This window comes from Grampus griseus, assembly GCF_964374135.1.
Source record: "Grampus griseus genome assembly, chromosome: 6".
Classification (NCBI taxonomy): Eukaryota; Metazoa; Chordata; class Mammalia; order Artiodactyla; family Delphinidae; genus Grampus; species Grampus griseus.
In genome coordinates this window covers 1007074-1075330 of record NC_139000.1, presented here as the reverse complement: position 1 = coordinate 1075330, position 68257 = coordinate 1007074, and the positions used below count along the sequence as shown (strand labels likewise).

The following is a 68257-nucleotide window of genomic DNA, read 5'->3' as shown; positions in this document are numbered from 1 at the left end:
GCAGGCCGACGGGTCACCCAGGAGGCCGCCCTCTAGCCCAGGTGGCCTGGGCGAGCCACGGCCACACGTCACCCCCACCTGAGCTGGCCAATGGGACCCCAGCCGCCACTACCCTTCCGAACACTGAGGCCCACGCTCACCATCCCCCACCCAGCTCCAGTGCCTCCTCCCTGGGGTCTCCCAGGGGCTAGGCCACCCTCCCCACCCACGCACAAGTGGCCACTGTCCTCCCTCCAAGGGTGCCTGTCCAAGCCCAGCCCCTATCATGTTGCCCTTTGGGCCCTCGATCCCCCAGGATAGAGCAGGAAGCCTGGCCCTCAGTCGGAGCCTGGCTCTGGTCTCTGAGCGCCCTGGGCTGGAGTCCCGGTCAGCACCTCTTCCAAGTGCACCCTGCAGCAAAACCCTCCCCCCCTCTGTACATGGAGGTCACAAAGGGCTCCGCTCACCAGCCCGGGACTGCCCTAGGGGCTGCGTTGGGAGAGGAGGGCTGGGAGGGCGTCAGGCGTGTCTCTGGGTGGACCGTGCATGGGAGGAGCCGCAGAGACCACTGCAGGCCAAGGGGGCCATGGGCAAAGGCCAGGGCAACAGGAGTTGGGCCCAGGTGAGGAATCGGCCTGCCTCGGCACGGGTCTGCCAGGGAAGGCCGGGCTGCGGGAGGCACAGGGGTGGTGATGTGGGGATAACAGGACGGCTCTTCCCACAGCTCCTGGCGGCAGCCCACCCCCCAGGACACCCAGGCCCAGGCCAGCTCGGATCTGGGGTTGGGAGGGGCTGGTCGGACCCTGGTTATCTCGGCTCCCCTGGCAGGGCACTGGATACAGAGCCCAGAGCCCCCAGCCAGGCTGGTTATCAGGGGCCACTGAGCCCTGACCTCAGCAGGCCCAGGCTGGGCACGGGGCGGGGGTGCCTGAGGCGTTCCCAGCCCGCCCCCGCACCCAGTATCTGGAGCTGCCCCGCCCGGCCTGAGATAGTTGCCCAGAGAGGAGATAGATGCTGGGAACACACCGCAGGTCCGGCTCCCAGTGGCCACGGAGAAGGGAGCGGGGAGGTGGCCCTGGACTTGGTGGACAGGCTCAGCCCAGCGGGCGCTGTCGGGGTGAGTCTGGGGGTCCCGCTGGAGAGGAAACTTAGAGCGTGGACTGCCTGACACCCACGTGTGTCTGAGCAGAGCCTAGACTGGGGCTTGGGCTCCGGCCTCCTGCCCACAGATGGCCTCTGCCATGCAGGCCGCATGGTCTGCAGGCCTGGTTGCCTGCTCTCCACTCCGGAGGGAGCTGAAGGACGGCGGGGATGTGCTTGCCGCCACGGGCGCGCCCCTGCACAGGGCTCCCAGGGCTGCACGGCCCTGCCAGGGACCTGCCGGCCCGAGCCCGTGCCCCAGGCAGGGGCTCCCCTGTGCCAGGCCCAGCGCATGACTTGTGGCCTGGGGCGGGGGGCGGAAGGAGACACCTGTTCACGCCCACCTGGGGCCCCGTGAGGGCAGAGGGGTTCCTGGGAGAATGGGATCCCAGAAAGCCCCTCTTCCCACGTGAAGGGCCTTCCAGGGCCCCCACCCCAGGCCCACCCAGAGCCCGCGGCCAGCCTTCCTGCCAGCTCTTGCAACACTGCGTGAGGGCTGCGCAGAAACCCGATCTCGGGCTCAGGCCCTGACGTGCCCCTGTCGCCCGTCCCACTAAGCTCTTCTCCGTGGTGGGGCCGCCGGTCCCAGACCCCGTGGAGACCCATGGCTCGTGCCTGCAGGTTCTCAGGAGGGCAGCCATGGGCACTGCCCTGGCCCTGCCTCCCACGTAAGGGGGCTCCGAGACGGGACCCTCTGCACGGAGCCGTCCAGCAAAAGCCTCTGTCCCACCAGCCGGCCAGGGCTGTGGAAGAAACCAGCCCCTGACCCTCTGGCAGCTGGGCAAGTCCACCCAGTCCCTGCACCTCAGTTTCCCCATCCGGGAATGGGACGCCTGCCCAAGACCCTCGTCAGATGCCTGGGGCACCTCCTGCAGGAGAATGGGTGCCACGCTGCTCCCCAGGTGAGAGGGCCGAGCTGTCCTGACTCTGCCAGGAGCCCAGGGCTGCCCCGGGGCCGGGCGGCTGTTCGGGTCCTGCCTCTCCAGTGCCGGCCCCACTCTTGTCTCCTGGGAGGAGGGGTTCCGTGAGGTCTGTGGGAAGGGTACCCTGGGTGCCACGGGGAGATGGTGGGTCCTGCTCAGGCATGTCCAAGCCTTAGGAAGCTTCCTCAGGACTGGCGTGATCAGAGCTGGGAGGAAGCAGCAGGTCTGGGTGGGTGAGTGGGCACTGGGGGCCCCTAGATTCTAGCTGGACACCCCAGGACCCGTCCAGCCTCAGGCCCAGCCTTCCTCCCCCCCTGCTCCTCTTGGGCGCTGGGGGGGGTGGGCAGGCCGAGGGCAGGTGGGCAGGTGGCCTGATACCCTTGGCTTCCTGTTCCCAGCACAGGCCACCGCAGGTGGGGCCTTCCTTCCTCTGCAGCAGATGGTGAAGGAGCAGTGGTGACGGGGAATAAACAAGCCACGGGCCTCGTCCCTGTCAGAGCAGGGTCCTCACAGGTGGGCTCAGCGGAGGAGGGGGCTGGCCCTGCGGCCAGAAGCCTCCTGAAGGCAGGCAATCTCCTCTCTGCACCAGGCCCAGGCCCCTCTGGCTGCTCTCTGCTCTGAAGCGGGCAGGGCCGCCCTGCACGTGTGTGCAGGTTGGGCACTGCTCAAGGGACAGTGAGTCGTCAGGGCAGTGGTCCTGCTACACGAGGCATCTTCCCAAAGCTCGAAGTGGAGCCCCTCCTCAAGTGCTGGCTTAAACCTGGAGCAACGCACCCTCTCATGCCCCCCCACCCCAAGGGATGAAGCTTGACTCCTCTGCCCCCCGCCCCCGCCATGGCTCTCAGCTTGGGTCTCACTTTCCCTGTGAGCTCTGTGTTCCTGCTGCCTCTGCCCTCCCCATCGGCACCCTGGTCACACCATGCTGCCACTTCCTGGTCCCTGGGACACCTTTCTCTCCACCATCCCGGCCCGTTGGTCTGTGGGCTCTGCCAGGGCCGGAATCAAACCACTTTGGAATCCCACCGAGGTCTGTAGAAGGCAGGGGGGCGGGAGGGGCCTGGGGCTGTGGGAGATAGGCTTTGCTGGTAAGGCACCCAGGACTGGGGCAGAGAATAAGCTGGCGGTGGAGGGAGCAGGTGGGCGCAGGGGAGCCTCTGGTCAGGGGCTCAGGGCCAGGGCCAGCAAACTGACGGCACCGTGTCCCTCTGCCAGCCCCCAGGACCCTTGCAGCCCCCAGTTGCCCCACAGCCCTGAACCCCCACCTCCCTGCCTCACACAAAGCCCAGGTTTTCCGGGCCTTACCTCTCCCTCTGTACAGGAGCCCAAGCCCCTCCACGTGCCCCCGCCCGGGTAGCACCCCCAGCCGCTGGTGCAGCCGTGCCCCATCCCTCAGGTGCGTCTCTGCTCCCGCGGCAGCTCAGCCCCCTTTGAAAGTCGTGCTGACGTTCAAGGGCCACCCCCCAGAGGTCCTGGGAAGATGGGAAGAGCCCGCATCTCCCTACTGCCTTGAGGGAGCCCTGAGGGGCCTTTGTGGGGCCCGGCTGGACCCTCGGGACATTGGAAACCCAGGACGCTCAGGAGGCCTGTTAGTGGGTCCCACGCTCGCCGACCCCGCTGGGCATCTGGGTCTCTCCCCCCTCCGTTCCCACCAGGCAGCTCAAGGTGCTGAGAGGCGGCACATGCCCGGGCAGGGCCCACTGCAGCTGGCAGCTCAGAGGATGGCACTCCTGCTCTGCCGCTGGCTCATGCCCCCTTGGGAGTCAGGGTCAGGGAGGTGCCCACCCACAGGTCACACCCTCCTGGTTCTGGGCCCCCGCTTCCTTCCTCCCTCCTTCTCTCCGGCAAACTAGAGACCCAGAAACCAGACCTCCATGAGCCGGGGCCCCAAGGGACTGCTGGGAGCCTGGTGACTCTCTGTCCTCCCCTGTGCCGGGGATCAATAGTCTCTCGAAGGGCCTCTGGGCATCTCTCAGGCCTGTCCCCAAGGGCCGGCGCGGCTCGGGCTTCGGTGAGCCTGAGGCAAGTGTCCCAGCAGCTCTCCTCTCCGCAGACCCCCACTGGCCACATGGCCAAGCTGCCCAGCTGAGGCTCCTGCTAGAGACAACCGATGTGGTAGGAGGGAGCGGCTGCCAGTGGCCAGCCCTGGAGGGGCCAGCGGTGGGCGTGGTCTCCAGGCCAGTCCCGGGAGGGGCCAGGGAAGGGGCCGGAGGTGGCCTGGCCTCCTCTCGGGCAGCAGAAGGGTGGACACCAGCTGACACCCACACCCCGCTGCCTGCCACACCTTCCTCCTCGGCCCAGCGTTTTCTCACGCTCGGAGCTGGCATGGCGAACCCTGCGTGCTGGGACTTGTCACCCCATCCCGGGAAGGTGGGCGAGGCTTTTCCTCTGGGCCTGGGGGCAGGGGCCACCGCAAGTCAAGACACGGCCTGGAGTGGTAGAGCCGGGTTGCGACACCGGCTGAGCAGCTGCAGGGGGCCCGGCCCACATCTGGCCCGTGTCCCAGTCCGTCCGCCTACCTTGGCACCTACCCCCCGCTGGGGAGGGCAGAGAGCATGGGTGGGCTTGGGGAGGCGGGTTCCCATCCTTCCTAGAGGTGGACCCAGGGGCTTGGGCCAAGGCCCTGCCCCCCTCTGGTCCTCAGTTGGAAACTGAGGAAATTGAGGATTATAAAGTTTCGTCGGGACACCCATGTGCACCCACACGCCCCGCACGCTGTCGGAGTCTGCGGTGTCGTCAGCAGTGCTGACCTCAGTTTTCCCCTCTGGAGAGTGGGATGACAGGGCAGCTACCTCAGGGCTGCTGGGAGGCTCCGACAAGAAATCCACACTTCGGGAGTCCTGGGCCCTGCAGCGTCACGGCTGTGACTTTGGGACAGAGGGCCAGGAATTCCTAAGGGCCCCCGAGGCTGACGTGCTGCGGGGACAGAGGCCTGATGGCCTCCAAGCCTCACTCAGTCCCGGGACAAGACCTTGGATCTCTCTGGCTAGAACTGGTGAGGCTCACTGTCCCGCTGAGAGCTGGGTGGAGGCCCCCCTCCAGCAGGGCCCCCGCCTCCAGCCAGTCCCTTCGGTGACAGACTGGCCCCTGAGCAAATCCATTTCATTTGAGGTCAGGCCAGCCTGTGGTTCCCCTCAACCCACCAGGTCCTGGTGTGGGCCTCTGGCTGTAAAGACAAAACCGGATACTCTCTGGGCACCACCCCTGTAGGGCCAGTGGGGACCCAGGCCGAGGGTGGTCCCCAGGAGGGTGGCATGAGTACCTGGCCTGTCCCATTTGCCTCAGCGAAATGGGGGGCGGGGGTAGAGTGGGACATGGGACAGGCCGGAGTGGCGCCCTGGACAGACCCTCCTCAATTCTGTTGTCACGTGGAGAAACTGAGGCCCAGGGAGGTGCAAGCCCACGGCTGGGCTCGTGGGCCAAGCTGGGCCCCCAGAGGCCCCGGGCCTTCCTGGCCGTGATGTGCAGGCCAGTCTCTGGGCAGGAAGGAGGGCCTGGGGCGCGGGGCTCTGGGGAAAGGGCCCCATAGCTTAAGAGCTCCTTCCGCAGGAGTCACCAGCTGCCGTCGGAGGCTGGGGAGACGGAGAGGCAGGCCCCCTGGGAGGCAGCCCCTCGACACCCTGGCAACCCCCCAGGCAGGCGTGGGAATGTTACTGGCGGGAACAGGGCCTCTCCCCCAGGAATCAGCGGCTGGGCGCCGGCCAAGGCGGGTCTGATCCAAAGAGGAAGCAAAGTTCAGCTGCTGCGGAGCAGATGAGCTGCTGGGGGCGGACGCAGGCCGTGAAGATGGGGCTCCAGCCCCAGCCCTGGCTGAGCCCTGGTCCCGGGTGCAGATGCCCCTGACTGTAGCCACGGGCTGCTTTCCGATCCCAGCTACAGGTTGACGTCTCACCCCAGCCCCAGACTGAGCCCTGACACAGGCGTGAACTGAGCACACACCCCAGCCTTGGACCAGCCCCTGACCCCAACCAGACCGGCCCCGATCCAGGCACAGACCAGCCTCATCTCTGCTGACGTCCAACTCCGGCTTTGTCCACCTCTGGCTCTTTGCTTCTTCAGCCCCCAGGCCGAGACCATCCTGGGCTGCCCATCAGCAGGGGCCAGCCCCCGGAATCGGGAAGGTGACAGTCCACGCTGTTGGATGCTGTGTCCCTTCCTGGCCCTGCACTTTCAAAGGTCCCCAGACCAGCTGGAGCGGATGCAGGAGGGAGACCAGAGTGCAGGCCTGGGGGCGCCGAGGGGGCCAAGGCTGGCTGGTGTGGAGGCAGGAGGCCTGCTCAGCCTGGTGGGACCCATGCCACCTCCAGCGTGTGAGCCAGCGTGCCACCTCCACCACCTCGTCTTCCAGCCAGCCCTGAAAGGCGGAGCGCGCCCGCCCTGCTTCGTGGACGAGGAACCGGGCCGGACAGGCTCAGTGATACACAAACATACACAGCACGACCCGAGGCAGTCTGACCCGAAGCCCAGTCAGCCGTGCTGGAGGCAGACCTCAGCCTGATCCCAACACCACCAGCCTATGGGGCGGGGGCTGCCTTGAGTGGATGGGGCAGCTTCGCGGGGGCGGGGGGAGACGTCGGGGGAGACGCAGGGGACCACCGAGCTGGGGTGTCGGAGCTGGATCGGGGCCCCCAGGTGGGAGGGGGGCCAGTCTGGGCTGTTGGGCCCCTGCAGCCACCAACTCGGGCTCCCTGAGCCTCCCAGGAGCTGAGGCTGGGCACCCCGAGCTTGGGGGGAAGAAGCTGTGTTTATTCGGAGCTCTAATCTCTGGGCCTTATCGCCACCTGTTTGCCCATCGAGAGTTCACACATGGCTGGAGGTCACAGCGGGGTGGGAGGGGCTGACAATATTTGCCCACTTCTCCGAGCCTCTCAGCTCGGAGGGGTCTCCCGCGGGCACCAGATGCCAGGTGGGGTGCCTGCCGTGTTGACATTCCCCAGCTCTGAGTTTGGCTTCCGATAGCGGTGCACGAGGGCGTGGCCGGAGAAGCCCTTTCTCATAGGAAAGCTCGAGAAACAGCTGCGCACCCCCCCGCGGGGCTTGGTTGCCCCCATGCTGTCCCAGCCCACACCTGGGACGTGGGAAAGTCCACTTGGAGTGTCCAGGGGCTGTGCTGGGGCTGCGGACAGGAGGCCGGGCCCAGCCCCAAGTCAGGGCCCACGGCAGGGTGCCCAGACCCTGCCCGAAGGAGGCAGTGTGGCTTGGTGGTTAGGGCACACGAAGGCTCCGTGCGCTTGGGCACTGTGTGGCTTGGGGAGCCCCAGTTTCCAGCTATTAAACGGGGCGCTCGTGAGTCCCACACCATAGAGTTGCGGGGAGATGGATGAGTTGCTGAGCCACACACACACACCACCGCCCGCCTCCCACTGGGCCCAGTAGGGCCATCGCCCCCCCTCGCCCCACAGGCTGACCAGGCCCCGGGGGAGGCGGGCTTGGGCGTGCCCTCCCACCCAGGTACCAGGCCAGCAGGGGCCTCTCCAACACCCTCAGCCACTCCCCGGCTGCTTCCAGTGAGGGCCCTTTTCCTTTCTGGGTTTATTGGGGGTTAACCATCCCCATCACCCAGTTTACGGGACCTCTGGTTGCTTCAAAGCCCGCCTGGTACCAGCAGGCCCGCCCCCTGAGGATGGGAACCCACCTGCTGCGCTTGGGGGCCCCCACAGGCTTTAGGGGGACGGGCCAGGAGGAAGAGGCAAGGAGGTAGCTGGTAGCCGTGGCCTCCTCGAGGGCCTCGGTGGGACAGCGGCACCCGGACGGTGCTGTCACCGCGTCCAGCCCAGGGGAGCCCGGGTCTAGGCAGGCAGGCTGGTCCCAGGCAAGGGTGCCAGCATGGCCGGCCCAGGATCAGGTGGCTCTGGGACCAGGTTGCCGTGTGACCTGGGTGAGCCCAGGCCCTTTGCCTTCCCAAGTCCTTTCCTCCGTAAAAAACAAAAAGAGTGAAAATTAGATCTTACAGATGTGTTGGTCTAAAGACAAATACATTAATATTATATATGAAAGCATTTTCTTGTTCTTAAAAATTCAGTTTTTTCTCCTGATTTTAAAAGACATTAAAATACTTCCCTGAGCCTCTGGAAGTCTCCTGGTTCCTGGTCTCTGGGCCTGAAAGGGGAGTCGGTCTCTGGGGATTCAGGAGCCCAGAGGAGGGGCCTAACCTGGGCTTGGGGTCCAGGATGCCACTCAGAAAAAGTGACACCAGAGCCCGGAACAGGACACAGGAGGAGCCAGACAGAGAGGAGGGGCGGGGGAAGAGGCAGGAAGAGCCTGGGGCTCCTGGAGGTTGATGGAGCCAGGGTTCCAGCAGCCTCCAAGCGTGGAGGCGGGGCCTCGTGGAGGCGGGTGGGCGGGGCCTCTGGTGGGCACCCAGCTCGTTGGGGCTAGGGCTTGTCCCGAGCACCTAGAGGAACCACAGGAGGTTTACGCAGGAGTGGGGGTGGGGGGGTAAGGTGCAGGGGGAGGGGCTGGAGCTGCAGCCCGGAATGTGGGGGAGACGCTGCTGCAGTTGTCGGGGGGAGTCCCAGCAGGGAGCGATCCCAGCCTGAAGAGGTCCCAGCAGGGAGCGATCAGGAGGCTGGTTGGCCCTGGGCCTCATTTCCCCACGTGCACAATGAAGGGTTGGGCTAAATGGTCTCCAGGGAGGTTCCTGAAGGCCAACGGAAGGCCTGGGGGAAAGGGGGCATTCTACAGGTTGGGGGGTCTTCACCCAGCGCTCCAGGAGGGAAATAGGGTGGGGTGGGGCTGGGGCAGCTCCCTCTGACCCCCTGCACTGCGGCCTCCCAGCTACAGAGCTCTGCCCACTGTCTGCCCCACTTCCCTCCTGGGACCACCTGCCTGGGGACCAGCAGCCGTTGTGGTCCCCACCTGCCCTCCCTCCGTCCCTCCACTGGTGGCTAAACTACCATCGATCAGGGCAGCCACACCTGCTGCTCTCGAGTCCCCTCCTCCCTCCGCTGGGCTCAGGGGGGCCCAGGCACCCAGCAGCCCCTCAAGGACCCCGAGGCAGGACTGCTCAGACCTGAAGGCTGCAGCCCTCTGTCCTGTGAACCCCAAGAGAGCCCCCGACCTGAATACCTGCCAGGAGGAGCAAGGCCCTGCACAGCCTTCTCACCATCCCACAGGTGAGAAAACTGGGGCCCCCTCCCCTTAGCTTTGCACTGGAGAGGGGAGAGGGGCACAGGCGGGGACGGGGAGGGGGAACCAGGAACGGAGCCCCTCAGCTGCCTCCCCCATCACTCAGAAGAGCCACCCGCCCCCCCGTCATCTGTGTCAGGGATAGAGACCAGGGTCCTCCCCTGGCACTGTCCTGACCAGCGTCCTGCCCTGCAGCTCAGGCTCCCCAGGAGCACCTGGACCTGTGGCTCTGCACCAGGGATGGGACAGGCGCTGGGATGGGACAGGCCCTGGGTTGGGACAGGCGCTGGGATGGGACAGGCCCTGGGATGGGACAGGCGCTGGGATGGGACAGGCGCTGGGATGGGCCAGGCCCTGGGATGGGACAGGCGCTGGGATGGGACAGGCCCTGGGATGGGACAGGCCCTGGGATGGGCCAGTCGCTGGGATGGGCCAGGCCCTGGGATGGGACAGGAGCTGGGATGGGACAGGCGCTGGGACGGGCCAGGCGCTGGGACAGGCCAGGCGCTGGGATGGGCCAGGCGCTGGGACGGGGCCTCCACAGCACCCCAGCCCTCTCTCGCCAAACAAAGGCCCTGCTGACCATATGCTGCTGCTCTGATTTGTTTGGGCTGGGGGGGGCCTGGGGGGAACGGGGGGCCTGGCACACCCCACCCAGCCACCTTGGCACCACAGAAATGCCTCTTAGCCTGCCGGGCCCCTCCCTAATCAGGGGTCCCCCCAGCCCCCCACCCCCCCTCCCTCAACTCCGTCCCCACAGCCCGGGGACCGATGCCTCCGCTGCCCCAGCTGGGCAGGCTGCCCACGTGTGGCGGTACGCACGGGGCGTCACAGCTCAGTCCCCAGAGGGCGGGAGAGGACTGGGGGTTTGCTGGGAGAGACCAGAGGCCTGAGAGGATCCTGCCCAGCTCCATACCAGGAGGTAGTGGGGGAATGGTCACCTCCCCAGTGCCGAAGCCCCAGGCCCGTCCTGCTCCCCAGCAGGGGCCGGCAGAGTGGGGCCCCGCCTGCTGTGCGCTGCCTCTCCTGAGCCCGAGGCCCCACACTCCTCCCAGTTCCCTCCCCCACGCCTCCTGCCACCCCCCACCCCATCCCCCGTTGGGCGGGATTCCACCGCTTCCCTCTGCGAGACCTCGGGAAGGCCTGGTGCTCTGCCCCCACCTGCGGGACCACCGCAGCTCACCGCCCAGCATCCCCACCCCCAGGCCCCGCCCCTCCCAGCCTCCCCCAGCCCCAGCGGTGATTAATAAATGAGGTGAAAACTGAGCTCGGTGAGGCCTGGCGGTGCCCCCGCACTCCAGTCCAGTGCTTGGGGCTCAGCCGCAGCCCCGCGAGCCCCCGCCCCGCACCCCCCCCCCCCCACCGCCCGCCACCTGCCCGCCCGGGTCAGTTCCCCAAGCTCCTGGCGCCACCTGCTGGGCCAAGTGGACGCTTGCGGTGTTCCACCGGCTCGACCACAGAGGCCCAGGTGGGAACTCAGATGGGGAGTGGCTCAGGTGCGGAGGGGGCTCACATGGGGAGAGTCAGAGAAGTCCTGTGAGACCTTGGTGGCTTGAGGAGGGTTGCGCGGGCACACACACATTCTCATTCTCTCTCTCTCTCCCTCTCTCTCACAGTGGGCGTTCCTGGGGCCGCACTGCCCCCCTGTGGCAGCAGGATGCCCTGCATGGAGCACATTCAACCATCCGGTCTCTGAGGCCCTGGTAGGAATGCTGGTCCCTCAGCCCGTGTGGTAAGGGGACCCTGAGGCCTGGGTGAGGGCAGAACCTGGTGAGCCATGGACCCCTTGCTCTGCCCCGCAAGTCTCCAGGGACAGTCTGAGTCTGGTACTTGGAGGCCTGGGTTCCAGACCTAACAGTCACCCACCCTGTCCCTAGTGCAGGAGGAAGGGGCTCCAGGACCGTTCTCCCTAGAGAGCCAGGTCCAAAGTTAGGACACATGTCCCAGCACAACCCTGCCCTTCCCGGGGACCCAGACTGCCCGGGGAAGCCAAGCAGAGCTGCCAGACGCTGCCAAGGACTGCGGAAGAGGAAATTAAACCCCAAAGCAGTAGAAGAAATAATAAAGATAAGAGTAGATACAGATGAAATAGAAAATGTACAAACAATGGAGAACATCAGTGAAACCCAGAGCTGGTTATTTGAAAAGATCAATAAAATGGATAAATTTCCAGTTAGTCTGATCAAGAAAAATCAAAGGAAGAGACAAACAGCCAATACGAGGAGTGAAAGAGAAGGTATCACTTCACACCCTGAAGACATCACAAGAATAATATTTCAGTATTATCAATTGATGACCAAAAATTGGACAATTTAGGGCTTCCCTGGTGGCGCAGTGGTTAAGAATCCGCCTGCCAACGCAGGGGACACAGGTTCGAGCCCTGGTCCAGGAAGATCCCACTTGCCGCAGAATAACTAAGCCCCCGTGCCACAACTACTGAGCCCACGTGCCACAACTACTGAAGCCCGCACGCCTAGAGCCCGTGCTCTGCAACAAGAGAAGCCACCGCAATAAGCCTGCGGACCGCAACAAAAAGTAGCCCCTTCTCACCACAACTAGAGAAAGCCTGCATGCAGCAATGAAGACCCAACACAGCCAAAAATAAATTAATTAATTTTAAAAAATTGGACAATTTAGATGAAATGGAAAAATTCCTTGAAAGACACAAATGATCAAAATAGGCACAAGAAGAAGTATGTACTCAGACTATTAAAGAAATTCCATTTATAATTTAAATTTTGCCACAGAGAAAGTTCCTGGCCCGCACAGTTTCCCTGGCAAATGCAACCAAACATTCAGGGAAGAAATGTCAATTCTACACAGACTCTTCCAGAAAATAAGATTTTATGAGGCCACCATTATCTTGAGACCAGAATCAGACAAGATATCACAAAAGAAAATTATAGACCAATATCCCTCATAAACAGTGACACAAAAATCTTTTAACAAAATCTTAGTCAATCCAATTGCGCAAAATGGAAGAGGAGACTACACTATGACCACGGGGAGTTTATCCCAGGAAGGCAAGGCTGGTTTAACGTTCTAAAATCGATCAGCATAACGCACCATATTAACAGAGTGAACAAGAAAATCCACGTGATGACTTCAATAGAAGAAGCAAGGGGACGTCCCTGGTGATGCAGTGGGGAAGACCCCACACTCCCAACGCAGGGGGCCCGGGTTCAATCCCTGGCTGGGGAACTAGATCCTGCATGCCTGCCGCAACTGAGACCCGGCACAGCCCAAATCAATATGGTTTGAAAAAATGGATGAGGCAGAAGCATTTGACAAAATTCAACCACATTCGTGACACGGATGCTCAGCAAAGTGGGAATGGAAGGGAACTTAACTTGACGTGAGCATCTATATCCAAAACCTATAGCTGAAGTCGTGCATAACGGGGAAAAACTGAACGCTGCCCCCGATGGCAGGAACAAGGCCAGGATGTCCAGTCTTGCTGCCTCCATTTAACCTTGTCCTGGAGGTCCTGGCCAGAGCAGGGAGGCAAGAAATAGAAGACATACAGATTTAAAAGGGCAACATGATCCTATGGTAGAAAATCCTTCTAAAATTTCAAAAGTAACTTCTAGAACTAATAAGTAAATTTAGCAAAGTTGAGGGATAAAGGGTAAATTTAGAAAAATCGACTATATTTCTATATGCTAGTACTGAAGCATTGGAGAAAAAAAATTTTTTTTTGGCCGCACTGCGTGGCTTGTGGGATCTTAGCTCCCCAACTAGGGATTGAATCCAGCCCATGCCAGAGTCCTAACCACTGGACCACCAAGGAATTCCCAGAAAATAAAATTCTTAAAAATTTACTATAGCATTAAAAACATCAAATAATCAAAATAATGAATAAAAGATTAAGGAATCAAAATAATGAAAAAAATACAGAAGACTTTCAAAAAAAAGACTGGAAAACTTTGCTGAGAGTAACTAGGGAAGGCCCAAATAACGGGAGAGATATACTGTATTTGTAGACTAGAAAACTCAATACTTCTAAGGCACTCATTCTCTCCAAAATAATGTAGAAGTTCATTACAAATTCTATCAAAATTTCATGAGGCTTTTTAAAAGGTTTTGACAAGATGATTCTAATCTGAGGGAATTCCCTGGTGGTCCAGTGATTAGGACTCCGCGCTTCCACTGCAGGGGGCTCAGGTTCGATCTCTGGTAAAGGAACTAAGATCCTGCATGCTGCGCAGCAAGGCCAAAAAAAAAAGATGATTTTAATTTGAAATTGAATTGCAAAGGATCTAGAATAGCCAAGAGAATTTTGGAAAAGTTGACAAAGTTGAAGGGCCTACACTCTAAAGATTTACTATGAAGCTGTAGTAATTAAGACAGCGTGGTACTGGCAGAAGGATAGACAAATGGGTTAATGGAAAACAGAACAGGGAATCCAGGAATAGACTCCCAAACATATGGTCAATTCATTTTCAACTAAGATGCCAAATCAATTCAATAGGGAAAAAAATCTTTAATAGATGGTGCTGAAACAACTGGATACACATAGAGAAAAAAATTGAACCTCAACATTTATTTCACTCCCCCCACAAAAATGAAATCTGAATGGATCAGAGGCCTAAACATAAAACCCAGAACTGGGCTTCCCTGGTGGCGCAGTGGTTAAGAATCTGCCTGACAATGAAGGGAACACGGGTTCGAGCCCTGCTCAGGGAAGACCCCCACATGCTGTGGAGCAACTAAGCCGTGTGCCGCGACTACTGAGCCTGCGCTCTAGAGCCCATGAGCCACAACTACTGAAGCCCGCACACCACAACTCCTGAAGCCCGTGTGCCTAGAGCCCGTGCTCCACAACAAGAGAAGCCACCGCAATGAGAATCCCGCGCACCGAAATGAAGAGTAGCCCCTGCTCGCAGCAACTAGAGAAAGCCCGCGTGCAGCAATGAAGACCCAACGCAGCCAAAAAAAAAAAAAAAAAAAACCCAGAACCTTCTGGAAGAAAACATAAGACAAAACCTTCATGACCTTGGGGTAGGCAAAGATTTCTTTCAGGTCACAAAAGCACCAGCCATACAAGATAAAAACTGCCAAGTTGGCTTTCATCAAAATCAAAATTTTCTTCTCGTGAAAAGACACCATTACCATAACTGAATCACTTTGCTGTACACCTGAAACTAACACAACATTGTAAATCAACTATACTTCAATTTTTTTAAATAAATTTATTCATTTATTTTTGGCCGTGTTGGGTCTTCGTTGCAACGTGCGGGCTTTCTCTAGTTGCAGCAAGTGGGGGCTACTCTTTGTTGTGGTGTGTGGGGTTCTCATTGCGGTGGCTTCTCTTGTTGCAGAGCACGGGCTCTAGGTGCGCAGGCTTCAGTAGTTATGGTGCATGGGCTTAGTGGTTCCAAGGCATGTGAGATCTTCCGTGACCAGGGCTCGAACCTGTGTCCCCTACATTGTCAGGCGGATTCTTAACCACTGCACCACCAGGGAAGTCCTACTTCAATTTTTTTTAAAAAAGACACCATTAAGAAAATGAATAGGCAATCCACAAGCTGGAGGAAAAATTCGCAGTACAATCTCTGATGAGGATTTGTGTTCAGAATATGTAAAGAGCACCAACAAACAAACAATGAAAATACAGACAACTCAATTTTTTAAATAGGCAACATATTTGGACAGACATTTCACAGAAGAAGATGGACAAATGACCAACAACCCTGGAGAGGTACCCAGCATCTGCAGACATCAGGGAATTGCAAGTTAAAATCACAGTGAGATACCAGCACACACCCATTGGAATGGGTGAGGTACCTGGAGAGGTACCCAGCATCTGCAGACATCAGGGAATTACAAGTTAAAATCACAGTGAGATACCAGCACACACCCATTGGAATGGCTACAATCCAAAGACTGATGACACCAAGTGTTATTAAGAACGTTTAACAACTGAAGCTCTTATTTTGCCAGTGGGAATAGAAAACGATATAACCGTTCAGAGAACTCTTGGGGAGTTTCTTATTAAATTAAATATGCATCTTCCCTAAACCCCAGCAATCTGACTCTCAGGGATTTACCTGAGAGAAATGAAAACACATCACTGTATCAGTCATCTGTGGCTGCGTAACAAATCCCTAAAAGCTTGGTGGCTTAAGAGAACACCCACTGATTAAATCATGGGTCCATAGGTCAGAAGTCCCTTGTGACGTGGGTCTCATGATGCTGAGATCAAAGGTCAGTCGGACTGGGCTTGTCTGGAGGCTCAGGGACAAATCCAGTTCTTCATGTTGTAAGATCTGGTCCCCACTTCCTGCTGGCTGTCACTCCACTCACCCTCATGCCCCCTCCATCTTTAAAGCAATAGCACAGTGTTCTTCTCCGACTCCCTCCCCACCTCCACTGGGGAAAACCCTCGCTTTTATTTTATTTTATTTTTATTTTCTAAATATTTATTTATTTGGCTGTGCCGGGTCTTAGTTGTGGCTCGCGGGATCTTAGTTGCAGCATATGGGATCTAGTTCCCTGACCAGGGATCAAACCCGGGCCCCCTGCATTGGGAGCTTGGAGTCTTAACCACTGGACCACCAAGGAAGTCCCCCAAACCCTTTGCTTTGAAAGGATCATGTGATTAGGTCCTTCTCACCGCATGGTCTCCTGTTGCCAGACAACGTAACTTGATCTCAGAAGTAACAGCTGGCCATATTCACAGGTCCCACTTGCTCGAAATGGAAGGGTAGTCATTAGGGGCAGTCTTAGAATCTGCCTACCTCATTTACCAAAAAACCTGTATAGGGATGCTCCAGGTAGCCTCCTTTGTAAGAGCCAAAACGCAGAAGCCAGTCAGATGTCCATCAGCAGGCGAGTGAATCAGCCTCTGTGCTGTAGCCGCGTGGTGGACATGCTCTGCACTGAAAAGGAACTACAGAGGCACATAACATGAATGACATCAAAACACTGCAGTGATGAGACTGTTTCCACAGGAGCGCAGGGTAGCAGTTGTGAACCCACTGTGCGTGCATCTTGGAATGGCACATTTAAGTAAATGGATGGTGGGAACCAGGGTGTCACTGTTGGAGTGGGCGTTGCAGGTAAGCAGGGGAGGTGCTAGAATGGTCCCTGTGGTGATGGATTCGAGTTGGAGGCATCAGTATGAACCCGTGATCAGCTTCATATAAATACAGATGTTAGGGGCTTCCCTGGTGGCGCAATGGTTGGGAGTCCGCCTGCTGAGGCAGGGGACACGGGTTCGTGCCCCGGTCCGGGAAGATCCCACGTGCCGCGGAGCGGCTGGGCCCGTGAGCCATGGCCGCTGAGCCTGCGCGTCCGGAGCCTGTGCTCCGCAACGGGAGAGGCCACAACAGTGAGAGGCCCGCGTACCACACACAAAAAAAAAAACAAAACAGATGTTACATAGAGAGATATTTATGGATATGTGTGTATACATAGGTTCCAATATGCACATATGTTTCCTTGCTCTGACTGTGAGAGGGCTTAGAAGCTATGACACCCCGAGGGCAAGGAGCAGCCCAGCGCCCAGATCTTGGTTTCTAACACCATCCTCCAATGAAAGGATCCAGGGCTCTTTGGAGAAATAGCTGATTCTAGGGCTGGGGCAGGAAGTACAGATGATGAGCCTGGAGCGTCTTGTGGTGCCAGGAAGTAAGGAACTGTTCAACCCCCTTCCCAGAAATAAACAAACCCACAATGGTGGGGTGTATATCAAAGGGACACAAAAGCCAACCCCCAAAAGCCCCCAATGGGCCAAAGCTGGAGAAATTTAAGCAACAAAATAATTTCTTATTGGATTCTAACCCACGGTGTAAACTAATATCCAGGAGTCCATAATGATACAAATAGATGATTGGCTCGGTAAGTGGAGGTAGTAGGCAAATGTAAGTTGTTACTAATGCGGAAATGGGTGTGGGGTGTATGGCTACTTTCCGTGCTCTCTTTGATGTTTTGCGTAAGTCTGAAACTATCCTACAATTAAAAGTTGACTTAAAAACCCTTCAAATGTGGGCTGCAGACACATGGCAGGCAGAGAAGGGGGCAGATTGGTAAACTCCAAACTCCATTCCTGGTGACTCAGAGCATATGCCGTGGATAGAAACATCGAAATGAAACACCGCGGATGCCAAGGCCTGGTCTCACTTTCTAAAAATGCCCGGGACAGGATTCCAATCTGTTTTTAAAAACTGTCGTCCATCTGATCCCTGCTGGGGCCCGAGAAGCTGTCGGGTGTGTGGACATGGTCATCTGGTCCAGGGGGGACCCACCTCCTCCCACGAACCTACCCTGCTGTCCGATCTCTGTCCCAGTTCTTTCTTTCCCTCTACTAATTTATCTAAGTTTATTGGCTTTCTCAAGTATAACTACCTCTTACGTGTATAAAACTCCTTTTTCAAAGTTTGAAATGGAACACCTGAGAGTAGTCCAAACGTCCACGTATGTTAAACAAGCTGTGATAGTAACATTCAATATGTGATTTTCAATTTTAAAAAATCACGCTAGCTAAAGAAGCCAGATAAGGACGAGAACGGGCTGTCTGATTCCATTTCCACGATGTCCAAAGTCCAAGTGCTGTCACAGCTGGTCTATGGCGACAGGAATCAGAAAGTGATTGTGGGGCAGAGGTGGGGGGAGGGAGGGGATGTGGGAGGGGGCCTGAGGGAACTTTTTAGTGTAATGCCTTCCTTGTCTCTACTTTTTTTAAAATTGTTATTTTTAATTGTGAAATACCCATAAAATAAATCTACTATCGTAACCATTTTTCCCCCCCTTTGGCCATGCCCCACGGCTTGCGGGATCTTAGCTTCCCGACTAGGGTTGGAGCCTGTGACCCCTGCAGTGGAAGCGTGGAGTCTTAACCACTGGACCGCCAGGGAAGTCCCTTAACAATTTTTAAGTGTAAATTTCAGGGGCATTAAGTACATTCACATGGTTGTGCAGCTATCATCCTCCTCCCTCCCCAGAACTTTTCATGTGGTAAGTAGAAAATTCTACAGCCGTTAAACACTAACTCCCCTTTCTGCTTTTGGGGGTTGGACTCCTCTAGGTCCCTCATGTAAACGGAATCACACAATATTTGTCCTTTTCTGTCTGGCTTATTTCACTCAACATAATGCCCTCAAGGTTCACCCATGTTGTAGCATGTGTCAGGATTCCTTCCTTTTTGAGGCTGAATAATATTCCATTGTATGGAGAGAGGACATTTTCTTTAACCGTTCATCCATCGGTGGACATCCGGGTCGCTTCTACCTCTTGGCTGCTGTGAAAGATGTTGGAGTAAATGTGGATGTGCAAATATCTCTTCTAAACCCTGCTTTCGGTTCTTTTGGGTATACATCTAGGAGTGAGATTGCTGGATCATATGGTAATTCTATTGTTTAAAAGTTATTTAATATTTATTTATTGGGCCGCGTAGGGTCTTAGTTGTGGCACTCAGGATCTTCTGTTGTGAGGCGGAGGCTCTTCACTGGGGCGCACAGGCTTCTCTAGTTGTAGCGCGCAGACTTCGCTGCCCCGCGGCATGTGGGATCTTAGCTCCCCGACCAGGGATCGAACCCGCGTCCCCTGCATTGGAAGGCAGATTCTTAACCACTGGACCACCAGGGAAGTCCCTATTTTTAATTTTTTGAGAAAACTTCATACTATTTTCCACAGCAGCTGCACCATTTTACATTCCCACCAACAATGCACAAGGGTTGCAATTTCTCCACATCCTCACCAACACGTATTTTCTGTTTTTCTGATAGTGGTACCTCGTCATGGTTCTGCTTAACTTTTGAACGTACAGAATTCAGCTATAATAACCGTTTCAATGTCTTCCTCTGCTGATTTGTGATAACATCTCTATCAACACTGGGGAGGTTGGGGGGGATTGGTTACTCTCATCATAGGTTGCGTTTCCGTGCCTCCTTGCGTGTCTGGTAATTTCTGTTTGCATGCCAGTCATTGTGAGTTTCACCTCACCGAGTGCTGGATATTTATTCCTGCAAATCCTCGTGCACTTTGTTCTAGAATGCAGTTACATTACTTGGGAACAGTGGGATCCTTTTGACCCTCGATTTTATGATTTGTTAAGTGGGTCCAGAGCAGGACTCGGTCTAGGACTAATTATTCTCCATCACAGAGGCAAGTCTGTCCAGAGGTCTGGCTGATGAGAGCAGCAGTGCCATGGGGCACTGTAGCCTCTAGTCTTTCCAGATGACTCTTCACATGCGCCTTCCAAGGTAGGCATGGGCCAATCCTCCACTGGACACTCCACGGACCCTCTCAGCTCACCTGGGTTCTCTGGGCAGCTCCCTCTTCTCTGACACTCTGTGTCATGTTGCTAGCAGCCTGACCTCCCCAGACTCTCACCCAGGGCATCCACGGGGACCATCTCGTCCCACTTCTCCTGTCACAGCCTGGAAACTCCCTCAAGGCAGTGAGCTGGGGGAAGTCTAGGGCTCGCCTCACTTGCCCCCATCTCTCAGGGATCATTGTCCCATTTTGCCTGGTATCCGGTGCATTCAGAGCCATTGTTTCATGCATTTTGTCTGGTTTTGTGTTGTTTTTTGGTTGTTTCTAGTGGGAGGGTAAATTCTCCAGCACATCTGGAAGGGGAAGTTGTTCCTACTGGAAATGTCCTAAGTCTGGTTTTGGATGGTGACCACACAGGTGTATCCAACGGACAAAACTCATTGAACTCACTTGATCCGGCAGGTCCCCCTCTGAGCGTAACCCTGGAAAACTGAAAGTAGGAACACAGAGATTTGCTCAGAGGTGTTCACAGCTGCGTCATTCACGGTAGCCAAAGTTGGAAACAGCCCAAATGTCCACGGACCAATGAAGGGTAAACAAGATGTGCTGTATCCATTCAACAGAATATTATTCAGCCTTAAAAAGGAAGGAAGTGATGACACAGGCTACGACATAGATGAATCTTGAGGACATAACATACTGAGTGAAATATGCCAGGTACCAAAGGACAAATCCTGTAGGATTCCACTTATATAAGCGTGATGGTTAATTTTATGTGTGCCTTTGACTGGGGCAAGGAGTACCCAGTATTTGGTCAAACATTATTCTGCATGTTTCTGAGATTAACATTTAAATCAGTAGCCCGAGTAATGCATATTTCCCTCCCTAATGTGGACGGGCCTCATCCAATCAGCTGATGACCTGAAAAGAACAAAAGGCTGATCCCCCCCACACGCCCAATGAGAGAGAATTCTTCCTGCCTGAGGGCCTTCAAACTGAGACATTGATCTTTTTCTGCCTTCAGACTCCACATAAAGCCTTGGTTCCCTCGCCTGCCGCGCCTGTGGACTCCTCCTGCTAACCTTGGGACCTGTCAGCCTCCGTGATCGCGTGAGTCAATTCCTTGTAATAAATCTCTCTAACACACACACACACACCCTACTGGTTCTGTTTGTCTGGAGAACCCTGACTAATACAGTGAGGGCCCTAGAGGAGTCAACCGTAGAGACAGAAAGGAGCTGGCGGGGGCCTGGGGCTGGGGGAGGGGAGAAGGAGTGCATGTCTAGTGGGAACAGCCGTTCAGTTTGGGACAAGGCGGGAGCTCTGTGGGTGTCGTTGGTGATCGTGGCACGACAATGGAATATGCTTTACGCCACTGAGCTGTGCACTTAAACGTGAGGTTAGGATGGCAAATTTTCTGTCATGTGTATTTTACGACAAACATTGAACTGAACGCCTCAGCTCTGTGCAGGGAGGGGTGTCACCCAGAGCCACAGCCACACACCGGGGACCCGGAAGTCACTGCCACCGCAGCCACAGCGCCGGTTGACCCGACTGAAGCCGGCGGCCGAGATAAGAGAGCCTCCGTGGCCTTCCCCGCCAGCAGTAGCCGTGATATGGCCTGGCCTCCTGAAGCTTGAACAAGATCTGCGAGCTGTCCCGCAACAGTCTTTCAGTGCGGTTATAAACATGGGGTTTGGGTTTCCCTGGTGACGCAGTGGTTAAGAATCCACCTGCCAACACAGGGGACACGGGTTCGAGCCCCGGTCTGGGAAGATCCCACGTGCCACAGAGCAAATAAGCCCACGCGCCAGAGCTACTGAGCCTGCGCTCTAGAGCCCGTGCTCTGCAACAAGAGAAACCACTGCGATGAGAAGCCCACGCACTGCAACGAAGGGTGGCCCCCGCTCGCTGCAACTAGAGAAAGGCCCGCGTGCAGCAACAAAGACCCAATGCAACAAAAAATATATAAATAAATAAATAAATTTTAAAAAACAAAAAAAACATGGGGTTTGCTCGAGTCCACCTTTTTCTCAGATGCCTGCCTCCTGGAGCCCTCTGTGCCCTGGAGCCCTCTGTGCCCCGTCCGCTCTCCACCGGCCACTCCTTAAGCCTGTGGCTCAGCTGTGATCCTGGTACCTCATCATCACAGGAACGCCCCTGTGGGTCCCAGAGATTCCAGAGCCAGTCTGCCCCTACAACGGTGTGCGCATCTCCTCTCCAGCGGCAGAGCCAGGAGGCCAGGAGACCAGCTCCCTCACCAAGCGTTCAGCCCGCAGGGCACCGGGCACCTCGGGGGAGCCCAGAAGAACACAAGCATGCAGGTGCCCGTCCAGCTTCCTGCCCCTCCTGGTCCACCTGTGCCCCGAGGCCAGGCCAGGCACAGAGCCAGCGGGGTTCACCGCCCTGAGCGCCGCCACAGAGCGAGCGGACTGAAGGATGCGAGGAGCTCTGAGGGGCCAGCGCCGAGGGGCCCGGGGCGCGAGCCGGCGGCCCTGGGACCGGCCCCGCCCCCCACCGCCCACGCTGCGCTCCGGCCCCGCTGGCCCCTTGCAGGCGGTGGAACCCTAGAGGGTCAGAGACACCTAGAGAGGGTCGGGGTCTGGCACCGGCTCGGGGGTGAAGCCTCTGGGTCGAAGCCTGGGGGCCGGAAAGTTCTCACACACGGAAGTAACGGCTTCATCACAGCTTGGTCTACTGACCCCTGTGCACCTGAAGCCCCTTCGGGAGGAAACTATACGCGGGCCGCCCTGGACATCTACCCACGTGGTCAGGGGAGTGTGCCCGCCCAAACGGTCCACTCAGGGCCCCGCCGCCCAAAGCCCCGCCCAGGGTTTCCCCGGCGACTGGGGCCGGGCCACGCGGTGAACACTGCCGCCCGGTGGCCAGTGGGTGAACTGAACGGGGCTGGTGCCCTGCTCGACTCCAAGCCAGACTGCTGCCCGGAGGGAGGGGCGGTGGAACTGGTGGGGCTGAGGACCCTCGGCCGGCCTCGGGGCTCCTCCGTCCTGAGAGGCTTCCCCAGGCCTCCCTGCCCCACCTCTTCCTCCAGGCCTGGAGGGGACAGGGATGGGCGACAGATGTGCCGCTGACCTCTCGCCAAGTAGGCCTTGGTTCCCCCCCCAGTGCTAGGCCCTGTGTCTGGGGTATGGGACACAGAGATGACCCCTGCCCCCAGGGAGCCCCCCAACCTGGAGGTGGGAGCCAGGTGTCACGGAGAGCAAGGCATCGGGGACCAGGCCTCAGAGGTGACAGGCAGCAGGGGGCTGGCTGCAGGGCCCCAGTGCACCCGGCTGCTCCTGAAGCAGCCCAGGTGGGCGGGTCAGTGAGGAAAGAGGCCAGCAGGGATTTCCTCCGTCCTCTCTGGTCAGCAGAGGCAGGGCCTCCGGCCAGGCTGGGCCAGGGCCGAGTGTGGACGTGCTCTGGACACGACTGCTGGCCCTCGTGTGGCCCCGAGCACGTCCCGTCCTACAGCTCAGCAGGGCTGCCTCCAGGGCTGGGTCAGGCACTGTTCACGCTCCCAGCCTGGCCCCCTGTGATGGGGACAACCGAGGCACGGCCAAGCCCAGCGTGACGATGGAGCCGGCAGCAGGATCCCGGCTGGGGCCTCGCCCTCTCGTCCTGTGAGCCACAGGCCCCAGCCAGGACCCACGGGAAGGACTGTCACAGCCAGATGCTGTACCAACACTGCCCACGGGGCACGGCCGTCACCCGCTCTCAGGCAAGGACGCGGAGGCCACATCCCACAGCGGACTCAGGACCTGAACCCTGGGCTGGGAGACTGGGCTCCCCATGTTTCCCCGAGATGCAGACAGGAACATTTGACCAGCCCCTCCCCACTCGCCTACCCAACCACAAGAGGAGAGCCCTTGGGTTACAGGGCCGAAGCATCTGGGGGCCTCTTCCATGGCCTTTCCTGCTCTCTGCAGAAAGGGGGGCCCTGCGGAGGACCCTGGGTGCCTTCCTGCACCCGGTGTCATCAAGGTAGACTGTGTGACCACAGATGCCCCGGGGGGGGCGGTGAGCACCAGGACACCGTTGCCCCCCTCTGTGTCCTGCAATTTGTCAGGGTCTCCCCCAGCCCCAGTGCCCTGTTCCACCCAAGAAACGGTGGAACACTGACCTCACACCAGCATCCCCGGGGACGCTCTCAAAGTCTCCGCTGCCCGGGCCCTGACCCCAGGGTCGGGACCGGCCCACACAGTGGACTTGTAAGGGTTCCCCAGGTACCAGGACTGAGAACCATTCCCTTCCCTGTACCTCGTTCTGTTCATTTGGGAAATGGGAATAATCAAGCAATGGCAGTGGATGTGGAGGCCATAAGCACCTAAGGGCCCTTTCAGATCAGGCCTCAGCCCGGGCAGCCGGGGGCATCCAGGAGAGACCCCTCTGCCCATTTTACAGAGGGGAAGGCTGAGGCAAGAGAGACCTGTCCCAAGTCTGTAGGGCAGAGCCGGGGACCTGGGGCCACTGTGGCCCAGGCTGGTGTGCCAGGGGGAGGGGCAGAGCCGTCATCACCCCCAACCCTGGGCTTAGTGCTGGGGTAGTCACCCCAACGTTGGGTTTAATATGCTGGGGGGACAGTACTGACAACCCCCAGAGGGCTGGCTGTGTTCCCCAGTGTCCCCACCTGCTCCTGTGTCCTCCCAGGGCTGGGAGAGAACAAATGTTGGAGCCCTGCTGGGCAAGCTGCCCGGCCAGGTCGCCCCGCACGGGGCCCACCCTGAGGCCAATCCGCTCGTGTGGCCAGGGGCTGGAGGTCCCCTGGCCGCCCCTCCTCACAGCGGGGCAGCCCTCAGGCGGACCTCATGCCACAACCGATGGGCAGAAGGTGAGCACGAAGGGCCGCTGACCTGGCTGGTCTGGGTCCGCCACTCCCACCAGCCCAGTCCTGCGACTCCCCCCGCCTGCAGCCCCGCCCCGCCCACCAGAGGGCGGGGCCTGGGGCGGGACGGCAGGGGCCGGGTGGTGGGAAGGGACAGGACCCCCACGGCCACGACCGACCGTTCCCTTGTAGGAAACCCACGGAGCCCCCCGCACCCACTGCCTGCGGCCACCTCCTCGTGTCCGTCCATCGAGCCGCACTTTCTGTACACGGAATAACACGAGTGGCTCCTAAGTGTACAGTGTGGTTGTGACACGTGTGCTCCCCCGGTCGTCCCCACCCCTTCCAGGGTACTCCCAGCGGGCCCTGCAGAGCTCCGGGGCGCCTGCCCCCCCCTTCCCTGGTCGCTGCTGCTCTGGGCCTCGGTTTCCTCATCTGACAGATGGGGAGAATTTTAGCTTCCACTTTCCAGCAGCAGAGTGAATAATGCTAATGCCTTACTCAAATTACAGCCCCAAACCCAGGCCAGGTGCCCCCCCCACCGCTGCCCCTCCCCCCGGCTCCCCTGCCCTGCACAGTGCCTGGCCTGCGGTGTGGCCCAGCAATGGGCAGGAAGGCAGGCGGAGAGGAGTGTTTCCGCCGAGGCCCCGGGCCCAGCGAGTGCAGACCCTGATAAGGGCGCACATGGCCAGCCGCACGTCCGCCTTTTGTCCCCAGCTCCGGTCATTCTTTCCTGCCAGGACAGAAGGACTGAGCTCCTGGCGGTGGCCTTCCTCCCGTCCGCCTCCTCTCTGCCCTGGGCTCTGAGGTCCAGGGTCTGGGGGAGTCTGAGGCCCCAGGTGGCAGGGGCCCCAGGACCAGGCAGGAATCTGGACCGAGCTGACCAGGCTTCCTTCCTGCTGGGTCCTCTCCAGGGCCAGCAGTCTGCTGGCTCAGTTCGGGGCAGTGGGGAAGAGGGGAGCGTTTGGTCAGGGAGGCTCCAGGGGCTCAGGCCCGGCTCAGGCTCCCTCGGGAGCAGACACTGCCCCCTTCCCTGCCTGAGGTCCCAGGGAAGCATGGACCTAGCTCAGCCGGGCTCAGAACCCACCTCCTAGGCTGCTCATCTGTCCTAAAATGACCCAGTCCGCGTGAGCCCGACATCAAGCAGAGAGAGGGCTGTCCCCCCACCCCCACTGCCCACGTGCCCACAGGACTCAGCTCTGGTGGGCTGGGCTGAGGTGGGCTCCACTGGCCCCCAAAGGGATCGCTCCCACCCAGTGAACTCCAGGAGCTGCGCTTGGCCGAGGAAAGCGTGCCCAGGTCTGAGGGTGGGCGGTGGGCTGTAGGCAGAGCCCAGGAAGGCTGGGCTGGGTGTCTGTTTCTGGAACTCCCAAGAGAGTGGGAGAGAGGGCCTGGGACCCCTGGGGTGCTGCCTCCCCACTGGCTCCCTGGTCCCCCCAAAACATGTCCCCATACCTTGTGGGGTTGGTAGCAGGGCAGACACTCGGGCTACCTGCTCGGGAAGCCCTCTGGGGCATTTCTTTTTCTTTTACAACAGCTCTTAAGGTGTAGTTCACATACCATGCAATTCACCCATTCAAAGTGCACAATTCAGTGAGTTTGGATATATTGCATTATTAATTATTTTACGTTGTGGTAACATATGTCAATATATGACATAAAATTTGCCATTGTGACCGTTTTCAAGTGTACCATTCAGTAGAATTAATCACATCCACATTTGTACAACCACCACTGCTATCTCTTCCCAGAACTTTTTCATTTTCCCAAACTGAAATTCTACATCCGTTAAACAGTAACTCCCCATTCCCTGCCCCCATCGGTCTGGTTTCTGTCTGTCTGGATTTGTCCACGCGGGACATTTCATACACATGAAATCATACGACATTCGCCTTTTTGAGCCTGGCCTCCTTCACTCAGCGTCACGTTCCCAAGGCTCATCCACGTTGTAGCATGTGTCACTGCTTCATTCCTTCTTATGGCTGGATAATAAGCTTCATTCCGCCGCCTGGCTGGACCACGTGTGTCCTTCATCCACCATTCGTCGGTGGATGGACATCCGGGCTGTTCCCCTCTTTTGGTTATTGTGAGTAATAATAGTCACGGGCTGTGCTGTCCCTGCTTTCAGGTCCTTTGTGTCCACACCTAGGAGCGGAATGGCTGGAGGTAGTTCTATGTTTACTTGTTGAGAAACGACGGGCCCCTTCATTTAAAATGTATTTGCGGGGCTTCCTTGGTGGCGCAGTGGTTAAGAATCCGCCTGCCGATGCAGGGGACACAGGTTCGAGCCCTGGTCCGGGAAGATCCCACATGCCGCGGAGCAACTAAGCCTGTGCGCCACAACTACTGAGCCCGCGAGCCACAACTACTGAAGCCCGTGCGCCTAGAGCCTGTGCTCCACAACAAGGGAAGCCACCGCAATGAGAAGCCCGCGCACCGTGACGAAGAGTAGCCCCCACTCACAATTAGAGAAAGCCCACGTGCAGCAACGAAGACCCAATGCCGCCAAAAATAAATAAAAATAAAATAGATTTTAAAAAGTAAATAAATAAAATAAAATTTATTTGCTATGAACTGTGGTCCACCCACACCGAGGGGTCCCGCTCAGCCACGGGCAGGAACATCACAGACCCACTCACAGCCAAGACCGCCTCTGGGGCCCGGAGCTGAGCGCAGGGCACTGCTGTGTGGTTCCAGGATGGCAGGGGCCAGCCGAGGGCATCGTCACCACAGGGGGTGTGGGTGCGTCGGGGGATGGGTGGCCCCTCGGTCGGTTGTGGTGGGGATTACAGGGAGATTACCTCTACCAAAATCGTGAAACCATCCCGTAGAATGCGTGCATCTCAGAGGGTGTTTAGGGCAGTGAGGCTGCCCACGAGCCCACATGGTGGACACGCATCTTCACAGCCCTGTCCAAACCCCGGGAACGCACCACACCAAGAGTGACACCAGGCTGCACGGTGGACTCTGCGTGGTCTGTGTGGCTTCGCCCCTGTAACAAGCGCACGGCTGGGACGCACGTGGACGGCAGGGGCGGCTGCACGTTGGGGCGGGGGTCTGCGAGAACTCTCCCTACCTTCCTCTCAATATTGCCATGAACCCAAAGCTGTGCTAAAAATAGTGTAGCTTTTATCCTGGCGCCCTCGGCCTGTAAGTGGCGGGTGGGGTGTTGCAGGAACACAGGGGCCCCCAGGACCCCAGGCGACGTGACGGAGGCATGGTGGTTTCTCTTTTATGCTTTTGGGCATCAAATCCAACTGGCTCTTTCAAAACGAGCACTCGTTACTTCATGGGCTGAACAGCACACACAAAGAAATTGATTTTCATTTTGGAATCGCAAAATACAATATAAATAAGCAACCTTGGGCCCAGAGGGCCCTTCCTGTCCTGCCCCAGACACAGGCCCCTGGTGTTCTTGCCCCTGGAGGACTCACGTCCTATCTGGCTCCGGGGTTGGTGGGGCGAGCGGGGGCACTCCTCCCCTCGCCCGTGTCCCTCTGTCCCTCCAAAGCACAGCCCACGAGCTCCAGGGAGCCAGCCCAGCGAGGGGAGGCGGCTCTTTCCCTTCTTAACGCTGTCCCTTCAAATGGTGGGGGGGCCGAACGGGGAGCCTCTCGAGTCAGACCCAGTGAAACAGTCGTGCTTGTCCAGGGTCGCATTCCTGAGCCCCATTAACGCAGCGTAGCCAGAGCTGGGACTCGGTGGCGGTGTAGGTGGTCGTCAGTCTCGGAAGCCTGGGGCGGCCGGGGGGGCCCGGGTATGACAGCCACCTGTACCCGCCTCCTGAGCCCTCCACCAGCCGGGGCTCCGTGGGCAGCTGTCCATGGTCAGCCCCGAGACGACGGGCCCTCGGGGCTCCCAGTTCCACCCAGGGGTGCTCGGGCAGAGCAGCCTTCCCGCCTGTCCCAGGGCCGCTGCTGGCCTGCCTGGCCCGCAGCCTGAGCCTGGGGTTTCCGGCCATTGTGGGGATGGGTGGAGGGGGGGCTGGCTCAGGAAGCTGCGATCCCCAGGCGGGAGGGGGAGGGGACATCCTGGCTGAGAGTCCGGCTGGCGTCCTCTGGGCCAGGATGGCAGCCCGTGGCCGCAGCACCAATACCCTAGATGTGGGGGTGATTCCCACACCTGGGTGCCTGCCGGGCCTGGGGAGGGGCCTGACCCGCATCCCCTCCCTCCCCAGGAAAGGATGCAGGGCCCCCTTCACAGGTCACACTCTGGCGCAAGTGGGGAATGCAGAGCCATTCCCCAGAGCAGGGGGTTGGTGGAGAGCTCACAGGGAGTCAGGAGACTCCAAGCCCCGCTCACCTGGGACGTCTGGAATCCTAGACACAGGGCGGGGAGGGCGGGGAGGGCGGGGCAGGAAGGGGCTTCGAGAAAGCGCTGGGTGGCCTGGATTCTAATCCTGACTCTGCCACATGCCATGTGGCCTGGAGGGGCAGTCGGCCTCTCTGAGCCTCAGTTCCCTCCTGGCGCAGTGGCGGCCGAGGAGAAAACCCAGGATTTAGCCAAGGGGTCCTGAGTAATCATTGCCACAGAGGACACTGGGGCCCAGAGAAGATGGGGCCTGCCCAGGATCGCCCTGGACCCCAGGGGTCCTGAACACACAGCCCAGATCAGACCCCAGACTGCTGCTCTCCGCAAGCTGCTAGGGGCCCAGCCTTCCTTATCCTGGTCCCACATCCCTAGATTGGGGGCCAGGGAGGCGAGGACGGGGTCGGGCTGGGCCTGTAGGTGCTTCCCAGGTATCAGGGTGAGTGCCGGGGACCCCCTGCAACTCCCAGGGGCTCCAGTGGCTGAGTCCAGCACATCCAGGGGAGGGACAGGCTCCTGAGGGGTCCAATGTGACCCCTGGCTCACAGTCTGCAAGGAGGGGATGGTTCACGGGCCACGTGACGTCCCGTGAGCCTCGAGGGGCCTTGGTTCAGCTCTGAGCCCGGCCCAGAAAAGGCCACAAACTCTGGGTCCCACGTGTGCATTTCCTATTCCATCCGGGGGTCCTGGCAGGATCAGAGAGCAGCCCCTCCAGCTCTCCTGGGGTGAGCAGGGAGAGTGTGGCCAGACACCACCAGCTTGGGCAGCTCCTCAGATGATAAAGCATGGAGTGACCTCTCGGCCCAGAAATCCCACTTCCAGATACGTTCCCAAGAAAAGGGAATACAGGCGTCCACACAAGAACTTGCACATGTGTGTTCAGAGCAGCCTGGATGCACATCAGCTGAGGAATGGACGACACACGTCCATCCGCACAGTGGAACGTTATTCGGCCGTAAAGAGGGACGAAGCACTGACTCACGTTACAATATGCGTGAATCTCAAAAACATGATGCTGGGCGGGGGCGGGGGATGAACTGGGAGATGGGATTGACATGTACACACTAATACGTATAAACAGATAATTAATAAGAACCTGCTGTATAAAAATAAATAAATAAAATGTTAAAAAAAAACATGATGCTGAGTGAAAGAAGTCACACACACAGGCCCCCACATCGTAGGATTCCTGCTGTAGGAAACGTCCAGAACAGGCAAGTCCACAGAGGCAGAAAGTAGATGGGTGGTTGCCTAGGGCTGGGAGGTGCGGGCCCCGAGGGCTATGGGGAAGAGGCAGCATAAGGACGCAGGTTTCTTTCAGGTGACGAAAATGTTCTAAAATTGACCATGATGATGGCTACTCAAGTGACCGCACTAAAAGCCGTCGAATTGTACACTTTGAGCTGGTGGCTTGTGGGGTATGTCAATTACATCTCAACAGAGCTGTTATATTAAAAAAAGAAACCACTGGCTGGCCCTGGGCTCCCACCGAGCGCCGGCCGTCCCGGAGCTCCGGCTAAGGTCACACAGCTCTCGGGGCCAAGCCTGCTTGTTTGGAGCAGAGTCGCCTGCCGTGGGCAGGGGGCTGAGCAGGTGGGGGCGGGGGAGCCTTTCTCCTCCTCTCCTGGGCCTGGTGGGGGGTCTCTGTCCCTGCACACGTGGGCCTCTCTGGAGACCCGTAGCCCCAACGGGATGGCCACGGCGCTCCAGCCCCACACCCCGCAGCCCCTGGGCCAGGCTCTGCTCTTCTCTGGGCCTCAGTTTACCCAGGTCGTCCCTAAGACCCCAGGAGCCCTGCACCCAGGGACGGAGGAGGGCCTTGCACCCCCTCGCCCAGCCACGGGGCACTGGAGCTTTTCACCGGGAAAAGAACCCAGACTAAATTTACGCCCAGGCCCGTGCACAGCGGGGAGAGGTCAGGAGGCCCCCACCCCGGCCCCTTGACGCAGTTCCCTTTCCCCTCTGGAGGGGGTTTTCTATTGTTCTCGAAGCCTGGCTCCCAATCTCCCGCACACTCACTTCCTGTTTCCTGGCTGAGAGGAAACAGAGATTTCTGGCCGGGTAGCCACCCCACCACCACCCCCGCCGCCTGTCTCTTTACATTTTTAAAGATATTAAACTGTAATGACCACAGGCGGCTTGGGAGCTCAGCAGCACGGACTGTGAGGCCAGGGGGACCTCAGGGCCACCCATGGGGTGCTCTGCAGCGGGGGGCATGGGCCCCTTTGAGAACCTGGTGGAAGCTGTGAGCCCCTCCGCCCCCTCCCCCAAAAAGGGCTTGGGCACAAGCTGTCCACTGTGACAGTGTTTAGAGACCCCCAGATCCCCCACAGGGCTCCCCGTCTGATCTGACAAGTGGGGAAACTGAGGCAGGGCAGCTTCCAGCCTCTAACCTCCCTGACCTGTCCAGAGGCCACGGCTGCCCCACGGAGAAGCAGACTCTCCTGGCCACACGGTCTCCCTGCGGAGGGGACCCCCCGCTGCTCCCAGCAGCCCCCCTGGCCCCCCAGACGGCTGGGATGATGGGCGGTCCGGACGCTGTGCCCGAGACCTGCCTGGGGGTGGGGGCCGCCGTGCCCACCGCCCTGCAGACTGCTGGAGGTTGGAGGTCAGACTGCCCGTGACGGTCTTCGTGACCCTGAGAGGTCAGCCGTCCTCCACAGACAGGGTCAGATGGCAGAGTGAGCCCCTCAGGGTGGGCCTGAGAGCCTGCGGGAGCCACACACACGCAGCTCAGCAGCAGCGGAGCTTCAGCCGCCCCGCTTGCTCTTTTCTTCCCCGAAGGCCTCGGAGGGCCTGGCTCCCGGCTCTCCCTGAGTGGGCAGGGCGGGGAGGGGACAGGATGGCCCAAGATGGGGGCGCTGAACCGTGGCCCACCTCCAGTAGCCTGCTCCCCCCTCCACACACACACGTCGGTTCTCTGGAACTTCCCTTTCCCTCCTGGGAGATAAAGTGTTTTTTCCCCTCCACGTTAATGGCCGCCCCATCCGTCGGGCTTGGCAAATTGCAGCCTGACCGTGAGTGGGGCTTCCGTCCAGGGAGCCAGGCAGGGAGCGCAAGCCTCCCTCCCTCACCCCCCACGACAGGGGGAGCTCTGAGGGGCTGGGGGCAGCGTGGGCTCCAGGCAAAGCCGGGCACTGGGACAAGCCTGGGCCATGGGGCTGAGGACCCGAGGATTAGGGCCCGGCCACAGCCCCGGGAGGGAGGGTGTCAGGCTCTGTCGTGGGCTCTCCCTGCTCAGCGAGGTTCCTGCAGGGGTCAGCCCGGACCACCACTGCCCACCTGCCAGCTTCCAGGCGGGACCCGGTGCCCAGCTCCTGGCCATAGTCAGCACCTTGACCTTGACCTTGACCCCGACCTGGCCAACAGCTCTAGAGACAAACATTTCACGGAGGCTCCTGGGAGCCGGGGATGCACTGCACACCCACAGTAGAAATTACGCCAGGGGACCCCCCAAGCTTACTCCCCAGGGGTGGTCTCTCCTCTCTCCACTGCCCAGACCACTGGTGCCCTGGGACGTTCACTGTGCCTGCATTTTACAGACCGCTCAGCGAAGCAGAGGCTCGGAGCTCGGCCCCCTCAGAGCTGCCCTGCTCCCCAAGTGCCCCCTGCCCAGCTCTCACCCCCACCCCGGTATCTCCCCCATAAAATGAATCTTTCCCCAGGGAGGAAATCTGTGGTTCAAAAAATAAGATTTTCTCCATCTGCCTGTATTAGAGAAATAACAGCACAGCGGCGCCCTGCACAGTCATCAGAGGGGGGCTTCCCTGAGCAACACAGCGGCGCCCTGCACAGTCATCAGAGGGGGGCTTCCCTGAGCAACACAGCAGTACCCTGCACAGTCATCAGAGGGGGGCTTCCCTGAGCAACACAGCAGTACCCTGCAAGTCATCAGAGTGCGGGCTTCCCTGAGCAACACAGCAGTACCCTGCGAAGTCATCAGAGGGGGGGCTTCCCTGAGCAACACAGCAGTGCCCTGCAAAGTCATCAGAGGGGGGGCTTCCCTGAGCAACACAGCAGCGCCCCTGCGAAGTCATCAGAGGGGGGGCTTCCCTGAGCAACACAGCAGTACCCTGCACAGTCATCAGAGGGGGGGCTTCCCTGAGCAACACAGCAGTGCCCTGCAAAGTCATCAGAGGGGGGGCTTCCCTGAGCAACACAGCAGCGCCCTGCACAGTCATCAGAGGGGGGGCTTCCCTGAGCAACACAGCAGTACCCCTGCAAAGTCATCAGAGGGGGGGCTTCCCTGAGCAACACAGCAGTACCCCTGCAAAGTCATCAGAGTGCGGGCTTCCCTGAGCAACACAGCAGTACCCCTGCAAAGTCATCAGAGGGGGTGCTTCCCTGGTGGCGCAGTGGCTGAGAGTCCGCCTGCCGATGCAGGGGACACGGGTTCGTGCCCTGGTCCGGGAGGATCCCACGTGCCGCGGAGCGGCTGGGCCCGTGAGCCATGGCCACTGGGCCTGCACATCCGGAGCCTGTGCTCCGCAACGGGAGAGGCCACAACAGTGAGAGGCCCGCGTACCACACACACACACACACACACACACAAAACTCATCAGGGTGGCTAAAATGAAAGAGCGGAGAGCAGTAAGTGCTGACGAGGCTGCCGGGCGTCCAGTGCACTCCCGCACTGTGGGTGGGGGAGACCCGGAGAAATGTTGGGCAGTGGTTGGTTTCATGACTCTCCCAGGAAGTGTGGTGACCAGGATGGGTCAGTGGCAGAGCCCATGGAGACCCTCGGGGAACCGAGGCCGGGGGGCGGTGAAGGACGTGTTCTGGGCCTCCGCCTGAGCAGCAGAAAGGTTGTGACGGCTGCATGGGTGGTCCCCAGGGAGGGAGGATGGGGAACAGCAAGGAGAAGAGGCCAAGGGTCCCCTGAGGGCCTCCTGCTGCCCAGGCACCCCTGGGCTCCACGACCAGAGCTTCCATTTCCCGCCAGCCGACCTTAGATGACCATCTTCCCTCGTGAGCCTCAGCTGCATCAGCTCAAGGGTAAGACGTGCGTACGCCACACACCGCACGGCCATGGGCACTTCTAACAGATGTGCAAGGCAGGAGTCAGGGGGGTTGGGGGGGAGATGAAGACCCCCAGCTGCTGGACAGACCCCATTCTCCCTGTGGGACCTCTGGCTCCCTTTGGGACCTGGCCCAGCACTGGAGACAGCTCACTGGCCCCAGGGGAAGGCGAGCTGCCTTCCAGCCCCACTGGGGATGGGTCACTGGACCGAGCACACGCGTCCCTTGATGAAGGGTCAGCCGCATCTGGCGTGAATCTGGCTGACAGAGCCATCCTGTCCCCGAGGCCAGCGGGCCACTCCGGGGGATAAACAGGAAGCCCCATCTCTCCCCTGCTCTGTCCGCTGCGCCTTCCCTCCTGCAGCCCGGCTCACACGCCGCGCCCGGCACCCCTCAGGCCGCCTCAGATGCCCACGCTGGCCTCTGCTGGGGGCTTGGTCCATCCACTCCTGGGCCTGTGGAGGCCAAAAGCCTGGCGGTGAGGGCTCCCAGGAAGGTCCCAGGAGGACCAGGAGACCCTGGCCGCCCCCACCATGCCCCCCGCCTGACCAGCACACTCTGGGAAGGTAAGGCAGCACGACTCACCTTCAGTCAACCGCAGCACGCCTGCAGGCAGGCTGGGAGGCAGCGCCATCTCACCTACTGACGGTGGGGCAGATGGGGAAACTGAGGCCCGCTGTGGCCAGAGGCTCCAGCCGTGCGAGCCAAAGCTGGGACCAGAACACCAGCTCCCGACCCCACTGGGGCCCTGCTTTGGACGCCACACCCAAGGCCAGCAAGGCTCCGGGTTCGGGTCTCTGAGCCACCCAGGTGTGGACGGCCTGGAGGTCGCTGACCAATCCCACCAGGTGGCCGCCTCCACGCTGGGCCTGTGGGGTAGGGGTAGCCGGCCAGAGGGGGGTCTGCCCTGCCCTCAGGGGAGGCGCCAACTCCTTCCCAAACTGACTCCTGCTGTGGTGGCGTGCTGGACGATCTCGAACAGATGCCAGGGTCGGGCGGGCTGGGGGCGGCAGGGGGGCCTCCTTGAGGATGGGGGTAGTCCTGGCCCACCCCAGGTAGACTCCCCCTCCAGCCTGGACCACAGAGTGAGCTCCACCCACCCCAGCACCTGGGAAGGGGGCCCATGGGGCAGGAAGCACCCGTGACCCCTCTGCCGGCCCCCAAGACCCTCCTGGAGTCTGAGGGGGTGCCAGCCAGCACCAGCCCACCCTCCTGTGCAGACCCTCCCGGCCCCGGACCTGCGGTGGGTTAGAGCAGGACCCTAGCGCGTCTCCCGCGTCGGGCTCTGAGGCTCCGGGACCTGAGAGCGGAGGGCACAGTGGGGTTTTAGGCGACAGGCCGGGCCAGGCTGGCGTGTGGAGGCAAAGCCTCCTTTCCTTGCCCTGGTTCTGGTCTCGGCCCAGGAGGGGCTGTGGGAGGGCAGAGCTTGTCGGGAGGGGGTCACAGAGCAGTGGGGGTCCCAGAACCAGTGGGCAGCAGCGGCGGAGCCAGGGCAGGGAAGGCTGGGATGTGGAGGACCCGGGATCTGCCTTCCCCATACCTGTAATTCCACCATTCAACCCACCATTCTGTCTCTGTGCTCTGGGCATCCTTCCAGAAAGTTCCCTAACAGGCTCATGCTTTAGAGGGAGGGGTGGCCCATTAACCGTTACACAAAGTTGGCTAATTAGCTACTCCCAACCTCAGCCCGTCCCCTGGCAGGGATAGGTCTGCCCCTGGAGTGGGGGCACAGGAGGAACTGGGGGCTCACTGAGAAAAGAGAGAAAGGGGCCAGCTTCTGTCCTGATCCGTCCCTGCTCACCTGAGGTGAGTCCCTTTCCTCCCTGGGCCTCAGTCTCCACATCCATACACAGAAGGGGCGGGGCCCAGCCAACCCTGATGTCTGCTGTGTCTTCCACCCAGGGGCACAGAGCAGATCCCTGGGCCTGGGGTTAGGGTTAGGGTTAGGGTTAGGGTTAGGGTTAGGGTTAGGGATAGGGTTAGGGGTAGGGGTAGGGTTAGGGTTAGGGGTAGGGTTAGGGGTTAGGGTTAGGGGTTAGGGTTAGGGTTAGGGGTTAGGGTTAGGGTTAGGGTTAGGGGTTAGGGTTAGGGTTAGGGTTAGGGTTAGGGGTTAGGGGTTAGGGTTAGGGTTAGGGGTTAGGGTTAGGGATAGGGTTAGGGTTAGGGTTAGGGTTAGGGGTTAGGGGTTAGGGGTTAGGGTTAGGGTTAGGGTTAGGGGTTAGGGTTAGGGTTAGGGTTAGGGTTAGGGTTAGAGGGTTAGGGTTAGGGTTTAGGGTTAGGGTTAGGGTTAGGGTTAGGGTTAGGGTTAGGGTTAGGGTTAGGGTCTTTGTGATGTGGGCAGAGGGTCACCTCCTTGGTGGGAGCAAAGCCTAACCTGGCCCCTACACTCTCAAAAGTACACTCAGCAGGACACACTCAGTGTATGGTTTGGGAACCCTAACCCTTCTGGACAGATGTACTCTCAGGTGGGAGAGCCATGGGGCCGAGAGTGGGCCACGTGGGTTGGAGCGGAAGAGATGGGGGATGAGCGCCCCCAGACCTCCTTGCGCTCAATCCGGCAACACTTGACAGCCCGGAGCCTTGTCAGCCGTCACCGCCACCTCACTCGCTGGCAGCTCTCTTGGCCCCATGGGATAGATGGGGAAACTGAGGCCCGGAGAAGTGAAGGCCCTGGCTGACCCCAGCCTCATGCCTGCAAGAGACCCTCCTATGGGGGCGGGGAAGGGAGCAGTCCCTGCTGACCACTGAGACCCACCAGAAGGGCGGGCAGACTTCCCTCCTGCTCTCGGAGGCATTCAGGGGCGTGGGGGGTTGGGTGTGGAATTTCCCAAGCTGCTCCGGCCTCCCTCTTGGCCGGGAAATCCATTTGGGTGGGGCCGGAGGGAGGTAGGGCTGAGCAGAGATGCTCAAGGCCAGAGAGTCGGAGAGGGTCCCACCTGTGGGTGGGCGAGTGCTGACCCCGGAGCAGGGCTCAGACCCGAGGACAATGGGGTTTGGGGGACGCTGCTCACTCAGAGCCCTCAGCCAGGTGTGTCCTCAGTAGCTGCCCTTTGGGCACCCAGCCAACTAGCATCGCAGCAACAGGTGCTCAGCCTGCGGGTCCCCAGCACCGCCTAAATGAGGAAATTGCGGGTCTGAGCTGGGGGGCTGGACCACCTGGAGGGTCTGAAGGAGCACCCCCTTTGGCCACCTAGAGGCCCCCCTCAGCCTCTGGAAGCCAAGGGAGGAGGGGGGCCTGGGAACGCGCTTTGCCCTCCTCTGAAGAGGGGCCTGGAAGTAGGACTGGGGGCTTTCGCCCATGCTTGCACACGCCCAGGAGTAGGGGGCCCACCGCCCCATTCCGAGAGAAGGCCTGAGCCTCTGAGCTGACGTCTGCCCCTCTCCGTCACCCCCCACCATGGCCACTCTAGGCCCCAGGGACTCACAGAGCGGGCTGTTCTCAGCCCACCCAGCCTCCTGCCCCATCCCCAGCTCTCTTCTGGCCGCTCCCACCCCCGGGCCCTGGCACACACACCCGGGGGTGCAGGTGCACGCCCTGGGGGTCACAGGAAGAACGGCCCCCTCCATGGAGCCGCACTAATGTGGTCCCACCAGCTTGGTGGACCCACGGCCCTGGGAGGGCCCTGTGTGCCAGCCACGTCCTCTGTCACACACTGGGCCCAGCTGGGCCCCAGCGTCACCAGCCAGGCTGCAGCTGGGCCCGAGCACCGTCTCTGGCTGCTTCAGGATTAGAGCCTGGTCCCCGGGGAGAGCTCCCCCACCCCTGCCCCCGCCGCTGGGCCCAGGCCCTCCCTCGGCGGCCCCCCACCGCCCCTCGGCCTCCTGTTTGTTCACTGACAGATCCCCGTTATCAGCGGACAGCACACACAGGAAGTCCGGCTGGGAAGGGCCCATCCCAACCCCGATTTACACGGGGACGGAGCATAAAAAGCCGCCCTTCCTCGCTCCGGGAGGAGCCTCCCTGCCCCGAGTCCACCGTCCCCATGGCCAAGACGGAGGCCTCCGACAGGACAGGCAGGCGGCCTCGGGAGTTGCCTCAAGGCGGCCGGCGAGGGGTAGGGCCCAGCCCTGGCCTGAGGGGGCAGCAGTGGTGGCCATGGCCGAGCCAGCCCCGGGGCGGCACCAGGTAGGGCAGGGGCGGCCTTGGAGGGCAGGGAGGGGGGAGAGCAGGGCGAGCGCCCCTCTGCGGGCTCTGTGGACCACGGGCACCTGCGGGCTGAGCTCCGAGGGTCTGCGCTCCGCTAGCCGGGGCCACCGCATCATGCCCCCATCAGTGCCATCCTCACCTTGGCCAAGGGCACCCGCTGGGGGTGGCACAGTCTGGATGCCAGTCTGGCCTGCCCGACACTGACGCTTACGCTGGGCAGCCCAGCAGCTGCTGTGACCCCTGGCCGGAGAAGCCAGCGCGGCGGCCTCGCTGCGCCTCGCACGCCCTCCCGCGCCCACTCTGATTTCCCAGGGAAGCCCCCGGGGTTGGCAGTAAGGCCCCTCTTCTCCGTGACCTGCGTGTCCCGAGGGCATCGTCCCCCAAGGGTGGGAGAGCACCCCGAGGGTGTCGGGGAGGGGCACCGGGGAGGGGTGGGAACCCCAAAGCCAAATCTAGAGCCAGGAGGAGCCATGCCAGTGGGGGGCACTGAGCACAGCCCCAGGAGGAGCCCCTCTTCTGCTGCGCTGGCCGGGGGCGGGCGGGGGACAGCTTGGTGCGGCACAGTGCGGGTGCTCTCTTGGCTCCCCTTGCAGCCTAGGGGAGCCCCCCACCCAGAGCAGCCCAGGTCCCCGAGCAGCAGGGCCCTTCCTGGCCTCTGACAGTCTTGTCACGTCCACCCCAGCAGTCTGTGTGACAAACACCCACTTTCCAGATGAGAAAGCAGGTGCTGACGGTCCGCCCAGCTTAGCAGCGGAGCGAGGACCAGCCACGCAGCTCGCCAGGCCCCTTTCTGCCCAGGCCTGAGGTCAAAGGGTCAAGTGACCAGCTTCAGGGACTGGATGGGGGCAGGGAACAGGGCAGGGCAACTCTCCCTCCAGTCCCCCTGGGCCTGGCCCTTAACTCTCTACTGCCTGGGGCTGCCTGCTTGGGTTGGGGGTGGGGGGAGAGACACCGCCACGCCAGGGACCACCCCCCACTTCACAGTTATCCCAGCCCCCGCCACCCAGCCACCCTCAGGTCATCTTCCAGGGGCTTCCAGGGGCCCCTGGTCCAGGAAGGGGCTCCTGTCCAGCCTCCTGTGTCCCCTCCCTTCCTTTACCTCCTGTGCACAAAAGTAGGCCTGATCCGGACGCCCCCCGAGCTGAGGCCCCCCTCCCCATGAACCTGCAGGATGCCCTCCCAGCACCCTGGGCTTTGCAGAGCTTTCCATCCCAGGACTCAGGACCCCCGGGCAACAGGGTGTGGGCAGGCCTGAAAGGCCCGTTCCTCTCTGGCCATCAGAGGGGTGGGGATCTGTAGGCCAAGTGCAGGCCAAGCTCCCACAGCCACATGGAGGCCGGCCCCGTCCCCCTCCCCAGCCCCTGGATGTCACGGTGACCAAGGCTGTGCGCTAACCCACACCGTGTCTCTGATCCGCAGACCCCGGCACAGGAGGGGAAAGGGCAGCCCCCACCGCTGCCACCAGTGTCTGGGGCATGAGGGAGACTGCTTCTCCAGGTGAGTGCCACAGGTGATGCTCTGGGCAGCAGCAGGGGTCCTGGCTGGGCCCGGGCACGGTTTACACGTGTGCGCGCACACACACACACACACACACACACACGCACTTAGGCGAACAGGGCCTGGGCTCCAGTTCCAGGGCAGAAAGTGCCGAGAGGCGCGGGCCCAGGGTGTCACGCGCACTAACGGCTGTAACACGCTGGTGCAGACGTGAGGGCTCCCCCGGGGAGGAGGGGCTGGGGCACCTGGCTCCAGCTGTGCCGGCTGCTGTCTCTTGGGCACTGCTGGCCACTCCACCACATGGGGCTTCTTTAGCCCATGCTGCAAATGTGGAGAGGGAGCCTGGAGAGGAGAGGAGAGGTGACTGGCCCAGGAGCCCCCAGTGGTGCCCATGCACTTGAGGGACTCCTTGGAGGCCTGAAGAGCACTCAGGGGTGGTCCCAACTGTCCTGAACAAAGGGGGCACCAGGTGGGAGCCCGGCAGACCCCCTAACCTGGCACACTGGCTGGGAGGGAGGCTCGGTGTTGCACCTAGGACCCGGCGGCGCTCTGCCGAGCCCCGCCCCCACCTGTATGATCTCTGGAAGTCCCGGCTATGAGCCGGGGGATCACTGACGTCCACCCCACGTGTGGCTGCAGGGCAGCGGTCAGCTTTAGCCAGCCCCCGGTGCCTAGGGAGCTGGCCACCCGGGGGCTATGGCCATCCCCGGGAGTCGGCGCTCAGCCTAGGGGAGTCGAGAGCTAGCTACCCGCGGCCAGCGCGGGCTCCCCATGCGGCCTCCGGGCACCTGGCTGCCGGCTCAGCCCTGCGTCCTCGGGAGCCGGCTGGGAGGGGCAGTAGCGCTCGGAGGCGGGTAGTGCGTCAGGAGACCCGGTTCCAGCTGACTCACTGCACGGCCCCCGGGGCGCCGTCCGCCGCGGGGCCTCAGTTTCCCAACCTGCGCAATGGGGCCGGGCGGGCGTTCGGAGCCCACCCAGGGTGGGGGCGGGCCGGGGGCGGGCCGGGAGGGGCGGGGCCGGGGTTGGCGGGCGGGCGGGGCCGGGGCCCCTCTGCGCGGTGGCGACAGCGGAGCGTGCGCGCCCCGGATCGGGCGGTGAGTGTGGAGGGAGCGGGGCGCCCGGCTGGGGACGCGGGGACGGCCACGGGCGGGGGTCTGTTCAACGTTCGGGCTGGGGGCGGGGGCCTCGCCGCGCGCGGAGCTGGGGGGCGACGCAGGGCGACCGCGGGGAGCCCAAAGGTGAGCGGGCCGGGAGCGCCGGGCTCTGCCGCGCGGGCACCCGAACCCCAGCCCGGCCCCGGATCTCGCGGCTGGGTCCGGAGAATGGGCCCAGCGGCCTTGGGAAAGGGCGCCCCCTGCTGGTGACAGGTGACCCGGGCCGGGCCGCGCGGGTGGGCCCGGGCGGGGGAGGGGTGGGGCGCCGCAGCCCCTCATCCCCCTATCCGGGCCCTGCGGCTCCCCCAGGGCCTGACTCAGAGCCTCGCGGGCCCCGGACCCCGCAGCCCAGGCCAGCGGTACCCTGCGGTGGCGGAGCTGGGGGACGTGTCACTCCACCCTCGCTCCCACTCTCCACGGAGCCGGCCGTGCAGGGGGAAGGGGAGACGTGGGGTGGGCGGTGGAGAGGGCGCACCCCCAGGGAATCAGTCTTGTAGTCTCACTCCGCCTCTCCGCATCCACCCCCGCCCATCCAAACGTCCAAAGCACCCCTCACGGTGGAAGGGGGAACCAGGGCTATCGCCCTGCGGTGGAGTCAGGCCCCTCCCTCTAACGACTGTCTCCCCGGGTGGGGTCAGCGAGGCGGCAGCCCGGGGCAGGTGGGAGGGAAGGTGGTGGCAGGGCTCGTGCAGACAGAGGGGATGGGACTTTATTGCTTATCGTTCTGGAGGTACCACAGAGCGCCCTGCCCGGGCTCCCCGCCCCAGCAGGGCTGTAACACCAAAGGGAAATGGGATTCTGCCAGCCCAGCACAGGCTGGTCAGCGCCATCGGCTTCCTCTGGCCTAGGGGAAAAGCGTGACTCTCAAAAATCAACTCTCTTCTTTTAAAAAGCACGATTTCCTTTCTAACCAGCTTCCGATAGGTTGGGGAGGTGCTTGGGGTGGGTGTTTGTGGAGGACAGTCACATTTGCATGAGATGCACCGCCCTCCAGGTGGCCGGTGTGGGAGAGCTCATGGTGTGCGGAACCCGGAGGCCCCTGCCCAGCCCTGCCAGCCCCCCGGCCCACCTCTGCCTTCCCAGGGCCCACTCTGCAGGACCACCTGTCCCCACCATTTCAATTCTTGCCTGGGCCGCCACCAGGCCCGCTGTCTAACAGTGCGCTCCCCCCAGAGTTCATCTTCTGAGCCAACTCTGACTGGCAGGACATGTCCCTGCCCAAAAACAGCTAAGAAGCACCCCCCCCGCCGCCCCAAAACTAAGTCCAACACCTCAGCTGCCCGCTGCAGCCTCTGCCTGCTCGGCCACCCGGCCCTCCCCTCTCAGGCCCGTGACAGAGAACAGGAGGTGCAGGAAAGCCTTCGTGCAGCTGCCTTCCTGCCCAGCCCAGGGCCGCGTGGTGCCGTGGGAAGAGCATGGCCCGAACACCCAGCTGAACCCGCGCGTGGACCAGGCGTGGCGTCGCCTCCCTCTGGGTCGGCCTGGGCGGGCATCTGGGGCTCAGTGATGCTCATGGTGGTTTAGGGACTGACCGTAAACCAGAGGAGCCAGAGGAGGGGCCTCCGAGACCCTAGTGGTGTCTTTGAGGAAAGTGAGTCCCAGAGTCCCAGAGAGGGAGGTGGCTGTACCCAGCCTCTGCTCCCCGCCCCCACCACACACACCAGTTCATCTCCTTCCTGTGCCCTTTCCTTCGCGCGGGCGGCGGCGGGGGGGCCTGCAGGGCCAGGCTCAGCCCACCTGGGGGAAACCTCAGATGGGGCGCCCGGAGCATGGGAGCAGAGAGCTCCCAGCTCCCCAGACCCTTGGCTGTGCACACAGATAGCAGCCCCGCCCCCGTCCCCTGGGCTTGCCACAGACCAGCAGTTCCCGGCTGGGGGCTCCCGGGAATCCCTCTCTGGGCCTCCCCGGCTCCCATCCACAGCCAGGGCAGGAACGGTGATCGGCTCCACTGGCGTGTGGGGGGGCTGCTCCAGTCCCCCCACCGTCTGGGTGCCTAGTAGGGCCACTGTCTTGGGAGCCCTGGAGGCTGTCTGCACTAGCGGTTTAGTCCCCGGCAGGGGAGTGACCCCCCTCTTAAGTGCAGGCCCCGGCCCCACCCTGAGGAGGACCATAGTGGCCCCTGCCTGCTGGGCACCTGCACCCCAGTGGACCCCCAAGCCACCACGGCTGGCTCCCCGTCTGGCACGTGAGGTCACTGAAGGCCACAAGGGCACAGCCAGCTGGGGGGGGGTTCCGCCCCGCCACTAACACCCCAATTGCAGACTGAGGCGGGGAGTACAAGCCCTGCCCTGTGGGAAGGGCACCAACCCAGCCAGGGGACGGAGACGTAGTCCAGATGCCCGCCCTGGGCCCCCACCTTCCCCAGTGAACTTGACCAAGCCCAGCGCTGCCCAGGTGTCCCTCTCCCCAGGCGAGGGCTTCAGCTTCTGTTCCCAGACCCCAGATGTCGTGGCCCTTCTGTGGCTCCTGGGCGGGCTGTATGTGGCTGGTGAGGGGCCGGCCTCCCTGTCCAGGTGGGATGGGGGCGGGGAGAGCTGACACCGCCCGTGGAGGCTCTGCCGCTGCGGTGAGAGGTCCCAACAAAGTGGGTGAGCTGGGCGGGTGTCACGGAGCCAAGAGGACAGTCTCCACGAGGGGCACGGGCTCGAGGCGGGGTCTGCAGAGGGACTTCCAGGGTTGTGCTTTGCGCTTCAGGCCATCCTGAGGAGAAGGCCGTTCCATCCGGAAACACAGGCCATGTGGGGCTCCCAGGAGCTGCTCCTGCTCTGGTTCCTGGTGCTGGCGGCAGGTGGCACCGAGCACGTCTACCGGCCTGGGTGAGCCAGGGCGCGGCCTCTGGGCGCTCGGGAGGTGGGGGTGTGCGGCGGGGAGCCCTCGGCCCCTCCCCAGGGCAGCCCCCGGTGTTTGCGGAGCCGAGGCTTCCCTGTGGCTCCTGCCGACGGTCTTTCCCATGGTGACACTGGGAAACCCCTTCCCCGCTTTCCGGCTCCCTTGGGTTCTGGGGCTGGGTCACAGCCCTGGGAGCCCCCCCACTGACTTTCTGGCCCCCATCACCCCATAGCCGCAGGGTGTGTGTCATCGGGGCTCCCAGGGGCCCCGTGTCCGAGTCCTTTGTGCAGCGTGTGTACCAGCCCTTCCTCACCACCTGCGATGGGTACCGAGCCTGCAGCACCTACCGGTGAGCGCCGCCTGCCGCCGCAGGGCCCCATCTGCCACGCACAAGCCCTGGGGCTGGGAGGGCAGTGCGCCCCAGAAGGGTAACTGAGGCCCAGAGCAGGGAAGGGACTCGCCGAGGCCACGTCTGAGTGGGTGGCGGAGACTGACACCTGTTGTAACCTGGGCAGTCCCGACTCAGGAAGCTACCGCTGTGACCTCAAGTATCAGCTGCTACGAGGGCATCTGGCGCATCCTCTCCCCACCCTCATTTTAGGGGGCTCACCCACCCTGTCTGCTCCCCTCCACTTTGGGGGCGCTCCCACCCCCACCCAGCATCGCTGGCTGCAGTCTCCTACCCGCGTGGCTCCCTGAAAGCTTCCTCGTCCTGGCCCTGCCCTTGGGGCTCCAGTGGGCACCCTCTCCCCGTGGCAGCCCCCGGCAGTTACAGATGGAGGTCCTGCCGCCCCCAACACCTAGGACGCCCCAGCCTGTGCCAGTGTGAGGGGCGTGCCTCTCTGGTTCTCCGCTGTGGGAATGTGGCTTTAAAAGATTTTGTTTTCTGAGGTGCTTGAAGACCTCCCTAGTCGGGGATGGGAGACGGTGTGGCAAGCCCCTCCCCTCAGGGCCTAGATCCCCGCCCCTAGAACAGGAGGCTCTCCCCCGCGGTGCCACCTCTGCTCCACGCCAGGCTCAGCCGGGCTTCCTCCCAGGCCTCGGGGTCCTGCTCAGCACAGCAGGTTGGGCCGGGGAGGTGGCCTGTGCTGTGAGAGGTACCATCCCTGGGGGAAAGGACCTCTGGGGGCACACCTGGGTGACCTTGTCCATGCTGGGGGAGACGGCTCCTGTGGTTCTGGAGGGCACGGGGACGGAGCCAGCCTGGAAGGCCAGCGGCTGGGGAAGCCCCGGCCGGGGCCCAGGAGACCCAGTGGCACCACTGAGGCCCCCCCGTGAGGGCCGGGCCCCTCTGAGCTGCCCCCACCCATCCCGCAGGACCCTCTACAGGACTGCCTACCGCCGCAGCCCTGGGCCAGCCCCCGCCCGGCCTCGCTATGCCTGCTGCCCCGGCTGGAAGAGGACCAGCGGGCTGCCCGGGTCCTGTGCAGCAGGTACGGGCCCCTGGCGCCTGGGGTCAGTTAAAGTAGAACCCAGCGAGGGAGCGGTCCCTCCCACTCTCCAGACCCGGGGCCAAGCACCAGCTGCTTGTCTCTCAAAACCTGAATGAGCATCTCCGGCACGGCACCCCTTCCTTGGCTGCCACCCCTGCGGGGCCCTGGGGACCCTCCTGAGTTGGTGACAGGCCTCCCCACCCACCCACAGCAATATGCCAGCCACCATGCCAGAATGGGGGGAGCTGTGTCCAGCCCGGCCGCTGTCACTGCCCTGCAGGATGGCAGGGCGACACCTGCCAGACAGGTGAGGCTGGTTCCACCCTCCCAGAGGGGAGGGGGCCTCCGGGCACCTCCTGTGTGTCCTGGGTAGCCCACCGATGGGTGGGTCTCGAGGGGGCTCAGGGTGGGCGCCCCTGCCTGACAGCCCTTTCCCACAGACGTGGATGAGTGCAGGGCTGGAAGGGGCGGCTGTCCCCAGCGCTGTGTCAATACCGCGGGCAGTTACTGGTGTCAGTGCCGAGAGGGGCACAGCCCATCTGTGGACGGGGCACTCTGCCTGCCCGGGAGAGGGGCCCCCAGGGTGGCCCCGAACCCCGCGACAGGTAAACTCCCCGCTTGCCCCCCTTGCTGATGCGCCTGGGGGGTGGGCAGGGAGGGCCCGAGGTGGTGGGGGTGACGGGCGCACTGGAGGGTGGATGGGTGGTGGCTTCCCACGGGGACCGCGGGGAGGGCCTCAACTCAGCCCAGAGTGGAAGAAGGCGCCCATGTGTCCCTGCCTGGGCAGCCTGGAGACACAGCATCTCCCTCCGCTGGTGACGGGACATTATTACTTTTGGTACGCGCTGTGACACTTCAAACTCGTACCGTGAGTAATAATGCGCCGTTGGCAGCCCGGCGCCGAGAGCGAGAGTGCGGCATGGACCTCAGCCCGGACCCCCTCAGCATGACGGGGACCCCAGCACCGAGGGGCGGGTGGGGTGAGGCTGCGTCTGCCCAGAGCCACCTTCCGGACCAGGAGGATGGCCTTGGTGGACGGCCAGGACCCAAGGTTGGGGGAGGACTCGCCACAACAGCTGGGGCAGGAACCCGGTGCCCGGGGCTGCGCCCCACACCTGGAGCAGAGGCTGGAGGCCCCGCGTCGGGATGCGAGCCCGGCCCCCCTGACTCGGCACCCGGCTCTCCCCAGGAGTGGGCAGTGAGGTGAAGGAGGAAATGCAGAGGCTTCAGTCAAGGGTGGACGTGCTGGAGCAGGTGAGGGCTGGGCGGGGTACCCGGGGGCCTCGGCATGGGGGCAGGGCTCAGTGGGGGAGCCCTGGGCAGGAGGCTTCCCCGCTGCTGACAGCCTAGGGTGCCCTTGGCCTGGGCGCCATGCTGGGCAGGGGCAGCGGACGGTGTCTGGGATGCCAGGACAGGAGGGGGCGGGGCCCCACAGAGAGCGAGGACTCGGCCCAGCCCACCCCCGCCTTTGTCCCTGCAGGGACAGAGTGCCCCTGCGGCCTTTCCGCAGGGTCCTTGGCCCGAGACCCCTCAGCAACCCGTGCCCACCCCTCCTAGCTCCTCCAACCAGGGGTCCCAGGCCTCAGGGACCATTGGCCAGGCTGGCCTGTGTGACATCCGTCTGTGCCGCCCCCTGCCCCGGTCTCCTGGCGCAGAAGCTCACTCTGGTGGACGTCCAGGGCCCTGCAGCTAGAACTGAGTCTGGGGGTTGGCGGTGCCCTTGCTGGCCACCCTATTGTCCTTCAATCCTTGTGGAACAGGGAGGGTGAGGGGCTGGCCCAGGGTCACACAGGCCCTTCTCCACCGGGCCCTCCGCCTGCCCCATAGAAGCTGCAGCTCGTGCTGACCCCGCTTCACAGCCTGGCCTCGCGGGCCCTGGAGCATGGGCTCCCGGACCCGGGCAGCCTCCTGGCCCACTCCCTCCGGCAGCTGGACCGCATTGACTCTCTGAGCGAGCAGATCTCCTTCCTGGAGGAGCAGCTGGGCTCCTGTGAGTGCCGTGGTCCCTGTGACCTCCCCACCCACAGAGTCCCCCTCTGGTAGCCTAGGACCCCCGAGGCTGGGGCCACTCCTGCCCAGAGAGGCCAGAGGGTGCAGGGAGGGGCAGCCACAGGCCGAGTGGGCCGGAGGCTGGTGGGGAACGGACACTGCTGACCCCAGCCCCATCCCTTCCACCCATAGGTTCTTGCAAGAAGGAGGTGTGACAGTCCGACCCAGGCCCCCGCTCTGGCCACCAAGAGTCCGAGGACACCGGCCCCACCCTGCCCTGCCCTGGGCCCTGCCCTGCCACCTCTCCCACCAGGAAGGCCCCCCCCCCCTGCCCCGCGTGGGGAGGGGGCAGTGCGGGCCCTCCTGTGCGAATCCAGCCCCAGCCCAGCCAGCACTCTGGCCTTGTGAGCAGAGCCCGGCCAGACCCCTGCGCCCCCGCAGCCGGCTCTGGGGGCCTGGTGGGCCCACGGCTGAGGAAGGTACGAGGGCTTCCTGCCCAGGGCCTGGCCCCTGTGCTGCTCACCAGGCAGCCCTGATCATCGTCAGAATAAAATAAGACTTGAGCCGCTGTGTCCGTGGCTGGATTGCAGGAACATTCTGAACCTGACCGGCCTCCCCCGGCCAACCACCACGTGCTGGGAGGGAGGAGGCTGCCAGCGCGCCCCCTGGGCCCTCCTAGGCAGGGTCGTGGTGCCCCCTCTTCAAAAGGAGCTGGAGCAGGTGGTTTCGTGAAGGTGACGCTGGCCACAGGGACAGCCCCGCCCCGCCCCCGCCACAAGCTGGCCCCACCCCTAGCCAGCAGCTGAAGAGCAGCTCTGCAGCCTCCTTCCCAAGTGCCTGCCTGACCCCTGGGCACGCCTGCCACCCCCAGTGGAAGAAATATCACAGGATGACCGTGGGCCCAGGCCCTGGCAGGGAGCCCCACCGAGGTCCTCCCAGGGAGGACGAGCGAGGGCAGTCCTGCCCGCCCCCAGTGACCACAACTCACCAGGTACTTCCAAGAGTTCGTTTATAAAAAACAATGACGAGCGCAGTACCAGTTCAGCAGGCTTGCTCCCCAAGGCCGGTGGGGGCCACAGACACTGCTTTCTGGCCGCCCTGAGGCCCAGGTGGCATAAGACTAGGCGTCCTGGCCCCCCAGAGCCCCGCCTCTCCGAGAGCCTGATGCAGGCCGTGGCTGGGACCCCAGATCCAGCCTCTGTGCCCCGCAAGCCCAGGCAGGAGGGTGGGGGCTGGGCAGACCGGCCCCGCCCCATCAGCCCATCGGGGCCCAGGCCCACTCCCACACCAGACCCCGAAGGCACAAGGGTGGGTGAGGCCCTGCCCTCAGAGCTTGGGGGGCTCCAGGTGACTCTCCTTTGCAGGGACATCAGGGGCCTGGACCTGAGGCCAGTGACAGGAAGGGGTCCCTTGCTTCCAGGGCCCGAGGAAAGTTGGGGGAGCCGTGGGAGGGGACACAGTGATATCTGGTGGGCAGGGGTCGCTCTGTCCATTGTCTAGCCAGGTCCTGCCCCGCCCCAGGCCTCGGCTACTGGGATGCCTGGGCGTCGGGCCCTGCAGGGGCCCCGTTCTCCCGGGGGAGCTGGGATACGTGGAAGAAGGTGGCCCTCATGGCCTGCTGGCAGGTGTCCAAGAGCTCGGGGACGTCAGCGATAGTGAGGCCAGTGGTGGGGATGGCGTCCAGCACCTCCACCTTGATGGTTCCTGGTGGGGTGGGGGGGCGTCAGCAGCCTGAGGGGCTCTCCAGGGGGGGCCCCTCCTCTCCTCGGCTGCCCGCCAGCCTCCCCCGCAGAGCCTCCCGAGGGGCCGGGCCGGGCTCTTCCCCAGACACCCTGGTCCCGGGTGGTTGGCTTTTAGTGGAGAATAACGACACGGTCACACACACGAGTCCCAAGCATGTTCTCAGTGGGTGTGGACAAGTGTGTGCTCCCCCGTGAAGACCACCCAGGGTCCAGACGTTTCCTCCCCCAGAAGGTACCCACCCTCCCTCCCACCCCCACCCTCCACAGCGGTTCAGGCGGCCTCGGGGCCTCAGAGGTGGGCAGAGGCAGCTTCTATCTTGGACCCCACTTCCCACCTGGGCACCAGGTGCCCTTGTGCAGGGTCTGGAGGGAAGGGCGGGGGGAGGTCCCAAGCTCCATGGCTGGGGGGCATGGGGGTGCCCGGGAGGCTGCTGCTCCCGAGAGTTAGGCCTAGATGCACTGGCTCAGAAGCCCACCCTGGCACAGGAAGGGGCCACCTCAAGGCCCCCGGGGCCGTGTGCACAGCCCGGGCCTGTGTGTGTGAACTTGGGCACGGAGCCCACCTTCTGGGCACCTCAGTCTCCCCACAGCCCAAGGCTGGGACTCTAGACCCTCCCCTCCCTCCCTTCGTCCTTCCCCAAGCGGTCACTGAGTAGCAGGGGTCTGTAGTGACCCCCCAGAAACGGGAACTGTTCTCTCAGGGGCACGGGTGTCGCAGTGACTGAGAACAGGTGGGCCGGCGAGTGCACAGGTTGGGGGTACCTGAGGTGAAGAGCTTCGTCTTGTAGTTGTAGAAGGAGGAGAAGCTGGAGTAAACCACGGGGATGATGGGCACCTGGGGACGGCAGACGTGGCAGCCTGAGGATGGACCGGAGCCCTCACCCAGCCCAGCCTGATCCCCAAGGATGAGCTCTGGGGAGAGGCCTGCCTGGCCGCCAGCCTGCCCCCACCTTGGGGCTGGTGCCAGGAGTCCCTGTGGCCACATCCTGCGCCAGGGCGCTTCCACACACTGACCCCTGGGCCTCGGATGCCCTTCCCGCCCTGGGCCCAGAGTGCACATCCTGTACACCCTCGTTCAAGCATCCCCTTCTCCAGGAAGGCTTTCTGGGTTGGCACGTATCCATAGAATGCACTTCTGCATTCCTCACGGGGTCCTAAGACTAACCAGGGCCCTGTCCGGTTTAGCCAGAGGAGGTAACGGGTCTTTCTGCCCACCCCTCCCTTCCCAACCTCTCCCCCATCCCAGGGAAGACGGGGCAGCTCCAGCCAGGGGAGGCGGCAGGCTATTCCTGGAAGACACCAGCGTTGAGTCCAATGGTGACTCCAATGGTGATGCCAATGTCGGAAATGACACCTGGGGGTAATCATCAACCCGGGGCCGGGGAGAGGGGTGACAGCAAACGACGCCCGGTCTCCTGGCTGAGACTTACTGCCCCCGGCCCCCCAAAGCTCCTTCGGTATCTCCCGTCTCCTCTTCCACGACCCCGGCGAAGGGAAGTGACCTCAGTCCCAGGCCTGTGTCGGGGGTGTCCTCCTCCTCTTGCTTGGGCAGAGCCCAGGCTCACGCCCCCATCCCCACGCACCCACCGCCGGCTCGGGGCCCCTCCACCCCACGCTCCAGCTCCCACACCCGCCTGGCACTGGCTGGCAGCTTCTGGAAGGAGGGCTCTCACATCCTTGCTCAGGGCCACCAGGGGGTGCTAGAGGCCACCTGTCACAGGTGAAGGACAGGAGAAAAAGCAAACCCCTGCCCAGCTGCCCCGCTGACTCCGATCAGGCAGGATGAAAGCCCCCTCCCCTGACCCCAGACGATGGCTGCCTTCCCCTACACAAGTCCCCCAGCACAGGGCACCCCTCACCTACCAGGAGACCCCACCCGAAGGACAGATGTGCCCCAGCCTCTCCTGCCATCACCCCAGACCCCAGGACACCTCTAGGACAAACTGCGTCCCTACAAGTCAAGGACCAGAAAAGCATCAAGCCCCGTGGAGGGCTCCCAGCTCACCTATCCTGGCCCATCGCCAGCTCCGGCCCGACCCTGCCTCACGCCGCGGGCCCCGCCCCCCCAGCCACTGCCCACGCCCACGCCCAGCTAGGGGTGCTGGGGGCCTGCGCCTGGCACAGCCTTCTGGAGACAGCTCAGCCAGCAGGCCTCCTGCCTCCGCCTTTGAGGCCAACCCCAGCTTCCCTCCGCAGGCCCCTCGCCTGGCCAGCTAGGAAGCGGGGTGCTGGAGCTCCAGGCACAGGGATGGTGGCCACGAGCATCATTCTAGCTGGCGCTGGGCCGGATCAGGTGCCAGCCTTAACGCTCAGAGTGGGTAAAGCGGCCCTGCCCTCCTTAGCCGGTCAGGGACAGGTGCTGGGTGGGGGGAGGCCCTGCCGCCTGCCCAGCGGGAGGTGGTCCAGGAGAGCCAGTGGCCTCGCCTGGCCAGGAGGTCACCTTCAGCCTTAAGCCAACCCCTGGCTGCGGCCCTGGCGTACCTGGGCCTGGATGGCCAGGTGGAAGGCACCTTTCTTGAAAGGCAGCAGATCCCCACTGTCGTTCCGCGTGCCCTCGGGGTAGATCCATACTTTGAGCTGTTGGGGAGACAGGAGGCGGGTCAGGGGGCCGCCCCCGGGGGGCCCCCACCCCCAAGGAGCCCCGCCGCGCAGCCGGGAACACCACCGCTACCGCCGACGGCCGAGGCACCGCGCCTGGCTTCTCTGTATGCGGTTTACAGACGCGTTTCCTTCTGCCAAAGGGAGTCACGCTCGCGGGCTGTCCCGACAGCACAAAAGCGTTCACGCCGCCAAGCAGGCCCCGAGCCCCAGGCGCTCACCTTCTCCCTGACCATGCGCTTGCCCACATCAGAGATCACGGTCATGGCCGTCCTGGAGCGCTGCCGGTCGATGAAGAGAACGCCGCCCAGGTACATGATCAGGCCCACGGGCCCCAGGAAGAGCAGCTCGCGCTTGGCAATCTGCACGCAGCGACCGGGGAGGACCTCCATGAGGCCTGAGCCCGCGGGGGAGACAGAGACGGAGCACAGCCTCAGAGCCAGGCGGCCACCGCCCCGAGGAGGGGCGAGCAGCGACCGGGGAGGACCTCCATGAGGCCTGAGCCCGCGGGGGGCGGGGGAGACAGAGACGGAGCACAGCCTCAGAGCCAGGCGGCCACCGCCCCGAGGAGGAGCGAGCAGCGACCGGGGAGGACCTCCATGAGGCCTGAGCCCGGGGCGGGGGGCGGGGGAGACAGAGACAGCACAGCCTCAGAGCCAGGCGGCCACCGCCCGAGGAGGGGCGAGCTGGCCCTCGGCCTCGGCCACCAAGAGGCCTGGGCCCAGTCACGCCTTCCCACTGGCTACCTGGGCACCGCCGGGCCTCAGCCTCAGCCTCCCCTGCAGAGGGAAGGCGATGAAGCGGGGCCCCCGAGCCCGGCGCAGGCACAGGAAGCCTCGTCTCCCGTCACCAGCTGGAGGCCTGTGTCTGGAGGGGGGCACAGGTCCACGGTCCGCATCGGCCCCTCACCTGCCAGCTCTTCGGGGCCCAGCCTCCACCAGCTGAAGCAGCATGCCCCCTCCTCCCCCTCCCCGCAGGCAACTGGGAAGGGCCGGCCCTCCCGCCAAACCCTCCGCAGCCGGCCTACCCATCATGTCCAGGATGCTCTGGTGGTTGGAAATGATGACACAGGGGCGGTCCACCTCCAGCTTCTGACGGCCCTTTACCTCAAAGCGAAGGCCGTATAAGTACTTGAAGGACCGGATGAACCAACTGATGATGCTGAGGGGGAGACGGGCCGTGAGCAGAGGCCACCACCCACCTTGTAACTCAGGCTCCGCCTGCAGACCTAGGCAGGGTCATCCCAGTGCAGGACCAGAGACAGACACAGCACGGGGACCCCCCACGCCCGCCCTGGCAGGCTGGCCGCTGACCCTGAGCTCGCCTTCCCCTCGGAGAACCTTCAGGTCCTGTCCCTCAACCCCTCAACGGGATGGCGAGTGCCTCCCTGCCCCCCTGCTACCCCAGCCAGCGAGGGTTGGGTCACACAGGAGCAAGGCCTTGGGGGCCTGGACGCCCGGCAGTGGGGAGGGCGCCTCCTTCCACGTCTGCGTTCCCAGGCCTGCACCTGCCACCCAGCCCTCACCCCACACCCCTGCTCGTCACCACAAGCCGGGGGGGCGCCCAGCTGGACGGGGCTGAAGGCCGAGAGCCCCCGGGGCCGGGCTGGCTCCCTTCTCAGACGTGTCAGCGACCAAAGCACCCGACGTGGAGAGGCCCCTGCAGAGGAGGCTGGGCCCCCACTCACGGGAAGTGAACGTCCCCTCAAGGCAGAGCCACACCGGGAAGAAAGCATGGGTACCAAGCGGAGACCTTGGCGAGGAGCTGAAGGCTGCTTCCAGTCTCCACCGCTGGGGACACTGGCCTGGCCAGGCTTTCACTCCTCCCCTGCATCCTACAGCACAGCGCCCCAGCGCCTTTCACAGACACACCCAAGGTCACATGAGGATGGCGGTGGAGCCAGGATGTGTGTGGGCCCCACTCCCAGCAGCAGGCTGCCCTGGGCACTCGTGACCTTGAGAGGCCCGGCCCAGCAGCTCTCACACTCGACAGGCAGGCACGACCGGGCATGCCCCTGGGAACAGTGTCTGCAGGTGGCTGGCCGGCAGGGAGAAGGGAGGCCCCGGCCCCCTGCTCTGTGGGAACACTGCACACACTTGGCAAGAGACAGGTGCCCGTGAGGGGTCAGCTGGCTCGGGGTGACGGAGCCCGAGGCTTGAGGTCACTCCTCTGCAACTCAGGAAGGTCCCCTGCGTCCTTCCCATCCGTGGGTGGCAGGGGGCTGAGGGTGGGCCCCAGTGACCCAAGGGTTCCTGACCCAGAACTGTTCCACTTCTCCCAGAAGATGTGTGTGCGCGCACGCACACACCAGGGTCATTTGATCTCCCCACAGTCCTGACCGGAAGGGAGGGATTTCCCACTGTATCCGGAAGGGCCTGGGCTCAGAGCTGGCCCTCGATAGAGCAGAGACTCAGAGCTGGGCCCTTGACCCAAAGCCACACTCAGGTCCTTAAAACTGTGGTAAATACACACAACATAAAATGTACCATCTCAACTCGTTTTAAGTTGAGTGGCGTCAAGTGTACTCGCATTGTCGTGCAACCGTCCTCCCTCATCTGAGACTCTTTCATCTTCCCTGACTCTCTGTCCCCATTAAACGCTCACTTCCCCAGCCCCGGGCCCCACTGTCCACTTCCCGTCTCTATGGATCCGTCTCCTCTAGGCCCTCACGAGTGGACCCTGTCGGGTCTGCCTCTTTGCTCTGAAAGGCAGACTCGTATCCAGCTCACAAAGCCTAGCTCCCCACGTTACCGCGTGGTGCGGATGGGGAAACTGAGGCTCCAGGAAGCAGCTGAGCCTGGGCTGCTCTCACAGTCAGACCGGCCCGCCTTCCCCGATCTGGAAGCCAGGGCTTCTTCCTCAGCTTTGTAAGCCTTGGCCAGCTCAAGCCAGACCTTCCTGCTTGTCCCCATCCGGCTCAGGGGTTGCCAGGCTGGACACTCTCTGGAGAACTGACTGGCTGTCTCAGCTGGGGAGCCTCGGGCAGCTCAGCTGCAAAACACAGCTTCTCGGGTCATCTCGAGGGTTGAAGGGCACAGGGAGAGGGCGCGTGTGTCCAATAAACACGGGGAACATGCAATCTCACCGGCAGTCAAAGAAATGCAGATTGAAACAAGAAACCCCGTCTTCCTCCTTCAGATTGGCAGATGAAAGCCTGGTAACGGGAGGTGTTGGCCTGGTGCTAGGAAATGGCCCGACGGCTGCTGGCAGAAGTCAGAGGCCACAGAGGTTTCTGGAGGGCAGCTTAGCAGCACGTGGCAAAAGCCCTTAACAGACCTACTCCCTTTGAGCTTGCAGTCCTCTTCCGCAATGGGTCCTAAAGCAGGTGTGAGGCAGGCACAGGCGCGGTCTGAATTAGGGAAATCCGAAAACACTTCCACGTGCCCCGTGGGGAGAGGTAATATAAACAGGGCCGTGGCAGAGGAAAACAGCAAAGATCTGTATTTATCTGCTGCCAGGCCTGCTCCCTTGACTCCTAATAACTACATAGCGTTTGCATTTCCCTCCCAGGCCACATCTGGAAAGGACGGTGCTTCTCTCTGGTAGTGGCATCTGCTGGCTCCGTTTTTCTTCTTTTTTAAAAATTGGGGTGAAATACACGTCAAATGTAGCATTTTAAACCATTTACAAGTGTCCGGTTCAGCGGCGCAGGTACATGCACACTGCTATGCAGCCGTCCCCAGCCATCCGTCTCCAGAACTTTCCTAGATTTTCTTTCTGTATCTCATTTAAGGGGTCGGTTGTATATGGGTAGGTGTTGTGTTTTGTTTTGTCTGAACTGTGGAAGATGCTGCGTATAAGACTCAGCTGAACAGGGGCCCTCTGCAGCGGCTCTGCTGCTTGTCTCCCGCCTCTCCCACTCCGGCTGGGAGCCCAGGCCAAGGCAGAGCCCCCGCACCAAGGGCTCCAGGACGGACACACAGGCCCAGGGCTGCCCCACACGCTGCGGGAGAGCAACTCTCCACACATGTACAAATAACTGCCCTCAGACAAACTAAAAGACACAGCCGCGGGCTGAGTATAGGAAGCTGGGAAAGAAAGGGGCATCTCGGGAGAGGAAAGAGGCAACGGATGTTCCGCAAGGGGAGGGGACCGGTCACTCCCTGCAGGCGGCGTGCACGTGGGTGCCCACTTTTCCTTCTCCTAATGTCCCATGTTTTCAAGGTTTTCTGTAAAAGTGGTGAGAAAGTATCTATTATCCTTTTTTTTTTTTTTTTTTTTTTGCAGTATGCGGGCCTCTCACTGTTGTGGCCTCACCCGTTGCGGAGCACAGGCTCCGGACGCGCAGGCTCAGCGGCCATGGCTCACGGGCCAAGCCGCTCCACGGCCTGTGGGATCTTCCCGGACCGGGGCACGAACCCGTGTCCCCTGCATCAGCAGGCAGACTCTCAACCACTGCGCCACCAGGGAAGCCCTCTATGATCATTTTAATAGTGCTTCCTTGAAGAAGAAGGAAGCAGATGGAGCTTTGCAGAGGCCCCTCCAGTGCCCAGGCAGGCAGAGCCGGTCTGTCGTTGCCTGCAGTGCAGCACGCTCCTAACCACGGGGACAGACACCCCACAGCCACGCCCAGCACCTCCTGAACGCTACATGCCACGCCTGCACCTAGACAGACGTTAACTGTCCGGTTTCGGTCAGACAATTACCCCACAAGGTCGTACGCTCATTACACCCAGGTGAGGGAGTCCAGGCTCAGCAGAGTTAAGTGACTTGCCCAAAGTCACACAGCAGGGAGGCCAGGATGGGCCGAGCCCACCTCTAAACCTGACTTTTGAAAAATGTGTGAAAAGTGTCAAGCAGAGGGCCTGCTGGAGGCGGGGTGACGGCTGCAGGCTTGTCAGGTGCAGTCTCGAGCTCCTTTTGAGCACTCCCCCTCCTCCCCTGGGGGGCTCTATGGCCCCCACCCCGCCCCCAGCAGGGCTGCAAGTGGCTCTGTCATCCTCTCCCAGCAGGAAGCTCAAAGCAGCCACCCTACCCAGGCTGCCCTGCCTGCCCAGCCCAGGCCTCATCCTGAGCGCCAACACCCCCTGTGCCCCAACACCCAGCTGACCCCAGCGCCCTGCCCCTCGGCCGCGGAGTCTGGGAGCTGCTCCCTCCTCTCCCCTACGGGGAGCAGAGCAGGGGTCACGGGTGCAGGCCAGGGGCGTGCGTGTCCCACACCCTCCAGCCCTGAACTCCATGTCCTGCCTCCCCTGGGGGTGGAGCTAAGGTCGCCTGAAGCCCAGGTGGCCCAGGGCTGGGCTGAGTGCACGGCACAAGGTTCCAGAAGCACTGCGGACAGCTGCCAGGCAGGTGATTGGTGCCAGCTTTCCATAGCAAGGCAGGTGGCCCCCAGGACCGGCTCCTTCCAAGTGCCCGCAGGGGCAGCCACCCCCTTAAGCAGAGGGGACTTCCTGGCCCTTCCTGGGTCTTTCTCAGAAGCCCTCCACTTAACCCTGACCGGGGCCGCCAGCCTAGAAGTGAGCAGCATAAATGCTGCAGATTCTGGGGGGCCTGAGGCCGAACTCCTGGCAGCCAGTCCCCCTGGACCACCTGTGCTCGCCCGAGGACACCTGAGCCCGGCCCAAGCTCAGGGTCAGACAGACCCTGACTCCCTCTCACCAGCTGTGACCTTGGGCAACGGACTTGACCTCCCTAAACTTCCATTTCCACTCGTGAAAGGGGAAGGGTGCGGAGGGATTGAGCGAGATGAGGCTGGAACACCCGTGACACCTGCGGGACCCTGGGAGCCCTCCGCAAAGAGCAGCTGTGTCGGCGGCGATGACACAGGCAGGACAGAAGGACCCAAAGTAAATGAAAGCAAGAGGATCCTCCTCCGGCCACAGCACCTGCTCCGGGCGGCTGGCAAGCAGTTCAAGGTCAGGTCTGAGCTACCTGCTGACCTCTGCCCTCAGACCCTGGACTCGGACTAAGTGGCTCTGGGGAGACCTGGCAGCTGCTTCGGCCGAGAGGCACCGGACCTCAGCCAGACCCCACGGGCTTTGCCCCCGGAAAGGGAGGGGCGTGATGGGGTTTGCTCAGAGCGGCCCTGCCAGGAGGGCAGCACAGAGCCATTGATCGGCTCAGGGGACAGGAGGTCCTGGGAGGGCCACCTGGCAGAGCAGCAGTGTTTTCCAAGTGTCACGAGAGCTGGAGCACAGAGGGGGCCAGGAGGTGGGGGCTCCAGCCTGTTCGGGTGCCCAGAGGTGTTAAGAGGGGCGCGGGAGTGGGCGGAACGCCAGGGGCCTGGAAGGAGGCGGGGCCGTGAGCAGTGTCCAGGGCTCTCGGCAGCTCTGCTTCCTGGGCCCGCAGAAGTACACCCAGAGGGGAGGCTCTGCCCCTCACTATCCCACCCCGAGCAAAGCCAGGGCAGACTTTCCTGTGAGACCAGGGCCCCAGGCCAGCCCCCAGGTGCTGCGGCTCCCCGACAGCGCTGTGTCTGCATCCACGCACCACCCCCCCACCCAGGGCCACGCAGTGGCTGGCAGTGCTGGGTTCAAACCCTGACCGGCATCGACAAGCCCCCCGCCCCTGGCTGCAGTGATGCCCGTCCTCGATGTTTCGAGCAGGTGGGGGGCTCCATCTGCCCTGTCCCCCACCCCACCCCGCAGCCTAGCTATGTCCCCCAGGTCCCGGCCACTAGGATGGACGCAGAAGTGGGCAATTCAGTCCCCAGAGGTCCTGCCCTAACAGTGGCATGCTGGACCCCGAGAATGAGGGGGCCACAGGCCAGAGGAGCCGGCAGCTTTCCGTGGCCCCAGGCTGCCTGCCCTGGTCGCCTGTGACGCGTGAAAAAGTAAACTCCCCGGGTTAGGCCACTGTTGTTAGGTTTCCCGATCCTGCAGGGAACCCAGTTCCAACACACACCGCTTCCCCGGGCCTCGCCCTCTTCTCTGTCGAATGGGTACAATAAGGGCGCGTGCCCCTGGGACAAGGAAACAGGACCTGCTACGCCAGCCTCACCCTGAACGCGGGACCCGGCCACTCTGGGAGGGGTCCCTGGCCTCAGCCCACAGCCTGGTCAGAACAAAGCCTGCCTCTGCTTCTCAGCTCCCAGCACTGCCCTGCACACTCAGAACTCGCAACTAAATGGCAAAGGCCTCCTCGGGTGCTCACCCGGAGCCCCATCACGGGGAACATGGGAGAGTGAGGGGGCAGGTGGAGTGGGGCTGCCCCTCCTGGAACTCAGGGATTCTCCCGAGCCCGGTCTCCAGCCCCAAAGCAGCCATGGCGCTGCCCCCAGCCCCTGATGCCGTGGGAGACGGAGGAAGGATGAAAAGCGTGCACTGTGGAGCCACTCTCGGGGGGTCTGCAGCCCGGGCCCCATGTCCTAGCTCTGGGGCCCTGCCAGTCATCTCCCCACTCCCCGCCTCGGAGGCCTGCGTTGCTTCTCTGCAGACTCGTCTGTAAAATGGAACACGTAATAGACCCTGTCCCCAAGCTTCAGGCATCCGCGGCGCACGGTGTGGGCTCAGGAGATGGAAGCAGAGGCTGGTGTCGAGGATGGTGGGCAGAGTCCTTCCGGAAGTTAGGGTGGGACTGGAGGGGGAGCAGCCAGGCACCCGCGGTGCTCAGGGGTCCCAGGTGGGGCCTGAAGCCTGTCCACACAGCACCCCAACCTCCACTTCCGTCCTCCTGGGCCCCGTCCCTGGACTGGCTGCCTAGAGGCACAGGGCACTCCTCTTCCTCTGCATTTCTCCGCCCCCCACAGATGCACGCCTTGGAGAACTCCTGTTCACAAGGCACCCCGTCCCTACCCCCTCTCTTTGCCATCACTGGGGAGCCTTGGGGGTCATCACTGTGACCCGCCCCGTGGGACCTGGGGGTGCAGGGGAAGGAGGCTGTGGGCTCCCGGACCCCCAGGTCCGCCCCTCTCTGGGGAGGACACAGCACCTCTGTGATGTCCTGGTCTGGTCCCTCTGCAGAGCCTGAGTCGGGGGCTGCCCTGGGGAGGGAAGGGCAGCAGGAAGCTTCCTCCTGAGCACGATTCAGGGTCCTGAAGACGATGCCCCAGTTGGCCGGAATCTTGGGGGAGGCTGGGGGCCAAGCCCGGCTCTGGGCTGAGGGAAGCCGGCCAGCAGAGGCTGGAGGGCCGGGCTGGGCAGGGTGGGGACGGAGGGAGCGCCAAGTGCTGGTCAGGCTGGCCTGCCCGTCCCGCTACCGCGTCAGAAAGGGCAGTTGGTGACTTCTGATCTGACGCCAGAAAGCAGCTTTGAAGCCCAGGCCTGGAAGAGCGAGTTGGGCCTTTGAAAGACAAGGAAGCGCCTGTGAAGAGGCCACCTGATAAGACTGAGCCAGGGAGGGGGAGGGCCGCCTCCAGGAACGCCTGTCACCTGCTGAAAACCTGCTCCAGCCTCGCTTCCCACCGAACCCAGGACAGCACCTCCTCCAGGGAGCCCACCAGCCCTTGCTGCCTGCAGCCACCCCCGCCCCCTGCCCCTCCAGGCCGGTCCCCAGCGGGTGCTGAATGGAGACTGGCTGTGAGCCCACTGCCTGCAGGGGATCCCCAATCCCAGGCCAGGCCCTCCGCACCCCAGAGGGTCGGCTGCTTGAGAAGACGGCTGGAAGGGCAACAAGTGGGCCGGCCCTGGGGTCTGGACTCCCTGGGGCGCTGGCCTGGGCCATGGCGGGGAGCTAGAGACCCACGGCCCCGCCACCAGGCTCCCCACTCTCAGGCCACACTCCACTCCTGGGCCACAGGAGCTACGAACTCCTGAAAACGGGGCCCGGAGGACCCGCTGAGTGTGGGCCAGTCCCGGAAGGCTCAGCCCGCCCAGATGAACAAGGACAGGGACGGACGGCAGAGAGCCAGGAACCCTCACCCACTGCCCTGTGAGCATGTGGATGGCAAGGGCCTCGGGGACCACAGTATGCCCACACCAGGCACAGCCAAGGGTCATCATTGCAAAAGCCAGTGAGGAACGTCAACAACAGACCCTCCCAGTCGGAAACTGGGAGAAAGGGCAAGGAGCCCCCTCTCAGGCCACCGTGACCAGTCCAGCCTCTGACCCAAGAGAGGCCCCCCGCCTCTTCTGGTCAGCCCAGCCTGACCCCTCACCCCAGCAACTCCAAGCTCCCCAACTCTGGGGGGCGTCCCAGCCACCACCCGTTCTTCCCGCCCCGAAGCTGGACCCAAGGACTCCGCGCCCACCCTCCCCCGCGGGGCCACCACACCTTCCTAAGCGGAAGGAAAGGGAAGGGGAACCGGCCTGGTGCCGAGCACAAGTGCGCTCGTCGCCCGCGGCAGGTGGGCGCGAGGGGGTGGCGGAGAGAAGACGAGGGACGCCCCAGGCCCCGAGCGGAGGCGGGTCCGGGCGGGGCGGTGCACGGCGGGCGGCCCACCCTCCCCGCGGGGAAGCAGGACCGAGCCTCTGCCCGCTTGGCCCGGCCCCATTCCTCTCGGGGCCGCCCACACCCCGCACTCCCCGCGCGGCGCCGAGGGCGAGACCTGTTTAAATCCCTCCGTGCCTGCCCCTGGCCGGGGCCCCGGGGCCAGGGCGCGGGGACACTGTGACGCCGGCTCCGGGGACCCCGGCCCACCCTCGGCCGCCTCCCCAGCCGCGCTCTCCGACCCGCTCTCTCCCCTCGGCCGGTCCGAGAGCCCGGGAGAGGCGCGGGCAGGGCAGGAAGGAGGGAAAGGACACGGGAAAGTTAGGGAAGCGGAAGCGGGCGGCCGCGCGGCGCTGCCCCCGCCTCGGTGTCTCTCCCCGCCCCGCCCGGCCCCCTTGCCTCATGTTCTCCACCGTCCGGCCGCCGTGGCGCAGCAGGCAGATGACCGCGGCCACCGCGGCCACCGTGAAGCAGAGCACGCAGTACAGGCCGATCTTGGCGTAGAACCTGGCGGAGCGGCTCAGCTGCAGCAGCAGCACCAGCAGCAGCAGCGCCGCGGTCAGCCACGGCCAGAGCTCCATGGCCGCGCCCCGAGCCCCGACGGCGCGGGCCTCCGGCTCCCTGCCCGGGCTCCGGCCGCGTGCTGGCGGCGGCCGACCCTCCTCCTCGCCCTGACCCGCCCGCGCCCCTTATTGCGAGGGCGGCGGGGCGGGGCGGCCGGGGTGGCGAGCGTAGTTCGAGCGAGGAAGAGGCTAGGTGCGCCCCGCCCGCGACGTCCACACCCGCCGCTCGGCCACCGGCCCGGCGCCGCCCCCGCCCCGCCCCGCCCCGCCCCGCCCCGCTCGCGACGCTGCCCGTGCCCTGCCGCCAGGCCTCCGGCCTGTGGCCCTGCGCCCCTCCCCAGCCCCCGCATCCCCGCAGCGGGTCGCCTGGGCCGTGGCACCGCGCAGGTCCCCACCGCCAGGCCACCTTCCCCCGCCCGCGGGCACCGCCTCCGAGCCCTAACCCACCGCTCCCCTCCCCAAACCGCGGCTCCAAAGGCGGCCGAGGACGCGGCTGCCCTTGCCAGCCCGGTTGCCACACAAGGGGCCCTTGAACCGCGCCCGGTGACCGACGGGTAGCCTGCTGCTTCGGGTCCGCTCCAGCGACTGAGGGGAGACCCAGCCTTGTGCGGCCCAGTGGGCGCAAGGACTGAGGGGAGGGGGCTCTGGGTAGGCATGAGGCGTGTTCCTGGTAGGGGCTGGGAGCAACGGCTTTGGGTGCCAGGTTCCGCGTGTTATCTCCAGCGCTCCCGGTGCCAGGCCAGGGCCGGTATCAGGCGACTATGTTCACCACATCAGCGGATGGGCCTGCGCTGGCTTTGGGGAGGAGCAGGGACCCTGCCCGGTGCTCCAGGTCACCCCCTGTGGGCTCAGCCAACCGGCCTCAGAGCAGATCGCGGCTGTAAAACCAAGTTTCCTTTCTGCACAAGTGCCCTCCGCCTGTGGCCTGGGTCCCGGGTTTGCTGCAATTTACCAATGGCCCCGTGTGTGGAGCCCCAGGGGCCTCTTCCCTTTTTCAGACGCTGAGGTGACCTGTTACTGAAATACTTCCCTGAAGCCTCCCCCCTCCCCAAACTGCTACTTTGGCTGACAAGTACACAAGCTTCCATCACGGAGGAATGGGGGTCTCAGGCCCGAAGGGAGAAGCGGTTTCCCTGCTGTGGGTGGAGTAGCCCCTTCATAGGTGTTCTTAGCTTTGCACAGCAGGAGCGTCATTTCCTCTGCGTTACACCTGTGGGCGATGTACAGTAAGACCGGTGAGAGCACTCTCTAGTTCAGTCTCGCTGCAAATCCGTCTGGCCATCATTCTGCATCACACAGAACAGCTTGAGGGTCTCTTTTTCCGCTCTTGGAACAGGATATAGCTGCCCCCTCTAGAGGAGGCCTGAGAGCCCCTCGGGGAGGGGGTGCCGGCACTGCTGTGCCTGGGTTGGCTGCAGGATCTGGGGCTCCCTGGACAGACCCCAGCGAGACTCCAGAAAAGGCTTGTGGGTCAGGTGGGCGCACAACAGCCAGCAGTGCTGCAGGGAGCTGGGCACTGGGGCAGGAGGCCGGGTCCCAGGAGGGCTTCTCGGAGGGGGTGTAGAAATACATTGAGCTGGAGGCCCCAGAGGGTCCTCACAGAGAAGCGGAATCCCGTGCTCACAACCACCACGGGCAGACGGAGCTGCTTTACCCAAGGCTCCTGCTGGTCCTTTAGCTCCCAGGCCACCACCCTCGCCAAGGCAGCCCCACCCACCCCGCACCTCCCTTCCCGTGACTCAGTTGCGCGTTCGTGGGTGTTCGTGTTCGTGGCCGTTCTCCCCCGCCTCCCAGGGCTGCTCCACTGAGCCGTGCCTGCTCTGGCGTCTGACACCCAAGAGGATAATGCCTGGCACCCAGTAGGTGCTCCACAAGTACTCCCCAGAGCAAACGCCTCCCCGTTTCACAGAGGTGACGGGAAGAGCCGGCCCGGCCCCCTATCCCACACCCACTGCGCCAGGAAGGCTGCTAGCGCCTGGCGCGCCTGGTGCGCCTGGTGCGCTGCCCTCCTGCTCCCAGGGGCGTGGGTTCTGGACGCCGCTCTTTTGTCCTCAGACAGACAGACAGGCTGTTGCTCAAGTTTGCCTTCTTTCCCAGTTCCTTCCTCCTCTGGGGAAGTGTTGAAAGAAAACGTCCACTTTTCCCCTGACAGGGAGGGAGAGGAGGAGGGGCCTCAGGCTCCGCTGGGTCTGAAACAAATATTCAATATTCTCCTGTAATGCCCCATTTGGAAGGCTAACAATAACTCTTTTTGTTTCTTGAAAGTGAATCACCAGAGAATCTTCTGGGTTGGTGGAGATACCGAGGCATGAGATTTTCCTCTAAAATGAGTGATTCATGACGAAGCAGGGCCTGGCGTGGGCTCCCTCCAGGCCCCTCCCACGTGGAGAATGCTACTTTGACGGGCAGGGATGTACCCGCGCCCTGCCTGACCCTCTTGGGTGCCCCGAGTCCCCACAAGCACCCAGGGAAGGTGCTGGGGGAGTTTGCTGCTAAGTCAGTCCCATCTCCTGCTGGAGGACAGCTGAGAGCCCTCCTGGGCATTAGCTGGGACCTGCCCAGCCAGACAGCACCTGACACCAGGTGACACAATCGGGGCTGAACCGGCACCACCTCCTGAGGCCACGGGAGCCCGCAGCAGCCAAGGGGAGGGGCCCTGAGGTCCTTGTGTTTATCTGGGGCTGGGTGGGGTACCTGGAAGGAAGGGCCGAGCCTCTGCATTTCTGGAGGCCCAGATAAAGCACCCCTCCTCGCCATGTGGCTTTAGGGGCAGGGGCGGGCTGCCCAGCCTTTGAACTCCAGAGAAATGGCTAAGCTCCAGTATGCCCGAGCCTCAGTTTCCTTGTGGCCTGTTTCCAGGAGGCCAGCGGGAAGCAAGGCCCCTCCCGACCTTGCCTCTGGCATCAGGAGGTGGATTCCTCTCCCTTCAAACCTGCCCAGGTAAAAGGCCAGGACGAGAAAGCCAGGGAGGAGACAAAGTCTCAGCGGTCGCCGGAGATCAGGGACCATTTAGATGGGGAGCAGCCAGTTGCATAGCTGGTCGGGGCGCAGGGAGGAGCCCCACTCCCTCTGGGGAGGCGTCTCCAGGAGTCTCATCTCCTGGGGAGAAGCTCCTTGGGAGGAAGGCAGGTCGGGAGAGCAGAGCGGGGCCCTGCGGAGGGAGGCGCCTGGGCTGCCCCGGGGCACCAGGTGAGCTCACAGGGACCTGGGACCTGGGACCTGCTGGTGGGTGTGCCACAGGCACCAGGGCCATCCCACCACCAGTAAATAAAGGAGCCTGTGAATCTTTCATGGACTTGTGCTTAAAAATAGATGAGGTGAGGCCTCTGGGCCTGATTCCCAGGTCTCTGCAGGGGGCGGTGCTGGGGCCACAAACTCCCCAGGGAGCGGGGAGAGGACCGTGTGGCCGGGGCTCCAGGGGTGCTGGCCAGGGCACGGGGAGCCAGGGACACTGAGCCGGGCTCCGGGGTCAACAGGAAATCGCCATCTGGCTGTACTGTCAGGAGCTCCTGGGTCACAAGACTGGGGGGAGGGGCCGGACGGGCAGAGCAGCTTCTTCTCCTCCCAGAGAGGGTGTCTGGCCTGGGACACAGAGGGCCGGAGTCAGGCAGATGCCGCTGGACAGAGCAGGGGAGACAAAAGCCCCAAGAGGAGCCAGAGCTGAAGGCCCCGGCGTGAGGCCCTTTCCGCAGCAGCCCCTCCCATCGCTGGAGAGCTGGGCCCCCCGTCCCAGGTGGCGGCCCCCTCGCACAGCCCCTCATGGCCACGACACACGTGTCTGAGTGCCAGGCTTGGGTGGGAGGGGCGGCAGGGACGAGGGGCTGGAGGCAGAAAGCATCCGAGCAGAGGCGGAGCCAAGGCCCTGGAGCCGGCGCCCGAAGGGCCCCACCGGCCTCCCTGCCTCCGACACCAGCCGTACCCCAGGTCTCCGATGGGTCCTCGGAGATGGCCTCACTCAGCCCTGCACTGGACAGACAGGGGCCCAGAAGGGCGAGAGGGCCCCCCAGGGTCCCCGGCCAGCAAGACGGAGCAGGAGATGGGCTTTGGTGCCCAGGGTCGGACCCAGGCATCCCCGTCCAGCCCCCTGGATAACCTCGGCCCAGCCCTTCCTCTCTGGGCCTCAGTTTCCTCAGCTGTGTGTGGGGCCCGTGAGCTGAAGGGGACAGGCTGCGTGGCGTGCCAGGCCTATTCTTGGGCAGCTGCCCTCGGCTGCCTCACCCCTGGCCCAGCTGGCATCTAGACTCCGTCAGCTGCCCCAGCTGGCCAGCCCGTGGTGCTGGACAGGTCTGGAGGCCAGACAGGTCGCCCACTTCCTTACGCCACCCAGTCCCAGCCTCAGCTGCTGCCCAAGGGGCTACCTCTCGGGCCATGGGGCCTCGGAGGTGCCCTGGTCCCTTCCGTCCTGCCTCACCACTGCAGAGGGAGGAGGTCAGAGATACTAGGGAAGCCCCTGCGCCGGGGCAGGTGGGGGCGTCCTCTCCACTGTGAAGGGGGAGGGAGGGGGAGGGGCCAGGGCTCTGCCCCGCTAACCAGGCCTCCTTCACCCTCCCCTGCATGTGCTGAATCGAAATCCCAAATCGGCCTTCTCCCCTCACCCCTGCCACCCTGACCTGACTGAGGTCAGGTGGGACGTCTGTCTGGTCCGTTACGTGGTCGGGAAGGGCCTTTGGTGGCAGCTCTGCAAACTCACCCCAGAGACTCAGACTCTCCAGTTCAGGGAGCAGCTCTTCACTCTTCCTCAGGCGGCCCCTTGACCAGAGGAGGCGGAAGGTGGGAGGCTGGGCGCTCCGCTCTGCAGAGACCCGAGCCTGTGTTCCGCCCGCCATCGCTGGCTGGTGGCCTTCCCCTGTGTGGGCCATCGTCCCTCCTGGTCCAGTGGGAATAAGGGACCGGGGGAGGCAAGGCCCTCCCCGTGGGTTCCTTCTGCCACGTTTCCTCTCTGTCCCCGAGCTGCGCTGGGTGACCCATGGCTGCCACCCAGGGCCTCCAGGGAGCCCCCAATCCCCCCGCAGCCAGGCCAGGCCTGGGCCGTGGGGTGCTGTGTGCATGGGAAGGAGCCGGTGTCCCTGGGTCCTGCTGGCCCTGGGGCTCCGTGGGCAGAGGTAGGCGGCTTCCTGCCCCACCTCGCCACCGCCCGTTGGCTCAAGTCCCGCTGTCCGGCCCCTGAGACCTCTCCACGCAGCTCCCTGCTCCATGGCCGGGGCCCGAACAGTTCACTGGTCAATGAATGAATGAGCGCGAGAGTGAGTGAGTGAAGGACTCCTCCCTTACAAGTCCAGAGAGGAGCACGCCTGCTGCCAGGAGCCTGCCAGCTCCCGGGCTGTCAGGGGACACACGAGGCCCTGAACTGCTGAGCTGGGCCCACCGCCCACAGAAAGGAACCGAGGGACTTGATCATCGGGGAAAAGCACTGGCGGGAACGGCTGGCTTGCTTCTGCGCCAGCGATGGCCCTACAGATAAGCAGACACAAGAAGGCACTGGTCGTTGAACTGACCTGCACACAGGCCTCAGGTGCCGCGGCCGTTTCTGTCTGTCTTTCCCCGTGGAGACCCAGTCCCAGGGAGCGGGGTATCTGAGCTCTGGCTTCTGCCCCTCTGCGGCACTCACACACACCCACTCAAGCGAGCCGTGGAGTGCTGGCCACGTGGCACTGGGGCAGAGCAGCCCCGGCAGATGGGAGAGTGAGTCAGAGCCCCTACCTTTGTTCATAAACCCAGTGAAACTCCAGGTGAATTCATGACCTAAATATAACCACGGAAATTCCTGTGGGAGCACAGGGACTGTGGTGGGAGCAGAAGCCTGGCAGGTGGAGATGAGGGAGAGCCCCTGGGTGAAGAGGGAAACAGAGACACGGCCCAGGACCACCTGGCACAGTTACGCAGGCTGTGCACCGCACAAGTCTAGAGAGTTCCAACAACAGGAACTACAGCAGCCGTCCCTTTCAGAGTGAGCAGACCCAGTTCTCTGGCCGTTGACCCTCACCACACCCTTCACCGTTCAGAGGCCTAGATAAATGAGTCCCGAGTCAAAGTCAGTGGGTCCTGCTACCTCTGGGTAAGAGGTCAGAGGCAAGGTTCCAGAGCTCGGTCTAAGCCACCCCGCCCTGCCCCACCCCGCCCAGGGCTGCCTGGATGTCAGCCAGCACCACTGCCAACATTCACCTGAGTCACCGTGCAGGGCAGGTGCGGCCTCCTGGTGACCCATCCGGACATCAGTCACTGAGCTGATGAACTTGGAGCCGGGGCTGCAGCCCCGCCCTGGACTTCTTCCCTGCACTTGCCTGTGCTGTCCCAGGAATGGTCAGCAGACCTAGCAAATAAAATAATAAAATATAGGACACTCTGACTTCCCTGGTGGCGCAGTGGTTAAGAATCTGCCTGCCAGTGCAGGGGACACGGGTTCGCACCCTAGTCCGGGAAGATCCCACATGCCACAGAGCAACTAAGCCCGCACACCATAATTTTTTTTTTAATAAATTTATTTATTTATTTTTGGCTGCGTTGGGTCTTCATTACTGCGCACGGCTTTTCTCTGGTTGCAGTGAGCGGGGGCTACTCTTTGTTGCGGTGTGCGGGCTTCTCATTGCGGTGGCTTTTCTTGTAGCGGAGCACGGGCTCTAGGCACACGGACTTCAGTAGTTGCAGCATACGGGCTCAGTAGTTGTGGCTCACGGGCTCTAGAGCGCAGGCACAGTAGTTGTGGCGCACGGGCTTAGTTGCTCCACGGCACGTGGGATCTTCCCGGACCAGGGCTTAAACCCACGTCCCCTGCATTGGCAGGCGGATTCTAAACCACTGTGCTACCAGGGAAGTCCCACCGTAACTATTGAAGCCCCCGTGTCTAGAGCCTGTGCTCAGCAACAAGAGAAGCCACAGCAACGAGAAGCCTGCGCACCGCAATGAAGAGTAGCGTCCGCTCGCCACAGCTAGAGAGAAAGCTCGTGTGAGGAACGAAGACCCAATGAAGCCAAAAAATAAATAAATAAAGTAAAATTACTTTAACAAAATAAATATCAGTAGTAAAATATTTCTTAAAAATACAGGGCACTGGGCTTCCCTGGTGCCTCAGTGTTCAAGAATCCGCCTGCCAGTGCAGGGGACACAGGTTCAATCCCTGGTCTGGGAAGATCCCACCTGCCGCGAAGCAACTAGGCCTGTGCGGCACAACTACTGAAGGCCGCGTGCCTAGAACCCATGCTCCGCAACAAGAGAAGCCACTGCAATGAGAGGCCCGCACGCAGCAACGAAGAGTGACCCCCACTCGCCACAGCTAGAGAAAGCCCGCACACAGCAACAAAGACCCAACGCAGCCAAAAATAAATATAAATTAATTAATTAAAAAAAATACAGGACACTGGGTAAGATCTGAATGGCAGATAAACAAGGAATACTATTTTAGGACAAGGACGTCCCATACTAAAAAATGTCATTCGTTGTTTATCTGAAATGGACATCTCAC

General features: G+C 62.3%; 2 protein-coding genes across 7 annotated transcripts; one reads left to right on the top strand and one right to left on the bottom strand.

The window, feature by feature from the left end:
• Positions 1 to 37499: 37499 nt before the first annotated feature.
• Positions 37500 to 47144, top strand: EGFL7 (EGF like domain multiple 7). 6 transcript variants are annotated; one of them, XM_082656095.1, is made up of 10 exons: positions 37602 to 37663; positions 39104 to 39181; positions 43030 to 43151; positions 43397 to 43513; positions 44482 to 44597; positions 44809 to 44904; positions 45038 to 45202; positions 45787 to 45851; positions 46425 to 46587; positions 46779 to 46929. In XM_082656095.1, exons 3-10 carry the CDS (start codon positions 43072 to 43074, stop codon positions 46799 to 46801), a joined length of 825 nt encoding a protein of 274 aa, XP_082512221.1. In that variant the 5' UTR covers positions 37602 to 37663; positions 39104 to 39181; positions 43030 to 43071; the 3' UTR covers positions 46802 to 46929. The 6 variants fall into 6 exon arrangements, with proteins under 6 accessions (XP_082512220.1, XP_082512222.1, XP_082512218.1 ...); XM_082656093.1 differs by lacking the exon at positions 46425 to 46587 and having other exon boundaries at positions 46779 to 47144; XM_082656094.1 differs by lacking the exons at positions 43030 to 43151; positions 43397 to 43513 and having other exon boundaries at positions 37500 to 37663.
• Positions 47145 to 47578: 434 nt separating this feature from the next.
• AGPAT2 (1-acylglycerol-3-phosphate O-acyltransferase 2) lies at positions 47579 to 60973 on the bottom strand. The gene is made up of 6 exons (XM_082657178.1): positions 60635 to 60973; positions 51954 to 52087; positions 51148 to 51323; positions 50810 to 50905; positions 49091 to 49163; positions 47579 to 48290 (listed from the first exon to the last, which is right to left on the bottom strand). Exons 1-6 carry the CDS (start codon positions 60814 to 60816, stop codon positions 48115 to 48117), a joined length of 837 nt encoding a protein of 278 aa, XP_082513304.1. The 5' UTR covers positions 60817 to 60973; the 3' UTR covers positions 47579 to 48114.
• Between the last annotated feature and the right edge of the window lie 7284 nt (positions 60974 to 68257).

Coding starts and splice junctions, on each gene's coding strand:
- EGFL7 (XM_082656092.1), top strand. CDS start 37,521: ATGGCCAAGACGGAGGCCTCCGACAGGACAGGCAGGCGGCCTCGGGAG. Junction 37,664..39,103: donor CAGCCCCGGGGCGGCACCAG/GTAGGGCAGGGG, acceptor TCTGATCCGCAG/ACCCCGGCACAGGAGGGGAA. Junction 44,598..44,808: donor GCCCGGGTCCTGTGCAGCAG/GTACGGGCCCCT, acceptor ACCCACCCACAG/CAATATGCCAGCCACCATGC.
- AGPAT2 (XM_082657178.1), bottom strand. CDS start 60,816: ATGGAGCTCTGGCCGTGGCTGACCGCGGCGCTGCTGCTGCTGGTGCTG. Junction 52,088..60,634: donor CGGACGGTGGAGAACATGAG/GCAAGGGGGCCG, acceptor TCTCCCCCTCAG/CATCATCAGTTGGTTCATCC. Junction 50,906..51,147: donor AGCGCATGGTCAGGGAGAAG/GTGAGCGCCTGG, acceptor TCTCCCCAACAG/CTCAAAGTATGGATCTACCC.